Source organism: Micropterus salmoides, unplaced genomic scaffold (genome assembly GCF_014851395.1).
Source record: "Micropterus salmoides isolate LMB-PRFRI ecotype aquatic unplaced genomic scaffold, ASM1485139v1 Ms_hic_scaffold_8, whole genome shotgun sequence".
Classification (NCBI taxonomy): Eukaryota; Metazoa; Chordata; class Actinopteri; order Centrarchiformes; family Centrarchidae; genus Micropterus; species Micropterus salmoides.
The window spans coordinates 11,051,016-11,123,104 of record NW_024044570.1 but is presented as its reverse complement, the minus strand read 5'-3'; the positions used below and the strand labels follow the sequence as shown (position 1 = coordinate 11,123,104).

General features: G+C 39.4%; 2 protein-coding genes and 1 long non-coding RNA gene across 4 annotated transcripts; 1 reads left to right on the top strand and 2 right to left on the bottom strand.

Annotated features, from left to right (window-relative positions):
* Positions 1–28,407: 28,407 nt before the first annotated feature.
* On the bottom strand, positions 28,408–38,229 carry LOC119893153 (uncharacterized oxidoreductase YjmC-like). 2 transcript variants are annotated; one of them, XM_038705115.1, is made up of 12 exons: positions 38,076–38,213; positions 34,613–34,695; positions 33,929–34,077; positions 33,415–33,603; positions 32,584–32,645; positions 32,361–32,414; positions 32,164–32,262; positions 31,625–31,760; positions 31,019–31,137; positions 30,165–30,260; positions 29,894–30,004; positions 28,408–29,094 (listed from the first exon to the last, which is right to left on the bottom strand). In XM_038705115.1, the coding sequence occupies exons 3-12, from the start codon at positions 34,029–34,031 to the stop codon at positions 29,029–29,031; spliced, it is 1,035 nt and encodes a 344-aa protein (XP_038561043.1). In that variant the 5' UTR covers positions 34,032–34,077; positions 34,613–34,695; positions 38,076–38,213; the 3' UTR covers positions 28,408–29,028. The 2 variants fall into 2 exon arrangements, with proteins under 2 accessions (XP_038561043.1, XP_038561042.1); XM_038705114.1 differs by lacking the exon at positions 34,613–34,695 and having other exon boundaries at positions 38,076–38,229.
* On the top strand, positions 38,110–44,837 carry LOC119893155. Its single transcript, XR_005442769.1, has 2 exons — positions 38,110–38,239; positions 44,563–44,837. It is a non-coding gene; the product is annotated as an uncharacterized LOC119893155 (long non-coding RNA).
* On the bottom strand, positions 43,213–46,418 carry LOC119893154 (interferon-induced transmembrane protein 5-like). The gene is made up of 2 exons (XM_038705116.1): positions 46,142–46,418; positions 43,213–44,777 (listed from the first exon to the last, which is right to left on the bottom strand). Exons 1-2 carry the CDS (start codon positions 46,346–46,348, stop codon positions 44,556–44,558), a joined length of 429 nt encoding a protein of 142 aa, XP_038561044.1. The 5' UTR covers positions 46,349–46,418; the 3' UTR covers positions 43,213–44,555.
* Positions 46,419–72,089: the final 25,671 nt, after the last annotated feature.

The window sequence follows — 72,089 nt, the reverse complement described above, 5'->3', positions numbered from 1 at the left end:
TGAAATTGGTCTAAAATTATGTGGGAGGGAGGGATCTAAACCAGGTTTCTTTAAAAGTGGGTTCACGCAAGCCGTTTTAAAATAATCAGGGACACAACCAGTAGATAGGGAGCTGTTAAAAACAGAGATGAAATGGGGCCCAACAGAATCCATTACTTTCAGTAAAAACTTTGTAGGTATTACATCAAGTGGGCTGGAGGACACTCTCATTTGTGATACCGTTTTTAAAAGCTCAGACAAATCGATGGGATAAAACTGGTTAAAACTCTCTTTTTGCTGGTGAGGGACCTCTGAGTAAGAGGCCGCGGGGGTAATAGAGTCTCTGATTGACACCACCTTATTGGTAAAATAAGATAAAAACAATTCACAGTCATCATTACTTCCAGCTGAGGCACAAGGAGGGGTTGGGTTTACCAGCTGATCCACAGTCTTAAACAGAAACCTGGGATTGTGTTTATGTGTAATGAGTTCAGAAAAATAGTGTGTTCTCGCATCCTTAACCATGTTATTGTATTTAATTAATAAATCCTTCAGACTGAGGTAATGGACTTGGAGACTGGATTTTTTCCATCTGCGCTCTGCTTTCCTGCGTTATTGTCTTACTTGAAAGTGATCTCACATTGAAGAGAGCCATTTTAAATGAGTTTGTTCTAGGTGCTGGAGTTGGTGCAGTTGTCCTAATCCTTAAGAGATACTAATATTTCTGTGTGGGATGTGCACATTTCGGTTTACTGGTCTATGCGTGATGATGACAGGAATAGAAGTCTTTGGAACAGCGCTGGGAGCATACAGTTTTACATGCCAGCAGGTGGAGACAGTTGTTTGTGGCAGTGAGGAAGAGATGTGTTCAGTGACCGGTGGTGTGTCCAGGTGTGCTGCATGAATGATTAGTCATTCACGTAAATCATGTGTGGACCGCACCACATGCTGTATGTGAGAAGCCAACATTTCTGAGCCCCGTTTGTTTGGGTGAAGTCCGTCTGTCTTAAAAAGAGATGTCATCAAATAATTATGCAATGATTGATTATGCAACTTGTCATCTCCTGGGCTAAATGTTCATTTTAACAACATGAAAAAAAAACAAGGCAACTGTCCTTTTTACCCAATGCGTACAGAGAAGGCCTTCTTTCCTGATTTCTCCTCCATAATCTCACCTTCTCTTGCCACGTTCCTGTTTGCACTCTCCAAGTCTCAACTTTTAAGTTTCTGTTTTCAGCGGGATCATACTGATCACACAAACTATGATTCCCACCACAGTCAAATAAGCTGCTTCAAGAGCTAACTTGTTTTAATTTATTAACAATTTGTACCAAAATATAACTTTTTTTTAAGAGGGGCATGTGAGTTCAAAGGTGTTGCTTTTCCGCTGTTAGAAGACACTGTTCACCACAGTTTATAGTAAACATTTTTGTTTTGCAACTTTCACTTGTTTGAAATTTCTTAAGAACATAAAAAACATACATTTCTTAAGCGTTCTCTGAGCAAAGGACCTTGGCAAACTGCTCATCTTTATTGCCTAGCTTCACTACCACACACACACACACCCACACACACACACACTAGAAGCTCTGTTTCTGGCCAGAGTCACGAGGAGCTCTCAGTGGCTTCTCCTGGCCTCTTGAGTCAACAGGGGCAGAGGAGTCAAAGGTCAAAACTGATTTGAATTCCAAGGAGAAAGAGTAAGGGGGTGGGGATGAAGAGGTATATGAGGAGGACTGCAAAACACCGATGGGGGTGGGTGTGGAGGAGGAACAAACAGCAGGGGAGACTTTGGCGGGAAAACTGAGACAGATCTGGAAAGTCAGCTCTTGCAGACAGACGGTGAGTCAGAGTCTGCTTCCGCCGACCGACCTGCAGCCTCTGAATCACATGCTCATACACAAGCGCAGAGCTCAGATATAAAGGCGTGCACTCACACACATACGCACACACACATTCTCAGATACAGAAACCCCCCACACCTTAGCAGCCTACACACTCACACCCAACAATAGCTGCAGCCCTGCCCCCCTCCTGCGCACACACTTCGAGATGATGTCATCTTTCTTTGCCTCTGTGGCATGACTCAACATTTTGTGTGTGTGTGAGTCTGACTTATGCTACCTTCGGGGACTCATATTAGACTAAAGACCAGTTGATTGGGGATGGCTTGTCCAATTGGGGTCAAAAGTTGTGTTCCCAATTGGGAAAAGGCTGTAAACATTTGTGTGTGTGTGTGTGTGTGTGTGTGTGTGTGTGTGTGTGTGTGTGTAATGTTGACTCATGGGGTCAAGGTCCACATTTTCAGCCTGATGTCATTTATCAGTGAGTAATCCTCTCTCAACCATTTGAACAAAATAGCACAGAGGGCGGGACGGAGGGGGAAATTGGAGGGACATTTTAAGTGTCATTGTGTTTGTGTGTGTGTGTGTGTTTGCATGACACAAAACACATACTACACATGCACATTACATCAGTCTTTAAGTCTTTAATTGGTCACACACCCAGTACTTAGCGTGTTAACTTAAAGAAACACGAGCACCTCACCTCTCTGTCTCTTTCACACAAAAACACACAACTAACTTTCACTACATGTATTTAAAAGCGTGCAAACTCCTGTAATCGCATGCATATTAGCTCCCTCTGCAAATTCGTCCACAAATTTCCTCTAAATGAGCAGTGTATAAACACATTGCCATCACCTCTACTTCAGTGAAATGATCAGAGTGCCGGTGCCAAATTAAACATCCCCTTGATCCCGGCCTGGGAAATGAACTCATAGCTAAACCCATGACATGGCCCACTAGACATGAAAGCCCTCATAGAGCGTGTCATTCAGCAAAAGGGGGCAATGGCAAAGTGGCATTGAGCCTGCACGGATGTGGCAGGAGGGCATGATGTCAGCGCGGTCTCTGCATGCCCCGCCAGGCAGTGTGGCGACCATGGAGCTCGATGCCAACGCAGGTGCACTGAGGACACACACACACAGATACTCACTAACAGCTAAAAGTGACATATTGGCAGCAGTCCCTTGGGATGTGGAAAGACATGTGTGCATCTGTGTGCACGTGTGCATCTGTGGGTAAAACGGTCTGAATTTAAGTATAACTGTGTGTTTGCCAGTGTGTGTGTGTTTTTGTACCATTCTTGAGTGGTGGGGGAAAGTAAGTGGGAGGACGTCTGAACCACCTTGCTTAGTCTGCTGCCACTACAACCCAGATCTGGGTAAGTAGGTGAAAATGAAGGGATAGATGGTTAACTGTCTTTGTTGCACTAAGGATATATCGCTGAGAATCACCCAGCATACTGGACAAGAAAACCATCGTACATTCTCTCAGCTCAACAGCCAATTACCTCAAAGCAATACAATGGGGCTTCTAATTTGCTGATTGTAATCACAAAGTGGCTCTGTTTCTCAGCTGCTTGGGTGAGTTACTAGCTGATGATTAGTAGTAACGTAATGTTATCCCCATGAAGCAGCATGATTAATATGAGGCTACTGAACAGAAAAAGTAGTGAACCAAAAAAATGCATTGTGAGTGAGGAACGGGTCAGACTATATAAACAAAGTACTGAATGGTGAAAGTTGACATTTATAGGATACATATTGCATTATATTAACATTATTATCAACACAAGCAACCAAATTCAAGTTCACTCAAAAATTTACTCAAGTGGGCAGTGACAAGAAGCAGCAATAATTCACTGTAACACTGCTGAATGTAGTAAATGTGGGTTTTCTACAATAGTTTAACTGTAATTAGAGCTCAATTATAGATATATGACATACCATGTAGAAAACAACCAATCACTGTACCATTGTAAAGATGTCAGGATCCCACTGTTGCCCAGATGTGCTGTGGTTGAAACATGATGGTTTGTAAATACCACACTGACACTACATCATGTTAACGAGAGGGAGGGAGCTTTTTTTAAACTGTAACTGTGATTGTCAAGGCTGAAGGGAAACTGTCCTCAACAGAGGAAATGCCTCTTCGCTTCATTCTTGTTACATTCTTTGCCACCACCTCATCTGCTATTTTTGTCAAGACAACGGGACACAATGTGATATCAAAGGGAAACTTCACCAATTTTACACATATAAAGGTCAGTCAATTTATTCTGTGGCTCTGAGGAGCTCTGTCAAGTCAGAGAAAGTAACAAATTAAAGGACTGTGTTGAAGTAAAAACTTGGGCAGTGATGTTTGAAAGACATGGGCATTTACCAGGGCAACAAGCCCTCCAAATTAAAATGATTGATTGATGATTCAAAGAAAATAAATTGTTGGTCCATGCCCTCTGGAACAAAATACTGAAACGTTTGATCTATCACTACGCAGTACGACGTCATTTGACACTAGCCTATGGTTAAGGTTTGGTTAGGTTTAGGCACATCTTGGTTGGGATTTAAGTGGCTACTTGGCAAGGGGAGGTTCACCATCATGGTCACAATAATACATAACACCAACACATGGTCATGCTTAAAAAACAACAACATTGACTGTCCTGGCAACCAATAGGAGTCAGAAGTCTAATGTTTTGTTTACACATCCATCCATCCTGACCTGGCCTTATGCAGATTATATCAATGTCACCTGACTACCTCTAGAGGTACCTCTAGACCACTAGAGGGCTTTGACACTCACAAGTAAACACATGTTGTTTTGCATTTGCTAAAGATGACTGATGCAGTCCTGCTTTTTAGGAGGACAGTCTCTGCAGGGATGGTGGTCTAATTGCTTGCACAAAATGTACGATCCAGCATTGCTGGAGCTTGGCCCATACTAAGTCAGGCTATCTCTCAGTCTCTACTGCTTCAGTTTAGATTTGATGAAGTCATTAGACCACAGTTGCGACTTTGAAATAGATACATTTACCATATTCAATTGTTTGATATATTTGTATTTAACCTTTATTTAACCAGGTACCTCCCATTTAGACTGGAAGCTGCTTTTGCAAGGGAGACATGGCCTAGATAAAAAAGTTGCAGACAGAAAAATCCAAAACAAATAGTAAGAGTACCAAGAAGGCAAAAATAAGATAAGACAAGAGACCAATTAAGGATTAATTTACAATAACCTTTCCCATATTTGTCCACACATTACTGGAGACTGTCCTTCCAAGAAAAATACAGCATCAGTCAGAAAGGTGTTTTCTGACCCCTTATATTCTAATGAAAGTCAATATTTATTTTTAAACAACGACCACAATTGTTTCATAACCTTTTCTAAGTTGTTTTTGTTCGACCACAGAGGTGTCCGATCAGAAAATATATATATATTTTAAAACATGTTATAATTTAATATGAGGACTTTTTGCTAGGGATCTGAGATAATGAATGCAAAATCTTTGCAGATATATAATGGAAGCTGGCCCCAAATGGCTTTATAATATTAAACGTTATGATGTGAGGTTTGACACCAACCATAGGTCTTGGACCTAAGGTCATGTATTATTATAAGTAACCAGGGACTACTTTTACATTTTCCAAAGGAAGTGAAAGTAGTGGGCAGTGGGGAGAATGAGTATATCTAAAAATCCTTGCTCTGCACGTAGTATGTTGTTAGACACATGCACACCTCTTCTCTTCAGTAGAAACAATTCAGTCTAACAAATGTCAAATGTCAAGTCAGAAAACCATTTGTGTTCAGATCCTGTGTGTGTGTGTGTGTGTGTGTGGGGGGGGGGGGGTTACTAACTTTTTCAGTCTCTGTTTTTCTAGTAAAGTCACATGTTTTAAATGCTTCTTCACGGGGAAAATATCCTTCCAGTCTTATCTCCATTGCTTATCATTATGGGCCTCAGGTTGAATCAGTCACCACCTGGACAAGCACCCTGCCATTTTGAAACATATTTATCATTCTCTTAAGTAATTGCTGCCTCTGGGCTATTTTCACTCTCAGTTTTTATTCACTCTTAATCTTTGCCACTTTCAGCTTTTGATCTTGTCTTCCAAACTCACCCATTCTTCGTTTCCTCACTCTCTTCCTTTAACACACACACAAAGAACACATTGCAGTTCTGGTTTATGTGTGAGGGTGCCATTAACGCAGCTGTGACACAATATGAGGAAGCATTTGACCTTCCGCGCAATTACTGGAAAGTGCACAAATCTTGACAAGGCAGCCACTCCAGGAATCTTCATCTGGTGAACACACACACACACACACACACACTTCAGCTGTATCATTCGTTTTGACCATATCCTTGGCAACAGTCCACATTTTTTTGTTTCGTTTGTTTGACCTCAGTTAAGAACAATAGGTGGAAGGGTACAGAAATGAATGACCCATGCCACCCCGATCTCAAGTGTACCCCACACACATTCGGGAATATACAAAATGTATTAAAAGAGCGGTGATATGATTTCAGCGATTTCTTTCACGAAGGAGTATCCCTCCTTCTGTCTGTATCGCTCTCTCCCTCATGTAGTAGATAAACTAGTGGATAGTCAGTACGCCCTCAGTGTGTGTGTGTGTGTGTGTGTGTGTGTGTGTGTGTGTGTGTGTGTGTGTGTGTGTGTGAGTGAGTAAGCCAGAGTTTCTCTTCAAGTTCTTCTCACATAAACATGGAGGTAATGGACCTCTACTGCCCCCTTCTGGTTTACCAGATAAGGAAATAGAATTCTCTTTTTTTTAAACAAGTCCTTGGCCCAGGATGAGAAACCACAATCAGTATTGGTTAAAGTTTTATTTGAGGAAAAATGGAGATACTGCTTCTTTTGGACAAATTAATTAATTTCAATTAACTGCTAGTGTAACCCGAGAGGTATTCCCTATATGAATAATGCATTTTCCAATGATGAATGAACAATGAATGATTATTCACTTGAGTTTATACGGAGCATTTTTTTCAAGAAAAATCCTTTTTATCCTATCATTAGTATTCTTTCAATGAAACCTATGAATTTATTGTAAGGTTGATAGGAAATTACAGACCTGTAAAAAGGATTTGTTACTGTGATCGTTGGTTTGATCTCATGATTTCTGCAGTTGTTTAGTGAAGGAGCCATTCACGATTATCTCCAGCTGGAATTATCCAAAGACATTCCTTGAAGCAACAATCGAAATCACAACCATCACATCATCAACTAACCTTCATCCTAAACCTAACTTTAACCCAAACCCCATGCTAACTTTAATGCTAAAATAAAGTCCAAGACCTCAAACATCCGTTTGAAGAGATGGGCCAATAGTGTCCTCTCTCTCTAGGTTAAAACTCATATTGGTCTTTTCAAAAATAGAAATATATAAGCATACACACACACACACACACACACACACACAGGCCGACCTTTAGCAACCCACCTAGGTGGACCAGAGCTCTGGTCAGCCACACCCTTGTTGGAGAGAACTGCCTCTTTGTTTGAGTGTATGTGTGTCTGTCTGTGTATGTGTGTGTTATGTACATGCATGGACTGTGTGTGGAGGGTATCAGTGAAAGACCACTCTGTGTAAAAAGGTGACCATGCTGTTTTGGTAGTACTTCTTATACTAGATGTGAAGGTAATGGGGTTCATTTCCTGAAACGTGTGCGTGTGTGTGTGTGCGTGTGTGCGTGCCTGCGTGTGTGTGTGTGCGTGTGTGTGTGTGTGTGTGCGTGTGTGCGTGCCTGCCTGCGTGTGTGTGTGTGTGTGTGTGTGTAATCACTTCACCTTCAAGACTTGAAGGTGAAGTGATTACAATGAGCACCAAGCACTCTTGTACAGTCAGAAGCGAGCAGACAGTGTTACTGTAATGAGCCAAATTTCTGACTGGTGCTTAGCCACTTAAAGAAACCAGACTCAATGTGTGTGTGTAATAATAATAATAACACATTTTATTTGTGAAGCACTTTAAATTTAAACAAATCCCAAAGTGCTACATGATAAAAACAGGTAAGTGCAAAAAATATGCTTCCACACAGCAATAACTCTTCTACCTTTGTGAGGAAATATTTTGTGTTTCAAAACAGACAAACATACGGTAAAGGAGTTAACATGGACACATCTTTATGTTTCTGCTGTTAGTGTGCTAAACAAGTATAAAATGACACCCTGACCTTTTGAGTGGCAAATGTTAAGTGGCATTTGGATGAATTCTCCAAAACTTTCGCTAAAGGAAACATTTTGAAAAGAGAGCATGTTGTGCTGGAGGGAGAAACGCTGCAGCAGGCTAACATTGCCTCCTGCTGGTGAGAGTGGTTAATACATTGTGCAACTGAATTTACAATGTTTTGAGATTTTTTTCAGCGAGTAACTACCAAGATGACTAAATAACCCACACCTTAACTGTGTCTTATCACAGTTGAATTGAGAAAATAGAGTATCTCTTGCATTACAGAGACATAAATACGTAATTTTGTGAGCCTTATTAATTCCAAAGAGGCTGAGATTCGAGGACTAAGGGAGATTAAAATAAATAATGTGAAATCATCTTTTGTTTAAAAAAGGAAGAGCATGTTTATGATACTAACAAAATGTAAACATATTTCTAACATATTTCTATAGCTAAAATTACTTAAACATTTTATGCCTCAAGATTTATAAATTTATCTTTCTACATTGTTTGTGTGGTAGTAGAACAGTAGAACAAAAAAATATATGTTACACAACATAATTACGTATATGCTAATTATAATTACAACCTGTTGTCAGTAGACTATTTAATTTTTTCTCAGTTATCAACAATACAGGCAATTGAAATCAACAAGATTTAGGGTGGCAAAGCTTGCTGGTATCAGAGCACTTTTGTTTGTTTATATACCCACACAATCATATTCATGAAACTTTAGGTCTGCTCAACATCCTCAAACCACCTGAAGTGGCTCAATAGCGCCCCCGGGGGGGTTGGAGAACCACTGATGTAATGCATTATTTTAATGATACTTTATCTGTGATCAGTCACAGGTTACAGTTAGAGTTAAAATGTTTTAGTCCTTCTTCATGTGGTGAAGAAAGTCTTCAGTTACCAAATCAAACAAAGCACTGAAAGCCAACTCCGAGGCATTATTTCTGCTTATCAAAACAAACAAAAAATACATCCACAAAAATCATTGTTAAAATTAGAAAGGAAATTACCCTAATGGAATATAAAAGTTATATGTTTTCATTGGAGTGTAATGAGGCATAATTAAATGTTTCCAAAATAGATACAGACTACTGTTTGTGGTTTTTAGACATAAAACAATGTGGCCAGAATCTGTCTTTAATCACACTGAGGAAACACTGATAAGCCATTAGCTGTGCTTCAAAATAGAAAGTGATTAAATTCACCACTCACAGCATAGCTAATTTTATCTTGGCATGGCCAAACAGAAAACGCACAAACTCATGTAATCTCGTGCACACTCAGGCAGACTGTGGGACTTTCTCGCAGGCCGGGAGGGCTGATAGCAGAGGCCCGTATTTGATAGCAAACACAAAGTGTCACTGACGTCACCAAACACTGAGATTAAGCAGCGGTCGACAGGAAAGAACCGACACCTGTCACAGAGAGGTGAGACAGGGGAAAGACATTGTGGAGGTGGGAATGAGGATGAACCTCTGTGTGTCTGTGTGTGTGTTTGTGTGCATTTAACAATGAACCTCATCTCACTGCTGTAAGGCCTCATCAGGGAAAAACTGTAGATAGAACAGATGCAAGAATGAATTCAATATCCCCTTAACAGACAATTTAATATTTTTACATTGACTGTACTTGTATAGCGCCTTTTTAGTATTCCAAACTCTCAAAGCGCTTAACATTACAAGTCAACATTCACTCATTCATATACTGATGGCAGTGGCTAACATGCAAGATGCCTACTGCTCATCAGAAACAGAAACTAATACACTCACACACACTGGCACAGCCATCGGGAGCCATCTGTGATTCTTGCCCAAGGACACAACATTCAGACTGAAGGAGCCGGGTAACTGCCAAACTTCTGATAAGAGGACAACCTGCTCCATCCACACTACTGCGTTTTCATTTTAAAACGGAGACCTTTTTCTATGTTTGCACCTCCCGTCCAGACTAAAACGGCGAAAATGAAGACCTAAAACGGAGATGTTTTGAAACCCCGGAGAGCGTTTCAGTGAAGATGGGCAAAAACAGAGGACTTGAGAAACTATGACGCAGACGCTCACGTTTGGCTCTCTGATTGGGTCTTATAAGTCATTCAAAGCAGAAAAACAATGCTTCTCACATTGGTTTTGATTTGGTATTTTTATTAAAATATTTTGTATGATGCAAATAACACTTGTATGTTATCGCTGTGTATGTCGACGTTTTCCACCCTCACAGCCACTTTTAACTCCTGTGTTACATTCAGAAACAGTCCCAGCTCGTTATTGGTCCATGCAAAAAAATATCTGATGCAGTTCTTCGTCGCCAAATCTTCTATAACTACGGAAGAGTGATACCCTCTGCTCCATGTTTACACCAGCACGCGCATGCCCAGTCATTTTAATGTAGACGGAGATCAACTCTAAAACACAGCTACAACACTGGTGAGGACGGAGATTGTATTCGTTTCAAAACTCCGTTTTTAAACAAAAACGGAATAGTGAGGATAGGGCTTAAGCCACAGTCCCAGAAAGGAGTCCCCTCCACTCAACAGTGCGTAGCATGTTTCAGCTCAGTGTTTAGTGCAGTAGCCTACATCTTTAACTTTATAAGGTCATATACCAGTGTTAAGTTCACAGGTTGTTCTGCAACCCTATGTGGTGAGAATCTAATAATATTGCTTTAAGAAAAGACAGTGTGCAGCACGGTGGTGCAGTGGGTAGCACTGTCACCTAACAGCAAGAATGTCGGGGGTTTTGAACCTTGGTCTTCCCGGGCCTTTCTGTACGGAGCAGGTATGTTCTTCCCGTGTCTGTGTGGTTTCTCTCCTGATGCTCCAGCTTCCTCCCACCGTCCAAAGACATGCAAGTTGGTTAGTTAGGCCTGAATGTGAGTGGTTGTTCATTTCTATGTGCCCTGTGATGGACTAGCGACCTGTCTAGGGTGTGCCAATGTCAGCTGGGATTGGCTCCAGCCCCCCCCCCCCCCCCCCACCCGAATCTGCACAGATAAGCAGGTATAGATAATGGATGGATGGATGGATGGATGGATGGAGAAAAGAAAGTTCTGGTTTATTACAACTTGGTTCCTATTATCATAGTTTTTGCGTTCATTCCTGCTGATAACAAGGTTAAATGCTGAGATCTGGGGACATGGTGACATTGCTAAAAAAAAGTCAGAAGGTGCAAGAAACACAGGCCAATAGACAATCTGACAGTTTTAAACAAACTCCCAAGATAAACCCCAGGTTAGCCAAGCTTATTTTGAAAGAGAAAAGAAAGGTTTCAATGATTACTCCATTGTAAACATCCATCACATAGTTTACATAGTAGTAGTTTACATACATAATTGCCACACAGTTCTCCTGCACAATTAGGTCTTACCTCCAAAAAAGTGGTGTAAATAATCTGGTTAACGTTCACAATTTAACATTAGCAAGGTGTGAAAAAAATACCTAATCCTACCTACTCAAATGTATTGATCTATAACTTAAACCAGCGTTCCTGGATTGTATTTCATCGTACCTGAAACAGCAAGCCCCCATCAACGCTACCCGTTGTTGTTTTAACACGAGGCTGTTTTGGACCTGAATGTTGTCTTAACACTCTATAACATCATGTGCAGAAAAACTAATGTTGTTAAATCTTAAATAACTTTAATAAAGTTCACAGGGTGATAAAACGTGAAGTGATGCAGGACCCTATTCGCTAACCGTTTGGGCTATCCACGCATGAGTTTGGTGAGTACAATGTGATCATATTTGATATTAAAATGAGACCCACCTTGAAATAAAATATATTTTCTCATTGACACACTCAAACCTTTGGATGTCCTGATTAAATAGTTTTAGTCTCACATCTCTGTGATATGAACGTTAAACCTTAGTCTTTGTTCTTTGAGAAGGTTGACCTCACAGAAATAACAATAAATTGTTCAATATGTTCCAGTGGAATAAATTATGGCAAAATGGTCAGCTCATTGAGTCCACTGACACAATACGCTCATTAAAATTATAATAACACAAACATCAGCACAGCTTTCCAAAGCCACTCAGTCATCTGTCATCCATTGTTGCGCTCTTAATCCCACCATTGACAGTGAGGTCCATTTCCACCGTCAGGGACCCCGAATTAATCAGCAGGCTTAAATTAGCCCAGGGCAATTAAAACACCCAGCAAATGGTTAATTAATTGACCTTGGTGGTAATTAAACAATTCATGGAATCAATAAGAGATCAATAGTCACCAGTGACCTTTCATGCTTGGAGCAGATGGGCTGTGGTCACTTAGATGAAATTGTAGCTGGATAACAGTGGCGATGAACTGATCATCCTTTATTTACCAGACAGATGGATATGTATAGCCCTCATCCACCTCCTCCCCTCTCATCCTAAACTCTCCCCCCAAAGCAGGTTTTATTTTTTAACCCTAAGGATACAGTGAATGTAGGTGCCTAAGCTGAAGGTTTTCTCCTAATTAATAGCAAGCAAAAACTTAAACATGTCTTGTTACAGAAAAAATTTAAATAGCACTCATGAAGGACATTGGTTGTTTATTCATTAGTGCATGAACTCAACATTGATTAGTCTGTAGATTATTTGTTTCTTGTTTATTCTTTTTTTGTCCAACCAACAGTACAAATTTATATGTATATTCAGTTTACAATGAAGAAAATACGTTTTAAAAGTTGTTTCTACACACAGTACAGAGTTTTGGCATTTTTACCTGAAACGTAACTCAAACAATTATTTATAAAATACCTCTATTGAGGGACTAATCAATTAATCAACTTGTTATTTCAGCTCCAATTTAATAAACAAAATATTTGTTTTGTTATCAATACATCATCTATTGGCTTTAATCTGTACAGGATTTGAAATGTGTACAAAACTCACGAGGTGACCAAAGTCCCTGATCCCTAAAACATAAAAATACTGTTTATGTCTGATTACAAAAGGCAAACAATTTCCCGGCACCTGACTGTCATTCATAAATGTATTCATGTAATCCAACACTCGTCAGTATCCCTGTAATTTCCAAAGAAATTTTTGTTTATTATTTGCAGAGTATGAATAAAAATTAAATTTATTTAATGTAATTCAGTGAATATTTTAAAGCTCTAAAAGTTGTTTGTTTTTTTACTAATGGGGATTTTTACAATAATCACAAGGCAACTGCACTGAGTGTGACATCAGCCTCTCGCCCTTTCTTTGCCTCTCTCTTGAACTGAGATCCGCTCCTGACCCCTGTATGGCCAGACTTTGTATGGACAAAGGAACTCTGCTTTCTCATCCACCTCCCTCCTCCCTCCTCCACTTCGACTTTGGCTCATTTAAACTCCCCAGATTTCCCCATCCCCCAAACACACACAACAACGCAACCTCCACCCCACCCCCACACCCTGCCTATCCTCCATGTCAGCTGGTTATAGTCAGCTAGTGACGATTCGTGTCCTGGACAGACATGTGACTAAATAGACATGGATGCCAAAACTTATTTTGAACTTTGCTCCATACACTGTGCAGAATATGCATTGCAGTTTTTACTTGGTACAAGATCATTGGCTACAAATTTTATTTAATTATTGCACATTTCAGATTACACATGGGACATAGATGTAATCTGTAATTTTGTACATCTAAAATGAAGCTGGGGACATATTTTATTTTTGTATACTTGAAACTCTAACGCTCTTAAATCTTATAATTGTAGAGAAGATAAATGTGAAGACATGGCGACAGAATTTTGATGTTAAAATGCCTTTAAAAATAAGGCTGGTATTATTTTATGTTTTTCTTATTGTTACAAATCCTACGAAAAAGGCCAACAATGTGTGAGTCTCTCAATACCTTCCAACTTCCCTAGTCTATCTGTGGCACTTCCAAGCTCACTGGTTCTTCCTGAAGACGGAAATCTTTGAGAACAGGTCTTACTTTTATAGTTGGGTGTTTTTTTAAAGGTAAACTAATTTCTTAAAACAGCTTGGCGCGGCTAATTTGAGGAAACATTACCCAAACAGGAGTAATTACTATTAGTATATAGTTGGGGAATATTTTTATCTGTGGATTAACACACATGTTAATGGTAATGAAGGAACATGTCAGCCAATGCAACAGTGTGGCACAGAGGAATGACATATATCAGTCTTTGTTTATACACAGACGAAGAGAGACACAGTGCGCTATTCATACTACAATCAGGGGTTCGCATACACCTCCCGCACATGTGCACAAAATGGCAACCTCACAACAGTAAGGGGAGCTTGTTGTATGGTATATAGAGTTTGTTGTATTTGGCTGAACAATAACAAAGTCTCTAGATCTAGAAAACAGTTAAGTATGCAGCGTCCATGCGGTCATAAATTTTGGGCATTCTTGGCTAGATGACGAAATTTACATCACAGTCACGTGGATGCAGCAACCATGAATTGGCCTTTAGTAGGATCAAATTATTGTAAGTATTTTTATTTTTTTAATGTATTTTATATACAATATCCCAAGCCTTATCCTGTAAGCCAAAATGAAGGTGTTTGATGCAATAGTTTTGTCAGACACCACAGCGCTGCAGCCAATGAACAGGATCAAAACAGTGTATGCGTTGTATATGTGTGCATGTGTTTAAAGACATCACTTTGAAAGTGATGTCATCGCTGGTTGGTCTACCCCCCACCCAACTCAATACGCACACATAAACACACCCTCACCCACCTCTCTCCTTGGCAGCACCAGCCAGCTGTCTCTCCTGCTGGTCTCAGCTGACGGAGTACTGGGGAACTGGGGGGATACGAAGGAAGAGCGGTGGGGGTGGGTGGGTGGACAGCTGAGGAGATGCAAAAGCCCCTCCTGGGTTTGCTGGCGATGGGCTCTTTCCCAGCCACCCCGCAGCCGTGCAGCTGCTCAGGCACCAGCTGTCCTGATGATCGCACCAAACAGACCAGGGACTTCCTCACTGTGGTGGTTGGCTGAGGAAGGAGTGGAGGTGGTATAGTGCATTCGCACTGTATGGACCAGCTGACATTCTCTGAACACCCCCAACCCCCAGTCACCACTACTCCAGAACTATCCCAGACAAAACATGCCTGGAAATGCACAGTCTCCTCTTTGACCTCTGACTGCTGGTTCGCACAGAACGATTCACACAAGGGTTAAACTTATATGTCGCTAGTAGATCAGATTATGTGGAAACAAATGACTATAAACATATCATTCAAAGGCCTCAGTACACCTCAAACTAACAAGATTTCTCAACATCTTAAGTGTTTATACCTGTTCTGAAAGGGCACAATCAAAAGCTGTCTCTCTTCTAGAATTCTGTGTCTTTTGCATTTCTATGTAGTCTAAGCATAAAGAATCATACACATAGGCATTCAGTGCACACTTTTGCAGATTCTCCCTAAGCCATTTATGGTGTTCTAATCGGCTGTACACATGAAAAGTGACAGAAGAAGCAGTTGTGTGAGAATGAAAAAGGAGATTGAGAGAGCTACTTCCAGACCTGCACACACCTGTTTATTCACTGTGTAAAATGTGTGTGCTTGTTGGATTGTCAGTTAGACTGTGTCTTTGCAGCACACTGTGGAGTGATGGTCATTTTGAGTTGGCCTCTTTTCCATTAGCTTTGGTAAGACAGTGTACATGAAGGGCTTTCTTATATCGCTCCTTGTAACAAGTTGAAATATGAAACAGAGGTTTTCTGCCCACACTTTAATTAAAATCAGTATCTAATATCTATTTGAAAGCAAACTAAAAGCCTTGTGTGTTTTATTTCTGCTTTCTGTCTCTCCCTCTCCCCTGTGTTTTCTCTTGTGTATCTCAAGGTGCTAATAGAATGATTGGCTTCCACATGCGCAGTTTGGTCTTGTTGCTCATTGGATGAACAAGTCTGAAGCGTGCCCATCATCATGCCAAGCCCTCAGTAAAACAGCTTTCTGATTTTGATGTTGCATTCTGTGTAAGCACACTTGTTTGAATGTTTAGAGAAAGGTGTGTGGTGGGAGGTTTAGGATGTTTTGAGCTACTCTTAATTTTTTCTTTACTCATGTAGTTTACATTGTCTAGAAACACTTGGTTTATTGTTAGCTGCCACTTTTGTATGTTTTGGGTAAGTTTTTTTGTAGATAAGAAATGTTGAGCCTTTTGTTTGTATTTTCAGTTAGACCTAGTTGTGTCATACTCCTTTTATCTCTTATCCAATCCTCCTTCAAATTTTGAGAACCTTGTTTCAAGGTCAGAATTAACTTGTAAATAAATCACCTTAATTGTCACTGCCACTTTGACTCGATTTCTTTTGTTGTTGTGTTATCCTACTAAAGGATGTAATAAGCACCATGTGATTTATCTGAGATATTTTGTCATCATTGAACATGAGGGTTTGAAAGCAAACCTATGAAGGAGACTAGTTGGAGTTGGAGTTGTTTAATGCCAACTTGGTTACAGAGATGATCTCAAATGTCACTGACAAAATGAATAGTTACCTATTCTGTTTATTGTGAGGTCAGAAAACCCCAGTATCATGTTTTATAGCTTCTCTCAAAGACAAATGAGAAACACTTTGACAGACTTGACATATCAATATAACATTTGGTGATTTAAACCTTGTGCATAAGAACAATATAACCATGCTTGAGGACGTGGATTACTGGCTCTACAAACCTAAAATATCAGCATGCTACATTGCCTGTTGCTGTGGAAACACAGGATTATTTCCAATAGTGACAAATCTTTTAGACTTGAAATGAGGTATGAAATTACTTTCTATTTACTGTATAGTCCGCTATATTTCCCTTCTGCCGATATGAGTGTACACATTTGCAGTGTAAATTTAGGAACTATAGTGTCCTCTGAAATTCCCACAATGGAAACTAAAGCAGTGACCACGGCATGTCAACAACATCACATCAGTGATGGTGCACAATAACAATAATAAGTGTTTCACTCTAGAGAGAACTGTTGATCTAGTCGAGACTGACGACTGATAAATCCCTCTGTGTTGACAAAGACAGGAAGTGTACCATTCACAATGCCTTTCTAAGATGTAGTTAACATTTTGAACTTTGAATTTTTTTATGCAAGATCTTTTTTGACGTTTAGAAGTGTAGATTATCATAACCCCCCATACCATTTTCACCTACATCTAATCTCTTGAAAAATACTGTCTTTTGCCCTCCCTTAACCCAAAACTTGCATCACTGAGTTGTCAGTGTTGTCAGTTATCAGTTAGGGGTGAGATTAGTGTTAAGCAGATAGTAGCTCCATATTCTGTTTATGTGCTGAAGCGCCTCTCCCTCCTCTCAAACTATATTTAGGCCAGAAAACTCACATCTGTTTACATAACTAAGGCACGGCCCACATTGCAAGATTGTTTCTGAAACAAATGAGCGTGTAAACACCATTATGATCTTAAAGTATGCATTCTACCTCACTTTGCTATGTTGGGTTTGCTTTTTAGGAAATGTGGGGGGAAAAATCAACAGTGGATAAAGAAAGTAGATTATGACTGTAAAAGGAGTTACACGTTCCCTAGCCTGACCGTGGACATGGTCACATCAACTTCAGTTACACTTAATGAGTCCATTAGCACAGCTGGATAAACAGACCTGGAGCCTCAAGACAGATATATCAGTGTGCAGAGACGTGATGCCTGTCAGACTGTCTGATTTATTTTAACATTTATTCACCCCAGATAGGTTTTCACATTTATGTTTTTCAGACATTTCTTTTTCTGGCAGCTTTTTGGGTGATCAGCGAAAATACATTTGATTCTTATGATTCAATTTATTCTTAACATTATTTGAATAGGGTGATGTTGATAACTTATGTCTAATCATATGGTCACACTGCCCAACAGATACAGGTTCTGAAGTACAAAATTACACTGATATTTGGAAGAAACCAGGATCTGCTGATACACAGTGGTAGGGCACAAAACCACAATGTAATGTAATCTAGCAAAGTAGTCGTGCAATAAATACTGCCTTTGTGACATTTAGATTTTGTTGAGTGTTGGAACAGTATTGATTTAACTTTACAGTACTTTTTAGGCTTAATTTGTGCCATTTTATTAGATCAAAAGATATTGTAAGGTGTCACTGATATTCACAAGTATTGGAAAGACAGTACATCATACAGGATGTTGTTATTATGACCACTGTCTACACATGGACATAATATAGTTTTTTTGTAGTGTTTATTATGCTTTTATCCTTATTAGGGATTTAAAAATGATATAAAAGGAAATGAGAAAAAATACTAATTTCGACAGATTTATAATACATGTATATAAAAAACATATACTGCACTGGTCGTTTATGCTAAGAAAAGATTTCAGAATGTGTCAGAATTAGAATTGATATCTTAGGATAACTGGATGAAAGGATAACTGGATGATTCTGTATATGTCTCCTATGTGCGTGTTTATGTGTGTGGGGGAGGGGTGGAGGGACTGATCGGATGACTAAGCAGAGAGTAATGTATGTGTGTGAAAGAGAGAGAACGAGAGAAAGAGAGAGATGGAGGGATGCGGGGGCCCCAGATGGGTAATGGATGGGAAGTCATGCCACTGGTGGGAGACTGAGGGTCAGAGCTGTTGACACGACCGTCCATCCAGCTGACACTAAATGAAATTTTCTTGTAATTTTATATAATGAAACTATAAATTAGATTACAGTCTAATTTAATGTAATGAAATTGTACATCACAATTATACTGTAATTTCATTTTCTCTCCAACATCATTGCCTGTAAGTCCATTTGGTGACTGGAAATGGAAAGTTATCCATTGTGAAATGAAACAACAACAACAAAAAAGTACCAAAATGTGAATACTAGTGCTTAAAAAATGGTTGCAGTTGCAGTTTCTGGGTACATGTATAAAATAACTCCATCTCTGCTCTTCAGTCTCTAATTCTAATTTAATTCATCATATAATTTAATCCAGTAATTGAGCAGGACAGATGGTCCTTTTTTCAAAAGGTTATTCTCTTTGCAGGTTATTCCCCCCATTTTCCGGCCATTTTTAGCTCATAATGGGATAGAAAAAAAACTTCCATTGAAACCAACCAAGACTAGTTAAACTCTTTCAGGTGTGTTAGGGCATTGACCAAATTTACAGAGCAACTCTGATCAGACTTTTTCTGGTTTCCATTACTTTTTCACTTCATTATTTATTTATTGTTTATTATTTATTGAAACCCCTGAAAGGCAAATCCAGACTCGAAAAACATGAAAACTGAATTAGACAATTATACACAACTAAAATATTCAGATCCGACTGTTTATGTCTCTGAGATCAGTGTCTCTGTCACATCAGTGGTAGTAAACACTGACCCACTGGTACACTAGAGAATTCAAAGAAAGCTGTCAAGGGTTGGTGTGTCCTCGGGGTCAGACTGTGCCCCCAATCGGCCCTCATTAGATCAGCTTCCCCCAGACCAAGATCATCTCAGCTGTCACCCATCCATCACAGAGGCCTCGGGCTCTGGCCTGGGAGACCCTAACTAACACTCGGTGACTGACCATAGAGAAGGGTAAGCTTCTGTTCCCATCCGTCCCTCCATCACCTGTCACCTGTTGTGGTCACACATCAGCAGCCCTCTGACTCCTGGCTACAAATGAGACTACAAACAGTAACCTGGGCGGCAGCTGGCCTTGTGGAGCAGAGCATACATTGTGTGTGTTGGGGGTTTGGTTATTTGCCTGGATCTGGACACTAATCTTCTCTAGTGTAGATGTAGCCTTCTTTTGCCCAGAGGGGAGAAATAAACCAAATCACAATGGCACAAGCCATTCTTTAGTCTAAGGGGAGAAGAGGTTTGCAGACCTCCAAGAAAAAAGGAAAATAGCAGGAAATAGTCATTTAGCAGGAAGGGGCGGAAATATGACTATTTGTTTGTTCCAGTGTCAATGATCAAACACTTTTAATGCTTTGAAGTTGTTCCACTGACCCACTTCCATATTAGAGCATCATAACTGAGTCAAATTTCCTTTTTGTTTCTTGTCCTGAAATAGATTATATATATATATTATATATATATTATAAAGAGAGTATTCTTCTGTAAACTTCACAATAAAAGCCTTGCTAATAATGACAACAATTGTAGACTGTATGATCTAAAAGGACATTTTATTTGTGTAGCACTTTTAAAAACAAGTTACAAAGTACTTTACAAGAGTAAGAAAAGAGAAAAGGGGGAACAGAAGAAGAACAAATGAGACAATCTATAAACAAGAATACAGTGTCTAAACCATAAGATATAAAGTTATTAAACTGAGAAGATGACAAAGAAAAGATGTGGGTTTTAAAGGAGTAGGGGTAAACCGTGGCGAGAGTAGCAGGTCGAAAGTAACAAGGAGATTTTCTCAGAGCATGGACTGCATTTGCAGGCCAAGCTGTGACAGCACCTTCAGCATGCAACCCTTGATGGAGCTGCCAAATATCACATGATTTTGTCATCATTTCCTGCAGCCGTCTTCGGAAAACTGCAAGTAAATTTCTGAAGAGGGACTGTTTTTTAAATTACAAGTTGTGTCTCTCATTTCATGTGTCACAGTAAAGATTAGTCTACACGTTATTTAGTGGTTTAACGCACCCTGAAGTTTGCCCTGTCAGAGTTTTTCAGTATAAAAATAAATCGTGTTTATATGTAAGGAGTTCCTGTCGGGACGAAAGTAACACTTGTTACTTTTGTCCCGCTACACTTGACCACAAGTGTTTCTTTTGTCCCGCTGCTAATGTGGTGACTGTGTGTGTTGCAGCATTTATTAAAACATGTTTATGTTATATTATACCAACAGAATATGCCAATAGTGTGGGTCAGAAAGACAGAGGTCTGATTCAGCCAGATGTTTATGAAAAGGCGTTTCTGGACATCTCTATTAGAAACATTAGTCTCAGGTCAGCTGATAAAGTCACATGGCATATGCCATGCACTTTGTTCAGATAATGCAATAATGCAGGAGGAGGGCAGAGATAATTGGGGAGAAGACTAGACCACAGGTACAGATCACATTATTAAGTCTTCTCCTTGGACTAGGAAAGGAAGCTGCATGCTTACATTAAGAGAGCGGCTTATATCTATTTTGGCCTGTCTTCTAAGGAGGTCAGTGTAGTAGGTGTCAGTAAAAAGCACTCAAAATGCAAATCACTCATACTGTTCTTACTAAAACAATTTTAAATTCATTTCAAAATGTGAAATTTGTATAGGCCTTCTGTAAATAGCTTTTTAAGTTCTGTCTTAATTTTATTGTTTACCTTCATTTTTGTCCTATCTTTCTAAATTATGTTTTATTTTTTCACTGTTTCTGAAACTGCTGCAACATGCAAATATTCCCAGTGCAGGTTCAGTAAAGTCTTATATTATTTTAATCATGTCAGGTTAAACAATAAACAATATACAATGTTCATCTTACCATTTCCCCCCTGTTTTGGGTGCACACATTTGGATATTTATAATATATCCTTAATATAATATGAAATATTCTAAACAATTCAAGTTAGGGCTATCAGGTTACTTTTGAAACTGAATATTTAAAATAAAAATGTAATTAAATTTTTTTTTTAAGATAAAGGACAAAAGATGCTTGCAGTTACACATGGACAGGTCGCCAGTCAATCGCAGTCTGAAACATTATCTTTTATTAAAATCAGGTTTTTCTGAAAAATGGTACTTTTGCCCCTGCTGTCCCCTACCTGCGATTCAGTATTGCTCTTCCAGAACGGCAGAGGAATCATAAGACACAGCTTAAAATAAGATAAAACTGAAGCAGCAGGGGCAAAGATAGCCTACATTTTGTCCCTAGAATGGGTCACGCTCCAAACACACTGGATCCTTCATTTCCCATAATGTAACTTCACAGTGTCTTTCATTAGATCCTCCCGTCCTCCTAAAAGTCTTAACCCAAGTTCAAGATAACCCAGACAACATTAGTGTAGTGTCCCTTTAAGATACATAATGTTGATGAGCATGGCCCTGCGATGGATTGGCGACCTGTCCAGGGTGGGTCAGCTGGGATTGGCTCCAGCCCCCCTATGACGGAAAAGTAAGACTTTTTTCTCTTGCTTTCACCCCATTTGGTGTTCTGGATTCTGACACTCGGGGGAGATTAATTAAGATTAATTATTGTGAATTCTGTGCTTCTCAAAGCAAAAACAGAATTCTTTAGAAGCCCCTAACATGTAATCCTCCGCTCTTGTCTCTGAGAGATGAATTGAGATCGGCATCTCAGTCAATAATCAGTTCTTTTTTTTAGTCTTTGTTGATTTCATCTCAAGACAAAGTATTGATGCAATTGATCTTATAAAGTGCCCAAACCAAAAACAATTTATCAGCAGCTGTTTAGCAAAAGATATTTCTCCTCTCCTCTTTTCTTCTCTTCTCCCCTCTCCTCTTTTATTCCTCTCCTCTCCTGCTGACTCACCATCAGCACAATCAGAGAAATTTGTTTAGATACCTTTTATTCTCTTCTCTCCAATTTTCTCCTCTCCTCTTCTGTCCTCTCTTTTCTTCTCTTTTCTTTTCCCTCCCCTCCTCTCCTCTGCTGTCCTGCTGACCCATCATCATCAGCGTAATCAGAGCAATTTGTTAGATACCTACAGTCAGTTGAAGTCAGATTATGACTCTTTGTTGACTTGTGTTATACCTGTCACCTCATAACAGGACACGGTAGGATCCTGTCGACTGCCCTCAGCCAGCTCAGGGTGTGTAGCACGAAGTCATGCTGCTCTGTGACGCTTCTGTTTCAGGACTTAAATGTTACTTCCCATGGCTGTGGGATGGGGTTGTAGTTGGCTTTTAGCGCCGGCAAGTGACAAAATCCTCACAACTCACAGGAGCTGACTGTTCACAGGAAGTGTCAGATGAGCCATGAGAAGGATGGACCTCTGTCTCTGTATTACAGTAGCTTGTAAGGATTATCACTGAGAGAGACGTGAGAGAATTTACACAAAAAACTGAGCAAGTGCTGGTACACCAAGCAAAGCAGGCCACCTTTTTTTTTACCACAGCAGCAAGTGACAGTGTCATGCATTAGTGGTCATTCACTAATAGATGCAGTGCTTGTCCATTTGCATGCTTGCCTGACATTCTGTTTGTCCAATGCTGGGTTTGCATGCACAGAACATTTTTATGCACGTGAGACTTTTCAAACTTTCATGGAAACTTCTTCTTGGTGAAGAATGTGTTATTGTAGCTTAAGCGTTCATCTTGATAGTATCCACTTAAATGGCTGATGTGACATGTGTACATGAACTACAGTGTAGATGAGCTGTGTGACTGAAATATGTCAAGCTTGTTTGGCTTTCATAGTTAATCTAGAAAATAGTTGACTTAAAAGGTGTGATTTGGTTTCATGATTCATGTATCTGGTCTTGATGAACACCCATGTTTTTGAAGTAAATATAAGTGTGAGCACTTGTCAAACTGAAAAATCGTGCTTGAGTTCAAAGACTGAGAGTTGATGTGATGAGATGTGAGCACACATAAGATCTTATTGTCAAAGTCGGAAGAAACTGTCACCAAACAAACCAAACAGCAAAAAAAAAGTATGAATTGTATAAATTCCTCTATAAAGACTTCAAAAAATGAATTTGAAGAAAAGTTTCAATCAAAATATGTTTCAAAACTGCCATATACAGTAGCAGTTTAAGACTGTGGAATTTAAGACGTGCTTCCTGTTACAAAACGGATGTTGCTTAAAGACTGTTGCCTTCTTCTAGTGTTGTCTAAGTCCTTGTAAACACACTCCAATGTACTATTGTGGATGTAGCTTCAAGTAAGTATGTTATAACATCTGCACTATTATACCATGATTTTTAAATATGTTTTTAAGAAATTGAACCTTGATTTTGTTCTTTTTATCTTGTAAATAGTCTTTGAGTACACTAAAGGTGCTATATAAAACTGATTTATTATTATTATTGTTATTATGAAAAAAAGGTTTTACACTGCAGTCTGGGACTAAAGACCAAAAGCAATTATATTGGTGATAGTCTTGTTTATTTGGTGAGATTAAGCTAATGTCTTTAAACTAATGTGCTAATGATGTTTTAATGTTAGATGCTACATGCACACAACAAAAGACCAGATACAACTACAATGAGTTGTTTTTTTATTCAGTTAAAGAATAGAAAATGAATGATTCCTGCTTCAAAGTTAAAATCCAAGTGCTGTGAATGAAGTAGGCGAATAAATGAAGGTGGTGCCAGGAAATAAAGAGAAAGTGAAAGAATTAAATGGACCAGGATTACCGTAAATGGAAAACACATGGAGACAGCTGTTAAAGTGTCATTAGGACCTCACACACAGACAAAGGCCGTCCAGCACCTTAGCTGTCTGTTGACATGTGGGTGTCAGAGCCAGAAGCTGGTGATCAAGATATCCAGAGGTGTGCAAACCACACAGAGGGAATAAATCCACTAATCACCACAAAGTGAAAATAAGGGAGGAAAAGAAGTATTGGATGCCATCCTGTGTCAGATTTTTATGATATTTTACCCTTACTTCAGTTTGACCAAAAAAAATAGCAACAAATGACCGCTTGGTTTATTTAGGAAAAAAAGCCTGTTTCACACATGGGGCCCAGACAGGCTTTTTTTCCAGGAGTGCAAGTAGTTTCCCGTCTTCACACAATTAGCTGTATGACAGTTTCACATAGGTGAGAAGAAGCCCACAAGCCAGCTGCTGCAGTCATGGTCAACAGAAGATGTCCCTTTTTGTTGTTTTGGGAACATGGAAAATACTCTGAACAAAGTTTTCTTCTTGTATAATGCAGTCATCCATCCAAAGTGGCCAAGGTTAGAGTTAAGTCCTCACTCATTTAGTCTGCTCTTTGTCTCAAAGTCTTATTGTAGTACCACAACAGAACCTCCTGTGACTGGTTTATTAGGTGCATGTAATAATCTTGTACATGCTGGCACGTTTTTCCCCCCTCATGGTCTTCAGCTAACATGGCATTCAGTAAATGATTAATCGTGGGTGACAGCATCCAAGCACACTTGTACAAGGCCTATTCTTTTCCAGAATAAATACATACTTGAACAGGAATGAGTTTTTCAAATTCTGTGGCTTATTAAAGTAGATTTTAAGGGATGTTTTTGTACATTTGAACTCTATACACAACAACTTTAGTTGCTTTTAGATATGTAGAATGTATACAATATAAGAATTTCTGAAGTTCATTGTGTATTTCTACTTGTGCATGGGTTGTTATGGGTTTAAAAGTGAGGATGTAGAGATAGAGTGTGTAGATATTTGATGTTGGTTTTATCTTTTTCTATTGACAATATGATTGAAAGGTTCAATTTAAAATAAGAAATATGTATATATTAAAAAAAAAACTGACATATGGATTAATAACAGTAAGTGATAAGGAATGATATATGTTGTTTTTGCAGGCATTTATTGAATATTATTTTTCTGGGTTCAGTCCCCAAAAAATCTCAAAGGCATTTTGATTTTGGGCCAGCATAATCGACACCAATCCCAAACCCTAGTAAGGGAGACAACAGACGGAGAGACGTTTGCATTCCCGAGCAGTTGGAGAGAACAGGCCACCAGATGCTTTGCTTTTATTTGTATGTGTTTGCTCGTCATTTGGAGGTATGGTAGCCTGAGCAGGACAAAGAGCCAAGGCCAAATATCTTGGCTTTGTAGTGACAACAGCTGGGAGGAACAAACCAGGAAGTCGCTCCACTTCATTAAAGACCCAGCAGGAGAGCAGCAGAGCTTTTCTAGTTTTCCTCCCACTCTCTCCATCGCTGCAATCCTCCCTTCTGTCTGTCATTACATGCATAATTCACACTTTCATTCACCAGTGTTGGTCAGTAGTAACTAAAAACTAATAGTCCATACCCACTGCAATTACAACCATAAACATTACATTATTGAAGTTTGTTATTATTATTATTCTTATTATTATTAGCATTGATACTGCCTTTGTGTAAAACCACCCTTGCCATGCCCAATATTATTATTGTTATTACAAAAATATATTTTCTATATTAGTGGTACAACACTGTGTGATCTTAAAACATTTAAAATACCAATCCTGTAAAAGTATTATTTCATCAACCGTGGTGTTGAGTTGGATTCTGTATCAGAATGTCACCTTGTGTTTGTCTGTACAAGTAATCTCACAGGTCAGTTAATTTTTTTCTTCTCCTCCTCTGCTCATCTGACAAATTTCCTGCAGATATGACCCTGCTTCATGGAAAAATACACTACCAGACACTCACCACTAAATAGCTATTAATGTCCACAAGTCAAAAAACAAACACTGACCTACACGCACACATCATGCCCTTTTGGGATCACTCGCCCCATCAGTCATTTGCTCGTTCAGTGAGTGATAGACAGATCCCCCCTTTGAACCATAAAAGAAAACACCTGTTAGAGTCTGCCTAATCCTGGCCAGCAGCCCTGCTCTTGAGAACTCCATCTAATGAGCACAAGGGCACCAGGCCAAGGCCAAGACAGATTAGATCCCCAAAATCCATCTATCCATCCATGCACACACACCTCTGAGTCCGCCCCCCATAACGAGTGTTTGAATCGGCCCCTTAATCCTTGGAGTTGGTGGAGCCCTCCGCCAAGCACACAATCTCCTTCCCCCTAAACCTAAACCCAATCTCCATGCATCCCCTTCACACCCACTTGCAGACCTGGCTTGCCCAACCCAGTACTCACTTGCTCCCAGCACCTTCTTTCCCCTCCCCCGGTGGGTCTGAAAGCCCATTGATTTGTTGATTTCTCTTCTTTTGTCTGCGGCCGGCCGAGTGTTAACGGGACATCCAGGATCTGGGGCCCAGTGCCAGGACTTTTGGCATGGGAGATTAAAGTCCTGATCTGGGCATCTGTCACTGCCCAGTCCCCCTTCTCCCTTGCGCTCCGGGAGAGGCCTTTCCTGCAGTCATTTTCAGTAAAAATGTGCAGCTTTAACTGAGATAACTTATAAAAACATAATTTTGAAAATAGTTTGAGATAATTAAAAAGTAAAAAATTTGCACTTGACTGGCTTTGGGCATAAGAATATACCAAAGACACACACACAGATAAATACACATTAAACATGGGGACATAAACAGGAATTGATCCATGCAATATATTCATGTTCGCACAGCTGTTTATTTCATACACACACATAAACACTCAAACAGATATTTTAAAACTACAAAGGAAATTACAATCACAGTGCACAGAACATGTCTATCTAAATTTAGGAGCAGTTGGGAAAACATGCACTTTTCAAAGAAGAGATATTTGCATAATTTTGGTCTCATCTAGTGTATAACTAGGGTCTCCAGACCACGTAGGTTATGAATGGGACAGGAGATCAAGGTGATGAGTGTCAGTTTTTCTTAGCTTGGATAATGACAGTAACATTAATACTATAGAAACTAAATAATACTAAAACTAAGACCATCCCATTGATCTGAGCACTGCTAAATCTGACAAATTATTCAACCAAGGAAATCACAAATTCAAACCAATCTTGCTAAGTCTGTTGAAATAATGACTATGACCATTGAAAAGTTATCAGTGTGTGCTTGTTTGCTCATTTATATATATTCTTTTTTCTACTGTACTGTATTTTACTCACTTATTTCATTGTGAAATAAAAAAAATCAAATCTTGTATCAGTTTTACATTCAATATTTTCCATTTACATGGCAACTGTAACACTTTGTGTGTTTTTTATAAAATAATAAGGAAAACATTAAAATATTATGAAAACTGCCTAGATGAAGCTACCTAACAAAAAATACGAACATTCACATAAAAATTCATGCATGCGTCCTCGAGTAGACAAAAGCAATGCTCCAGACTTTAATCAGACTATGCCTCCATCTAGTGGTGAATAATCTCACCTGCTAACTGTAACATATGGATTTTCCCTCAGTTCAGGGAGGTTAAATCTAATATGAAATGCATACGTTAGTTTAATACAAAAAAGAAGTGAAAACAGAAACAAAGAAGGTTGTGACATACAATTATTAGTAGGCTAATGTTTGGTAATCATGGAATTAAATATAAGTTAACCTGTCTGTTTAAAGTACAAAGTGAGGCTATTGATATAGATACCTATGGGGTTAAATGTTTCACTACTTAATTTTTACTATGCGTATTTATATATCTCTGCTCGTGTTTTATTGTCTTTGTTTTCCACTTGTAAACTATTTTGAGGAAGTGTTTCTTGAACTGCATATTTTACCATAACTGAAAAAAAAAAAGAGTAAAGCCACATTAAAAATGTTGCTCACAGTGCCATCTGGTGGTAAAAATATGTAGATACAGATGAACCATGAAAAAAACTTCAGCAAAACATTAATGACTAATAAAATATTGATCTAATTTTGACCACATGAGGAATTTGAGTTAAAAAATTTTTTTTTAAAAATCACCAAAAAAAAGTGTTTTACATGGCTTTTATTAAGAATTATAATAGGCTTATAAGAACTGGGTTTTAATGAAGAGAGTAAAAAGTTAAAATATTGTTTGTGCGTCATCCAGCTGTACAAATACAAAATTGTACTGCATTATAATTAGAGCAAAGCGGCTCACTGACACAGTGAACTAACTGTTAATCACAACAAATCACAGTGACTTTCTTATCTTTCAACAGGACCAACTAAAACATTGTTAACTCAGTCACATCCGACAATCAGCCATAATGCTACAACTTACAACAGCTTTAGACAAAGAATGTGCGTATTTCACTGTCATAGATAAAGCAACTTAAATATACAGAATCTCAAGACACTACATATGTATATAAATATATATATATTGTACTTGTAAGATTAAAAACATGTTTCAAGGAATCCCCTTTTCCATGTGACCCGTTTATTACAAGAAGATTTATTTAAACTTTTATTAAGTTTTTAGAAATGTGTGAATGAATAAAATATGATTGTCAACATGTAAAATGTGCGTAAACACAGTTGCATTTCCAAGTTGCATAATGTGAACTTGATGGGCTCGACTTGAAGTCACACTCTTCCAGAGCTCTTCCAGTATATCGAATGGACCAACTAATTGGAGATTATCTTGTCACATGGCAGCAGCAGGCTGACACCAATTTTCTTAGCACATTCGTTCTGCAGAAATAAAATGCAAAATTGCAAGAATCACGTTAGCTTAATCTCAAAGGCTTTTTACTTGACATTTTGAGAAATATGCGTATCCGCTTTCTTGCTGAGAGTTAGACGAGAAGAAGCACTCAGAATCAAAACTGAAAATTAATTAGAACTTAAAAAGTCATATCTTGTTTGTTTAATTTGTTAAAAGACAAATGTAAAAATGTCAAGTTGTGGTTTTATAGAGGGTTATGTATGTGATAATTTCTTGGAAAGATGTAGTCACTCACAATTCAACCCCCATCCCATATTTGCTTTTTTACAGATAGTATTCAACAAACAAGATGCATCTAAGTTAGTGAGCTTTAGAGGTGCTAGTAGCCAGATTTTGGTAACTTTGGACAGAGCCAGTCTAACGGTTTACACCTCCTTCCAGTCTTTGTGCTAAGTTTAGCTAACTAAGTTGTAGCTTCATCTTTAGGATAATCATCTAACTCTGCAATAAAGTGAATAAATGTATTACCCAAATTGTCAAAATATTGCTTTAAAGTCACAGTTTATCCACAAATATATATGTACTGTATGTACATGTGTAATTTATGTTCCTGCATTTTCTAAATAATGACTGCTATGACTTAGGAGAGTGTAAAAGAGAACACCAGTTATATTGATACAACCTTCATTTGGACTATAGAGTGAGAGAAGCATCACTTTTCAGTCAAAATACAATTCACATGTTCACAGAGCTAGAATGAATGCATTTTTCTAACTGTTTCAGGCCCCGAGCACGTAATTTATTTAAATTTTTTGCAGCTTTTACCATGTAGTTGACAACATTCAAGTGGTAGGGTATCCCACCCATCTCCTCGCAATTCTTCATATTCATCCTCTCTGGATCTCCAGCAGCCAAAACAGGAGTGTTGGGATCAGCCTGCAAAACACAGCAGCAGTCACCAAATGAAACACACAGCAATTAACTTGCTTTTCTTCTAAAATTACAAGACTGAGCTGTTGCAATCAGTGGACATCATCTACATATCTGTTCCCTAATTAGTCTTTATATAATCATTGCAGCAGTAGAATATACTCACAGGTTCCATCCCTCTCTGGATGGACAGCAGGTCTGACATCCTGTCAGTGAACCCGGGAGCAAAGTTCTCTGGGTTGATTGCCACAAAACACTGACCCTGAAAACACAAAAGAGGTGATAAACACTGTGAACTGACCTAATACAAACAGCCGTGATATGATGTAATATGGCATTCGTCTGACCCAATACAAACAGTAAGCTGAGCCATGACGTGACGTAACATGGCCTACGTCTGACTCATTGATTGTATTTATCTTTTAGATAGCAGTGACTGTTTCAACATTTGTTACTGTATTGTAAAGCAATCTCTCTTGTGAAATAACCAGTGTATCTAGTCATGAGTTGTATTTGATCATAATCACTATGGGGACTTAAATTATCCTGCTGCTTAGTTATCTTGGTAATGATTCCCAGTGTAAGTAAGTTTGTTCAGGGTAACTGCTCAGTCAAAAGCTCCAATTCATAGTGGTTGAGACACTTTGTCTAGGGAAACATAACATATCTACATTATCAAACTGGTAGCAGCCAATTGATGTTTCCAGAAGAACTGCAAAGCAGCAGAAGTTCTGTTCACATAAAAATTAATACATGTAGCAAATAAGTTTAAGACTTAAATACATTTCTTAGATTTATTATAACATTTATTAAAAGTAGGGTTTAGTGCCAAATTACAGGTAATTTTTCAGCCTAGTCTGACAGACAATAAGACAAGAGGGTTTAGCACGTCATATCAACAGCTATAGCTAATATGAAAACAAGCTACCTCAGGGGCACATCTTTTTTTAATGGGGTTAGTATGTCCTCTTTAAAACACAAAACGAAGCCAAAGAAAAAAAACAAAAAACAAATATGTACCAGGTTGGCAACACGGTCTGTTACTTTCCACGTGCGGATGTGTTTGCTATACTGGGCACCAGCCAAGATACCACAGAACACTTCCACCAACATTCCCAGACCATAGCCTTTGTACCCTCCTGAGGGAAACAACACAAACATTACAAGACACACAAACGTCAGTTGTTTCATGTCGAGAGAGCATGAATGCAATAGATTACTTTACTTTAGAATACTGGATATATTAAACAAAAAAATCAGACAACAACTCAGTGAGTAGCGGCAAAGCCCTTGGATTTTTAGTTTGTAGTTGTTTTTTGAGTAAAAGAAACCATTAAATGACTGGACATAATTCAAATTTCTGTTAGAGAAATAGTTAGTGCCCTTTTTTAAACTGGACACTTGGTGTAGATGCTGCACTTAACAGCCATTAGAAAATGTACAATTCCTCCTTCATTGTTCGCACATTATATGTGAGGATAGAGAAGAACAGGAGGGTTATTTCAACATGATAACTGAATGTGAATGTGCAAAATACCTCAAATGTAACCTCAGACACAACAGTGGACTTCAATATTATATTTCAATGACAAATGAAAATGAAAAAATGTTTCAGCTGTTTCTGACCTGTGGCTTCACTGCCACCAATGGGCACCAGTCCTCCTCCATTCAGAACCTTCTTAGGGTCGGGGGTCAGCTTGCCCTGGGCATCACAGCCCCAGCTCTCAGGGATGGGGTCTCCACGCCGCTCATGGAGCTCCACCTGTACACATAAAACAGTGAGGCATTGAGTAAGAGACTAAATAGACTTTATGTATATAGTTCTTCAAAACCACAGTTGACAGTTCACATCATACTATAAAATATAAAAATGGAATGCAAACTAAAATAATTGCAACTCCAAGTGTCCTATACACACTTTATTCATTCTGTGGTCACGAGGATTGTGCTTCTGCCACTGAAACTAGTTACAGAAAAACTGGTGATGCCTTAAAATCAGAAATCTCTTATGCAGCTGCAATTGCAGACTTTGTGAAAATCAATTTCATTTTAGATATTTGGCTATTGGACTAACAAACAAGCGGGACTAAAATAAACCGCCCATTGGTGCAGGCTATGTCTCTTGGCTTTGAGGAAGTTATGTTATAGTGTAAACCTGATCTTACCTTTCCAAGTGCTGCTGCTGATGTGGCCATGTCCAGAACAAAGCTGTCTCCATCTTTAGAAGGAGCTGCCATACTGATGGGGTTGGTGCCCAAAGTGCACTACAAACAGCAGGATCACAGTATTAGAATTGGACAGAGACATTGTTGCTGTTGTTTACATGAAATTGTTTATTTTGTTAAATAAATAATACAATTACCTCTTTACCACGTGTGGGAACCACCAGGGGGGACGTGTTGGTAAATGACATGCCCTGTGGTGGTCAGATTATTATTACACACAGAATTACACCATTTAGGAAAACAGGACATTCACCTTCTTAAATTTATGAAGTTGTGCTGAAAATGAAAACAGCTCTTTCTATTAGTGCTAGTGTGAAAGTATTTTAAATTACTTCACAGGCAGATTAACCTTTTACTCACAATCATGTTTTCCTTCAGAGCTTGCATTGCGTAGTATCCGGCAATACCGTAATGGTTGGAACCTAAGAGACAAATACAGCCATACAGTAAACCTGCAGTAAACCATTTTCATTGTTTTTTTGTCGAGATTCTTTGACCACTTTAGTGAAGTAATATTCCTCTTCAATAAACTGAAAATCTCTTTAGTCAGTGTTATTTCCTCTCAAGTAGCCTGCATTGTATTAATTCAAACCCAGTGCTCTGGGGTGTTTTTGCAGCCATCAGACACTACAGTGGTTTTGGTTTCTCTTCTCCCAGATTTAATTGCCTGTTATAGGAACCAAACATTCTATTAATCTTTTAACAGTGAAGATAATCCCTTTATGAATGCTTAACTTCAGTACAGAACTGCATCTGCAACCTGAGCATGTTAGTGTGAAATATCATTTCGCAAGAAACAAGTTAACATGTTCATCCCACAGATGAACCTTGGTTTAATAAAAAAATCCATAATAGTAAGTAAGTTTCTTTAGATATTGTCTAGTGCAGCAGTTGTGGCCTTTCACATTTTTAAATCATTCACCTAAAATACAGTAACTGGATCAGTTAAAAGTTAATAAAATATATAAAATAAGTAGGTTAGGTTGAAGCCATTGTTGGACTTTTAACTCTGGCATATGATTTTTTTCAAGACTGCAGCAAAGTATGAATATGCAGATATGAAGGCCAACTGTGTCTGACATGCTGACTGACAGGAAAATAGATGCGTACATTTGTGTTGACAGATGTCCTGAAGGCCTGTATAGCTGCATTCCAACCATTCCTTTGGGGTTTTAAAAATATTGGACTCACCGTGTGCTACCACCCAGCCAATGCCAGCTTCTTTGGCCTTCTTAATGGCCAGATTCATGCAGAAGTTTCCCACCACAGGACCCAGGAGGTTCTTCCCATCCACCAGTGCTGTGGCTGCACTCTCCTTCTCCACCACCGGCTCACCGTCTTTGGCACAGATTCCTGTCTGGATGTCCTTTACATACATGTCTATTGAAAAGTATGGAGACAGTGAGCACAAACAACAACCTTATTTAAAGACAGACACAAAACAAAATCAAGGAGTTATATGCTAGCTGATGAAAATATGTGAATTAGTAGAAAGTGGAGATACCCCTGTATATACCCCTGACTGACAAATCTTTTTCAGATACATTCCTGGAATACATAATAGTGAACAACATTTAACTGATGAAAAAATTTTAAAAGGACAACATACACAAATAATTGAATTTCTTCTTTACCAACACAATTGTTCCACCGCCTTTAAATCAAACATGCAGATAAACTGAAAAACCTCCAGTGGCCCACTGACCCATCCTGTTGAGTCCATGGCTGTAGTGGCCCCTGTGGTCCCCCTCTACCAGCACCTCAGCCAGGCTGTGGGCATGATGTGGCTTGGTGCCCACTGCTGTCATGCACCTCTCGATGAAGCCTTGCACCTCCGCCTTGCTTATCAGACATCTGCAAAGAGTAAAGGTTTAAAATGTGATGATTATATCCTCAAATATGCATTTGTTTTTCCAGCAGTATAAGGTGGTGTCACTGTACGTTTTAAAATACCAAAGATTCTTATTAATGTGTGATTTTGTATACTGAAGTTTAGGAATATCAAAACAATATGATAATGCTCATTTTAAATAATATGACTTGGAAACAAATAATTACCCTGAGGTTTGAGATGTCTGTGTTTTGTAAATAAATTTTATTTGGATTCACTTTATGACCACAGTGCAGTAACATATTAAAATAGTGAAGAAAATGTATGTTTTAGCTTGTTACTGAGTGTGACAAAATGCAGTCACCTTCCATGGCTAAGGTCTGTTTTGCTGTTTGTTAAATTCTTATGTCCTAATAGAGTTGCAAAGTAGGTTTGACGTTGACAACTCAGAGCCAGAAAAAAAAATCTATTAAATCAACACAATAGTTTTTTGGCTGATGCTCTGTTTCTTATACAAATGTTGATTACAATAACAGAACAGACAGTTTGACGTTTTACCTAAAAAGCAAAGGTCATCCAAACCTATTGCACTGCTGCCCAATAATGTCCTCCACCAAAGTTCAGGAGGAACCCAGTTTTCCCTGTATTTTAGAGGATTTGACAGAATGCATCATGTTACTTCAAAGGCTGAAGTCCATCTTTGCAACAGTGATTGCACAACCTGTGACCACATAGGTGATGTAGGTCACAACAATAAAGCTCCGGCGTATTAACTTTTAAATTGTTACTGCAAATGAGTTTAGCCGAACTAATCCGATGGTAGAACCACTGAGAACAAAAGTGCAACATTTCTGGTCTAGAAAAGCAATGCTGAGCTGTGTGAATACAAGAACTGGCAAGACGTCACGTACCAAATGGCAAAATTGTTTTTCTTTCTCCACAGTGTGTCACGCTATAAACAGTGGCATCACTGTCTCAGTTTCCTTCACAGTTATGAAAACTGCAATAATTACACAGTATTTTGCAGATACCTAAACAAAAAACGTCCCTTAATCTGCAAAAGATTCAAAATCACCACTGTGGCAGAGTAAAGCTTGTTGTTGCATGCATTGTTATATGGAAGAAAACCTGCTGATATTAAAGGTGTTTAAGGATTTGATAGTTAGATAGACAGATAGTTACTCCACCAAACAACAACTTTTGAGCACAGATTTCGATGACAAAATACAGTTTCAGATGTTCATCTAAAAAGTATAACAAGGTAAGACTAATAATAAAGAACAGTGTTTAGATGTTATTTTCTGTGAGGGGTTTAGGATTATGGCATGTGAAAACCAACAACAGTTTAACAGTTGGCTTTTTACTTGTACTTACTTACTTGTTTCACTGTAAATTCAATTTCACTTATGAGACAAGTTAAAAAGTTTAATTCATGATTAAGTTATACATCTTTCAGCTCCTCCAAAAATAGTTAACTATAAAATGTTTAAAAATTCAGAAGTTGATAATTAAATGTTATGACTCTCTGTGAAAAAACATACCTTGACAACAAAAAGAACCACATTAATCATCAAATAGTTTTATTAACAGTGACTGAACAGGACACACCTATCATGATCAGGTGTCTGGGTGTTTTCTAGTTTGCAATGCTAAACGCATTATTATCTCTTGTTTTCTTCTTTGTATTTTGAGGTATTTAGTGGTTCGAGAAGGTACAGTAAATGTCAAAGTAACCATGGTTGTGTCCAGATGTAGGCTGTTGGCTGCCTTTCCCTGGTGACTGGATCATTCCAAGTTCCTCTGTAAAATAACACTGTGTTCTGTACAAACAGCTTTGCTCAAAAACAAACAACTGATGCAAGTCTTTGAATCTTCTGCATCCCAGAGAGTCATGTCTGGGTGTTTATTAAATGATTAATCCCATTTCCATTGCTTAACTAAAACTAAAGCAATTTCTCAAACTAAAGGATCTACTATCCAACTTGCTGTTACAGTATCTGGTTATAGTTTCTCGCAAGTGCATCTGACTGTGAGACAAGTGACTCATACATTCTGACCAAAATCTGTAAGATCTTGACTATGATCTATGTGCAACCCTCCAAGTCAATGTCTTTGATCAGGGGTCTAAGTCAAGTTTTTTTTTTTTTTGGAATAACAAGTGTTACATCCGCTGTGCATCAGGTTAGAAATAGACACTGTGTAACATGGTTATTTTTTAGGTAATACACTTTGCTTTGCATGTTATCTCTAATTTCTTTTTGATACAATAATAAGTAAAATAATTGTTTTTATCTACATGAAGGTATGATAAGATCATCCTGGCTACCCAGCCTGCTACTGTTCTCTGTAGGCTATCTGTTGTTATCTTGATATGGACATGCAGCAAACCAAACCACTTGCTTTGGTCTTTTCAACTTAAGGACAGTTGTGGCAATAACATGGGAGCAGTCTATTGTTGAATGAAGTAGAGTAAGGCTATATATATAGAGGGAGACCTGTGCATTATGTTTAAAGCCCAACAGGACTTTTTTATCCACCAATATGTACTCTGGTCCTTCTCAAAAATTATTGTTTCCTGAATAAATAACAACTGGTGGTCTACTCTTTACTTGACAATCTGCCTTCAACCTCGCTACATTTGCCACTCATACCTAGTCTGTTATGCATTTTGCTACATTAACAGAAATTAGCTGCCATCCAAGCTTGCGCGTGTGTCTGAAACTTTTTTATATGTCTATGATTTTGAGCTTGAAAACGGCTCTTCAGGAACCAACGAGTGACGTCACGGTCACTACGTCCATTTTTATGTCTATGGTCCGAGATTAATGAGCCGGGCAGAAGCAAAAACGTTTAAAATTTAAAGTTTGGTACTTCTAACACAAATACAACAACTGCACCGCATCCCACTGATGGCCGTGTTGGAAAGCAGTCTGCATCACCCTTTACAAGCCGGCAGCATTACTTTCACTTTTCATAAGCTAATTTGTTACATAGCGATTACTGACGGTGAATTCATTAAACAGAATGTCGCCGGTGAAACGAATCTTTTCTTTCACTAAGTAGGCTACCGGTTGTTATTTAACACTTGAACTCTTGAAGGGAGAGTGAGTAAATGTGGACGGATAAAAAAAAAAGTCGTTGGGCTTTACGCGTAACGGACAGCTCTCCCTCATGACTATTGCCACAACTATTATGTATGTTCGTAGATGTGTTAGGTATAATCATAGTGTATTGAGTGCATGTGCTATTGGTGAAGGCAATTCGTAAGCAACGCCCTTTAAATCAAAGCAAATGGTTTGGCTGGCTTCATGTTCATCTCAAGATAACAACAGATGCAGGCAACAACAGTAATCTAGGCAGCAAGCAAGTATGATATTTTAAAGTGATCTTATTGCTACCTTTATATAGCCTAGATAAAATAATAAGTAAAATAACTGTGTTAAACATAAATAGCTAAATTTGAGATAATCAACTTGCAAAAGCAAAGTACATTTCCTAGAAATGACCATGCTGCACAGTGGCTATTTCTAACCAGATGCCAAACGGATTAAACACTTATTATTGCAAAAACTGACTTTGTTACTTGACTTAACCAAATACTAGGGAATTGGCTTGGATTTTCATAAAATAACTTGCTCTGGTCAGTACACACTAAGCAATATTAAAACAGTAAGTAACTTGATCTTAAAGGAGTTCATTGACCAAGTACTTTTACACTTTTACTTGAGTAGGTTTGTCAAATGGTAATTTTTTTTTTACTTGAATAATAACTGTGTGGGAGTATAATTGTAGGGTGTGTTTACATGAGTAAAGATTTGGAGTTCTCTTTTCACCACTGAGTAAAGCGCAGATGTACTTATTAATTATTAAGTAGGCTACTGATAGGCTACTTGTTTTACTTAGTTACAGCATTCATATCAACAAGAAACGTTTTTTGTTTCAGTATAGCCTGTCATACCAGGTAGCTCGTTCACACGCTTATTGACTCGATTGTCCTTTATCCCCTTTAAGTGGTACTTACCTGCTCATGTTGACTGTCCTGTTTGTTGCTCCTTCAGGCTGATGGTTTGTCGCTCTCGGCTCTTGGTGCTGATGTTCTGCCGGTATGATCTACAGAGACTATACCAGCTTGCTCTTCAAGTCCAGCAGTGTTTGGAAACTCCCCGGTGTTGACAAATACATCAGGTATCCTTGGTGTCTGTACCTCTGTGGGCGTGTTGGAGGAGAGGCTTGTTCTGGCTCTGCAAGTTCATAGGGCAATATGTAAATGTAGCCTTTTGTTGCTTCACTGTTTGACATGATAACCTATAACACATGTTCTACTGTAATGCCCCCTTAAAAAAATATAATTCTGCTGTAGATCATTCATGATACTCAGTTTATTTTATAATATTTGTATAATATTCCTGTAAAAGGAATGCTCCACTTTTTTCCCTCATCTTTGGGATGTTGTGCAACTGCATAAATTAGACATTTCTAAATAATGTAAGGCTATAATTTATATAAAACATTAAAATAATGAGTTAACAGACTAACTGAAAAATATTTCTTTGTAATGTGACACAGCCTGCTTCCTCTCAAACATTAGTCTAAAAAAAGTCATCCAGGGAGCTTCCTTGATGCTCCTAAGTATTTTGCAGAATAACTGCATCATACACAGGACCCCTTTACAAGTGAATCAAGTGTAAACAGATATATAGGCTACATACCCTTAAGAAGAGATGCTGGCTGCAGAACATGAGAAAAATCATTCCTGAAAACTGATTAAATGTTCTGTAGCTATACTTTATGTAAAGCAAAATAGGTTTGAACCAAGCTTGACTTTGAGGCTGATGTTAAATCCTATTAGGCTACTTAAGATAATTTAGTCTTAGATCGTAAATATTTCATTCATGCTTCACAAATAACCTCTCAGATGCTGAATGGTTCATTAAGGTGATTTCATTGGGCACTTATTTGATTTCTTCATAATTTATGACTTGTGGCTTAAAATGAATTTCTTTCTCATGAAAAATTATGTAACCTTACAAGTAACTACTACATGTTGTCATGGTGGGTTTGCAGGGGACAATTGACCCAAGGGCAGATGAAAGACGCAGCTGTATCTCAGGGGAGCTGGCCAGCAAAGTCAGGTCAAATCCAAGTAACTGCAGGGCTGATGAGGGAAGTGGCAACACCTGTGTAGTTGGATGTGGCAGTCAGTTGATAGAAAGAAGGGTCCAAGGGTTTTAGGCGGAGAGCTTGAAGAAGTCAAGTCGGCAAGTCTGAGGAGCCAAAGACAGGGACAGAGAGCAATGCAAACAGCCGGTCAGTCAGGACAACTTTCATCAAAGACTGATATTGCGGCATGTAGTTATATTTGGTGGTATGGCTCTCTTCTGGGATCTCCCTGCCCATACACATGCCTACGTGGAAAGCCATGACCAGTTCCAAGTTGCATCTCTCCAGCTGCATAAGTTGGGCCACTTGATTTATCTTGTGGCCTTTGTCTTGAAAATGCCGCAGGATTAGACATGTACTAATTTCACAGTAAGCTGTGTGGTTAGCCCCTTAAATATTTACATTTATTGTTTGTTTATGTATGTGTTGTATGTATGTATAATTGTTCTTAAGGGCCTCTCAGACAGACCGCGATGACGGTCTAGCTAGCTAACTATGTTATGGTTAAGGTGATGTGACTTTAAATTATTGCAAATAAATGACACATGGCAACCAGTTCAGGCCAGCTATTAGCCCCTGAACCAATCATATAATAACAAGAGCAGTGGGGATGCTTTCCCAGAGCCTTCCCCAGCTCAGGGAAATATTGGGCAGCAGAGGAACGAATGGAACCTCTCCCCAGAGGAACTGGACTGCATGTCCCAGTGATCCACGTAAGGGTGATGCATAGACTGTATATAAAAAGGGGTGATGCCATCGATGCCGCTGGAGTGATGTCACCAATCGGCATCGCTGGCCTGCGCCGTGAGATGGAAAAACAAAACAGCCAGCTGTGCCAGGAAAATTTAACTTTGGGCGAGTGCCGAACAGGACTCCAAGGCTGCAGAGTTCATGTCGGTTGCTTATGAGCTTTTTGCATAGGAAGCAGCGAGGGTAGGCAGGTAGGCTATGGCAGCTTAAATGGGTGCCTTGTATGGAATTTGCCAATGAATTAGAGGGATCAGCTGATGTACTGCTGAAGATGGCTGCTATCAGCTGATACGCTGGATTGAGCTGAGCTTGACTTCGTTGCCTGCCTGAACTAATGCTATGCTTTGGTGGTTGAATAGAGGGACTGAGAACATGAGCTACACATTGTGTACAAAGTCAAATTTTTAGCCTGTAATTTGTAGTGATTTTTTTCATTGGATTACATAATACCCATTTAGCATGTTGTGGTTGTTTTCAAGTCAAAGTCTAAGACAAGTCCTTTAGATCAGTGCTGGTGCCTTTTTCTGAAGTCCAGCAGGCCACAAGGGGTCAGGCACTCACTGGACTTGGAAGTGTGGCAATTCAACTGAATAAGAGGTGAGTGGTTTTCTATAGGGACATTCTGTTCACGTGGTAGGAACACAATAGTACAATCATAATAAATCTCAGATTTTGGTAGTCTTGGGTGAGCTCACATTTCGCACAAAAGTGCCACTGTCTTCGTACTCAATTTCATAGGTGTCATTTACACTGGCGATGCTGGGGATATATGCCCACCACATTTTGAAATGGCTGATTTTGACCCCATCACTTTTTGAAAGCATTTGTTAAAAATCTGAAAAATAGCTTGCACCGATAAATGTTAACTAACAAATGAAAAGGCTTTGAGAAAAGTTTATTTGCACAATAAGAAAAAATGCTATGCAATTTAAGAAACAAATGTGCATTGTCCAAAAAAGTAACTTAAGCTAAAAAAAACATCACACACTTGTATCATCCCGCCCCTAATGTGAGGCTTTATGTCCCCACCACTTTTCAACACAAAGTGACGCCCTTGCTCATCTTATATATGTTTGTCCTCCTGCATTTTATCTGAAAGAAAGTAGATAATGAGTTACTTAAGACACCTTGAAATCCCTTTTCTCTGCAGTTTACAAAATACTTTAACTGGTTATGGAACAGTTTGTACATTAAGCTCTAAAAAAGATGCGATGCGAAGTGTTTTTGTAATAGAGTGTTAAGATGTTTTTGATAATGTCTTAACTTAGACTTAAACCTGCAGTGCAGAACTTTTGTCTCCCCCTTTTGACATTGAGAGTATTTATACAAATCTGTCTACATAAGGTTAGTAGTAAAGTTTAGGCTCTGCCATGCTGAGTTTGTGCTGTCACTACAATTGCTCCGCCTTCAGCTTTGGCAAAGCAACCATTACTGTCTGGCATAAAACACATCACTACATTTGTGTCAGTGTGGGAACATCACCACAGACACCAGATTTAAAAACTCTGGTATACTGGGAATAAAGAGAGATTTGCCTGGCGGTGATATTCTTAATCAGCATTGTGTGAACTCATTGGGCAAGGGATTTAATGTGGCTTCAATGAAGTTCATTTATATTTGAAAGTCCCACACCCTAATTTAGTTCATGTATTCCCTTTTCATAAGGCACTATAAATATAATATTATATATAATTTATGTAATGATACAAAACATTTTCAACCTTCTCAGTAATGATTTGAAAATCATATTTAATGCCTAATTACAAATGCTATACCAACAATATGGATGCTTGTAGAGTTGTCCTCCTGGATGTTTTTATTGAGGAAATAATTAGTCCCCAAGAGCCATCATGGTGCCTGTGGCTGCTATTCCCTAAAGAGCTATCGTGGGACTAGTTTAGCCATGACAATGCAGCTTGAAGGTCATACTTACCAGTTCCTAGAGGTTTTGTCACACCTACTGTTTTTAGGTAAAGTCATTGATAATTTTCAATCAGGATTTTGGCCCAATCATAGCAATTCTACAATTCTATTACATAGATCAGAAAATTGCGTGGTGCTCTCTGGGACTGTCCTTAAGTGGTTCAAGTCATATCTTCATGACAGAAAGTATTTTGTTTCTTTTGGAAACTGTGTGTCTGAGCAGATGACCTGTGGGGTTTTACATTCATTTACATTTATGCTCAAATCCCTGAAACATATGAATGATTACACATCAATATACATATGCATTTTGCATTGTGCTTGGCTTGAGTTTGACCAAAAGTGAACTAACTGCCTAATCACTTTGATTTCATGATTAAGTTTAGGTAAGGGTAAAAGTTAAGTGTGACTGTTATGGTTAAGGTTTGACTGTAAGAAGCACTTGTTGAACCTGACTCACACAATAGAACAAGAGTATGTGTCCTTTCTTCCTCCTGCTACCCCAGGCCTCAGCTGTAGTGAAACAGCTCCCAAAAAGTTAGCGCCCCCTCCCTCTGCAGTGCCGGATCCTAGCCTGTAATTCTCCACGGCTCAGACATCTGTAAGCATTTCTCCCTCACCACAGGAGGAAAATAGAAAGTTGGAAGCTAGAAGCTGTGATTTGGGTGTGCATAAATAAAGTTGCAAGCAAAGGAGAGGCTGCTAATATGATGGGAGTCCAGAGGGTGGGAGGTCGGGAGGAGCAGGACACCCAAGTCATCAAAGACGAGGGGTGAGGAGCAGGCGGACTAATGGAGCCTCTGTGGGTTTTCTGTAGGACATTCAGATTTAGTCCCTGAATTGCTCAAGGGCATCACAGTGGGTGTATTCCAGATACCATGTACATGTATAACTTTGATTCATCTCTGATCTCTCTCTCACATCGTCCCTGATTTGCATCTTTACCCAACACATGCATTTATCACTGCATACTGTATAACAAGAAACTAATGACTAAATTTTGGGAGGAACATTTTTGGAGCTCTGTTTCAAACCCGCATTTATCATTTAATGTTGTTTCTGTATCTACTTGTTCATCTAATAAAACATAAGCAATTCTTTTCAGTGTAGCATTACATCAAATGAAAAACTTCTTGTCTGGTTCATTATTTTATGCAATATCTGGTCTATCATCTATGATGTTGATCGTAAAAGTAGGATTAAGCGGTGTTGCAAATGCTTAGCAGAACAGGTTAAAATATCCATTCATTGCCTCAGCTGTTTCCTGGGTTACTAAACAGCCACCAATGGGCTAATAAAAAAAGGCAAGTCTTTCCCAAAACATCCATCATTTAATCTGTAATACCTCTTCAGACTGAAAGCAGATTGCATGGTAATAAGCCCTCTCGTTTCGCAACAAGTCTCCACATTGCTGCTGACTCCTCTGTAGTGGTCTGCCTGGACGGCACATTTTTACAGTTTCCTAAAACGGGATGTTCTGTATATAGATGGTACAGCAGCAGGCTCACAGCTGGGATGAAAACAACCATGCCTTGCCTGTTCCCTCGGACACGACCCACAATCAAACCTATGGAGCCCTAAATTATCACAGTAAAACTGGGTGTAGGTGCTGCAGAAGAACCTCAAGAGCCATTTGAACGAACATCTCTTCACCTCTGTGTTCATTAGCTAAGGGGGGATCTGAAAAAGACCTGCAAATTGTTAGTAGATTTTTGATAAAGCAAGTAAAAGCATTATAATCAGAAAATGAAGGCTGGTTTGTTTTTCAATACAATACTGAGTTAACAATATCTGGTAAATTTTATTAATCTTACTCAATCACAAGAGGTCAGCAATAAGATGATGTAACACTAAAATACTTAACACAGCAATATGCTAATAAAAAACATGAATAATCACCAAAAATGTATGTATGCTGTAACAGATAAACTGCTGAAAGAAGAAAAATGTGACTATCAATGGGAGTGAATGTTGATTGTCCTTTGTCAAGTGGCTTCTCATCATTGTGACAATTAGACTTTGGCTCCGCAGTCCTCTGTTCTCTCTGCTCTTTCTCCTCTTTCTACCCTGCCTAGAGATATTTCCACCTGTCATCAACACATAAATACAATAAATAACAATATAATTGACCCAGAGTAGCTGCTTGCTCAATCTCTCAGCCTGGATTCAGTCCTTCTTAACTCTGTTTGTTCCCCTCTTTTTCCATTTAAGGCTGTTCAGTCTTTGATCAGCTTCACATCTCTACTGACTGTCTGGGAGACTGGCAGGTGTAAGCTGAGGTCCCTCTAATACTGGCATTATAATTAGGGATGCACCAATACTTTCTATACAATTTTTTAAAAACTAAACTTTCATCATTAGTTTGACATTGCTGGTCCAAAAGTATTATGTTTTATATGTAACTATCAGATACTGGTTGGGTGTCACATTTTAGTGTTTTATTGGTCGAAAATCTGATATCAGCATTAGTAATGATGCATCCCAACAAGGATATTCTTGTAATAGACAAACCATGGCTTACTTTTCTTTCTCACCAATTTGGATCATTTAAGTGCTGAGCAGATTTTAGCAAGTCCACCTTTATTGCTTGGGTTAGACTAGCTAAAATTCTTAGTTGACTTTGAGACTAACTGTTTTTTTTTTTTTATTTCTCTCCCTTCGACTCAATCTACCAGCTAAACAGTTTCACGAAGTTTTGGAAACCGTCCTCTCCAAAGAAGTCAAAGGAGCCCTGGGATGTGCCAAGGTGGATGAGCAGGAGGACGAGCAGGACGACGGCCAGAAGTGGAATCAGTAGGTTCCAGCCAGCTGCCAGGATGTTGTACCACTTGGCCTTGTCTGAACACTCCTGGGCCAGCTGCAGGTTGCCCTGAGTCTTCTGGTCCCTTGCCTACACAGTTGCATAAACAAACACTCACGTTATTGCATGAAATTACAGAAATGAAGAATCACTATGTTTCATAATGGCTTCAAGACAGTTAAATGCATAAAAGCTTTGTCTCTACTGCATGACCCAGCTAAATATTTCTAAAGACAATTATTGCACGTAAAGAATACAAATGCTTAGTGTCTACACCCATGCATACTGTAAATAGTGAGAGGAGGAAGACAAACAAAGGCAGATTATAATGTGTTGCTGTTTACAACTAGTTCATCACGGCTTGTCCCATAATTCCCAGTTTTTCCACACAGCGCAGATTCAAGGCTGTGTAAGGGCTGAGTGATATGAAATCCTTGAGCTGCTTCTAAGTGAATCCGTTTATTTGGAAAGGGCCAAGTTGAGTCCTGCCCTAGCACTCTCTAATTTCCCATGAGTACTTGCCCATTAGGAAGATGCCAATTACGCCATTTTTAACTCCCCAGACAAGCAGCCAGTCACTGTCTTTAATTTGAGCGCTGAGCCAATACTCTGTGATTCAGAGCTGCACCCTATGCAGACAGATGAAAGATAAAAAAAAAAAAAGACTTAAATAAAGGGTGTGTTTGCTTTGAGTTTTACAGAAACGTTTTTATTCAGGTAGTCACACAGTTTGTCCTATCCAGCTTTACACATGGCATTTTCATGGACAGTTGAGTTTTCTTTTAGTGAGAAAAGCTTTTGTTTTGGTTTATGTCCCTGTTTCTCCTCAGCCCCATTCCTGTGGTATAGGGCACTCCAACTTTCTACTGTGTGTGCCATCTGAACAGTGATACAAATAGGTCTCTATAATATTTGAAATATATTTCTTTTTTCCATTTAACAACAAATATTTTCCTACCAGAGAGTTTACATGGGGAACATATTTACCCTTGTTTTCAGGGCATCACTCTACCTATTGCACAAGTCTGGCAATCCAGCCATGCCATATTTTCCTTACTTTGAGAAGTAATGGCTTGGCCTTGTTCCTTTAGAAATGACATTGTAGTGCTGGCATTCCTTTGGGCTTCATTTCCCAGTGTGGCATTTGCCACAACATTACCCATTGTTTTAAAGCTTTCCGTAGCAGCCCAGCCCACCTTATGTGTTATTTCTGCCAAACTTGCTCTACAGAATGCTTCATTATTATCATTTTAGATATTTGTAGCAGGTCTGATGTTATAATGCATATTGTTAACTAATTTGATTTTTTCCCCTCTTGCTTGGACATCTCCTAAACTTAAAACACTTCAGCCTCATCCTAACTTCTCACTTTTGACTCCTCAGTAAAATTCTTAGATGTTCATGAAAAGGCCCAAACCGACCAAAATTTTTTTAAAAAGAGCACAAGATCTCACCTTGATGGAGTAGATGAGAGCCATGAAGCCCAGGCAGCAGAAGTTAACGTACAAGGTGTTGCACAATGACCAGACTAGATAGTCCCGGGGAGGATTCTTGCCAGCATTGCCCATGTTCACGACGGTGGATCCAGCCGGCTTACGGGCAGACTTACAGTTGGTGAGTGGGGTGCAGTCTGAGGGGAAGTTGTATGAATGGTTATCCATGGTTAGCGATTAGACAGGAGATCCCTGGCTGTGGGTGAATAGGTGGCTTTAGGAACTAGCAAGCCTTCCAGATGTCTGTGCACAGTTCCTCTTAGGAAAGTAGTGCCCCCCCGCCCATGTGAGAGGCTTATAAAGGCCCACGAAGAGGGAGGTGACAGGGATAGGATGCATGGGCAGGGTCCTTTTAATATACAGCAGGTCTGTCATTATGTGGTCAGGCCTGAGAGAGACTGAAATAGAGATACAGAGAGGCAGAAAGCTGTATGAGAGAGAAGACAGAGACTATAAATAATAGATGCATGAGAGCAGTGCAAAGTCTCTTCCACCACAGTACGCATCACCTCAGCTGTCTTAGAGGTCCTAGTGGTGTGGGTCAGGTGGTAGAGTTGGGTGGTGGTAGCAGAGGACAGTAGAGACAGGGTCATGCTGTTCAAAAGCCTTGAAGGTGTTGAGGCGGAGTTCAGTTCAGTTCGGAGTCTGCCAGAGGCCTTGAGGGACAAGTCTGTGATGTGTGTATGACAATCTATTTAGGTTTCCTCCAGCCTTAACATGGTTTTTATTTAAGCTAAAATCGCAAAGATTAGGCTAGTTGATCAAGACACGAAAGTGAATTCCCAGCTTTTGTTAATTTATTGTTTCAGTTGCCAAAACCAAGCCAAAGAATCTCTGGATCCTGCTACTCAAATTTGATAATTTGCTGCCTGTCATTGTTATATATGATAGTAAACAGAATATCTTTGTGTTTTAGACTGCAAAACAAGCAAGGCCTCCTATTGAGCTCTGGGAATTGACAATGCTAGTCTTCTTTCTGACATTTCATAGACAAAATGCACAACTAATCAATGAATGAATGAATAAAAAGAAATATGATGATGAAAATCATTTATTTGTGGCAGCCCTAGTTTAGGCACCAGGCAGCATCTCTGGAAGAAAATGAATATGTTGACTGCTATAACAAATAACTGAGAGGGCTGAGTGTAAGACAACAGGATTAATGTTATTGTCTTTTTAGCAGGATTGGCTCAGTATTATATTTGTAAGAACAATAATTTCACTCAGTTACTTACATTGGACTTTCCTAAAACATCCAGTCTACTGTTGGTTTGGGGATGTTTTGATTTGATATCCAGAGGGCATAATGAGATGCATCATTTCATGGCAGAAAACAAAAGACATAAAACATTTAAAGACATAATGGAAGAGTAATGGAATAATTATCTAAAGTTTAGAATTAGCGTAGTTGTTGGAGAGATTCAAATGTTGAAATGTGGAACGACACTGCCCTCTGCTGGCCTCTTGTAGAAGTATAAAAATATGCCTTACAGTGCCGTCGGCATCCAAAGTTATCTTAATCGCCGATTTCTATTCTCATTATCAGCAAATCTGTGATGATGCAGACACTAACAGCTACAGATAATACAAACAAATAATGGTAAATAAAAAAATAGAACCAGCAAAGTGCTGCAGCTTCGAGTGTTAAGTGATTTCAAACTTAAAAATGTAGGGTGGAGTCAGCTAAAATGGGCCACCTTTTGTTACATGACTTTATATGACCATCAAATAAGGTATGCCCGAGATCTAATGATATTTTTATAATCTGGCATATGAAAAAGCATAATTGTATTGGAATTATGAGAGTTAAAGTCTCAGCAGGTTCCCTCTTGACCTATTTTTACAATGTCCAGTTGAAATGGGCCAGCTGTTCAGGTTAAATGTAAAGAGAGAATAATAGTATAATAATAATAAATCATTTAAATTTTAGCAGTGAACTGACACTACTGTCTTTGGAGTGCCACAGTGACACCTTAAATACATGTCATTAATAGGCTACAAAATTGAAAAATATTTAATCGAAAACCAACTGATCATGTTTGTGTGCTTTAGTATCTTTATTGGGTGTTTAAAGTCATTTGAAAAGGTTTTTTAGGTTTTGCACGGATGTATATATAAACCTATGAACCTATTATGCACCCTCAATTTATGTTAACTTCCGTGTATGTAGCCAAACAGTCTGTAGACGTTTTCCCATTTAGCTGGAAAAAACTAAGCTTAGCAGAGGATGGTTTCGATCCATCGACCTCTGGGTTATGGGCCCAGCACGCTTCCGCTGCGCCACTCTGCTGCTGGACACGACCCTCTTACAGAGGACTATAAAAACGTTATTTAAAGTGAAATTGTATATGCTATGATTTAGTACACAGATAGAGGCTTAGCTACATTAAAAAGAAAGCAACAAGTAATGTTTTACACTATTTTAACGGGAGGCAGTGGCTAACAGATGGGTTTTGCAGGTCGGCGGTTCGATCCCCGGCTTGCCCCAAACCGCATGTCTTTAGCCTACTTCATCAAACTGCATCCAGAAGACGTTAAAACTTGCTTAAAAAGCAACTAAATCAATAACACTCTGAAAAAAAACAGTTATTTTCCTGAAACTGCTTAAGATTACCCGTGAGCCTCTGTTGAAAATTGCACATGCGCAGTACCGATCGGGCAGGATGCACGGCTGATCGCGAATCGAAGGCTCTTGCTATGACTTTCTCACGTTGCTCCACGCTGCATTAACAATACCTGTTTTATTCAGTTACGCGTGTGCAGTAGTATGACGCCATTCCATCAGGCAATCACAACGCTTTTGAAAAACAGGCAGAGCTTCACCTGCTTCCGTCAGTCTCCCCAGTGTGGCTGAATCACCAGTTGTAAAATGACAAACAAAGAAATTGTCTCTGTTCCCCATGCTTTATCATATTGGAACTGAATTGACATTTACTGGAAAATAAGTTTGGATGATTCCCCACAAATACCTGATTGCAAACAAGGTGAAGGAAGTAGCCTGTCATTTACAATGATACACAGATAGTGTAATCATTACATGGTTAAATTAAAAAGAGACATCAATAAACTGTTCTTTCTGTGAAGACTATCCAGAAAACAACATTAGGTATTTTCCTTCAAAATAAAATAAATGAACGAATAAAATGAGACTATATCACTGCTGTATGCTTTATTGTGTCATGTTTTCAAAACACTGCTTTTAAAAAGTTCCTACACCATAGTCATGTATAGTAATCAAAATTATGTTATAAAGGAATATATATATATATATATATATATATAAATAAAACTTTGCATAACAGTAAGCCTTACATGGCAGTGTTTTCCCCTAGGATGGAGTTGTAGCAGCGGAGTTTAAGTGAACAATTTTTTGTGCGCTCTCTAAGCGTGCCCTGTTTCATATCTTGATATAAAACACCAACACATCATGTATCACACATTGCAAACAAATTTGGTTGTTGGTGGGGGTTATTCCTACCCCAAGAAAACGTGTTTCCAATAAAACGGGGGAGGGTGTTAGCGGGGTATATTTCTCTTTCTAGTAGGTTCATTTTTATTTCAGCATTTTAATTCTACTTCCTTCTCCACCTTATTTTAGTGTTTACCTACTACTTGAATCTGCTCAATTTCCAATCAGTTCTCTTTTCCCCACACACACACCTCTACACTTTGCTGCAAACACACCAGCTTGCCTTTCCCCTTTCTATTTCTCTCTGACATAGAACTCGTCTTTTGGATTTTCCACCAGTGACTTCGTTTTCATCGGCAAGTGCTCCGCCTGTGGAGGGGGCTTGTTAACGACAAAGCCTATCGAAACCAACATGATGCCGAATCACATTTCCACTGGTATGTTCACTGTTCATAAAATAAAATATTCATTGTGGCAGCGTCTTGTCTTAATATCTTAATATACCTGGGCAGCCAGCCCAAGTAAAGTCTATCTGGGAAACACTGTTAAAGTTAGGGAAAGCTGTAGGCCTGTGTTTTGTAAATATTACACCATAAACCCATTTTATTGTCTTCCAACTACTTGCGTCAAGAAGCTATTATAGCTCAGTCATGATCTGCAAGTTAGGCTAGTTTAATTAGCCCAAGATGTATAATAACCCAGCAGCGGCGCATATGGGAAACACTGCATGGGATACCAGAATTTTCTATATCTGACAAATGATGTAAGCATTCAGGAAGCGTTAACGTGTCACTCCCCAGATGCCGTTTTCTGACAACACGGTGCAGCCTGTATCCGGGATGGATTTGTCTGGCTGCCCTTCTCTCTATTTGGTAAAGGTCAGAGGTCGGTTTTTCCATATCAGCCTCAAAATTCCCCTCTGCTTTTTTGTTGCTGACGTTGATCCAGGCCGTTTTGTAAACGTCCCCAAAGAACTGAGTCAGCACTCTGTTCTCCTCCTCGTTCTGGGGCAAAGCAAGCTCTAAGCCTCGTTGGGAGCAGAAATCGATGGCCGTGGAGAAAGAGTCTTGTAGGACACAAAGTATTTCTGACCAACTCTCCGGACAAAGTCATAGGTTATAGCTGAAAGGAGAGGACAGTATACAGAAAATCAGAAATAAATGAGGAAGTGAAACCATTTGTTTTTACTAGAGGTGCACCGATTGCATTTTTCCTGGCCAATAACGATTACTAATTTTTTGATGTTGGCCAATTCCAATTTTCTTTTTTTCTAAGATCTGTAATTGACAGCATACGCATAACTTGTCTTTAATGGAAAAAGCACCAGCATAACCAGCTATTCAATTGTATGTTCATAATATAACACTGACTATTAAATTAATTTCATTCAGTTAATTTCATTCAGTTAATTTCATTCAGTTAATTCATTCATTCAGTCATTATCAAACCTCTTGGTGCATAATGTTTAGCAATCTGTTTGTTCATTTGCGGGACTGTGCGCATCAGAGGGCACAATATAATGTTTAAATAGGATACATACCCAGCTCAATTTTTGGAATACTCTCCATTAAGGCTTTGAGATCCATGCTGAAGGATTCTGGATTAAGCAGATGACATTCAGTTACCAAACTGGCAACAAGTTGGAGCTAACATTTGTGTGTATACCTGCATTCAGATGAAAGGTTCATATTCCCTTTTCAGCTTCAGCTCTTTTTAATGTCCTTGTTTGTTTTACAGTAAATGATTTTAAGTGTCACAGTATTACATCAGACAAAGGCAAGAGTATACCAGATAGAGCTGACGACGACAGTATGTCTCCATGTTTGTTTATGTGTGAAGTCACGTTTAATGTCTTTATAGTCTTTATAGTCAGAATACTTTGAGTGCTACTATCCGGCTGTACAACATACACCAGGCTATGCACTTCTCCTTTTTATAATCCATCGAAAATGTGCAGTTCCATCACACAGCACAATGACGCAGATGTCGCAAGTTTTGAGGGAGCATGCAATTGGCATGCTGACTGCAGGAATGTCCACCAGAGCTGTTGCACGTAAATTGAATGTTCATTTCTCTACCATAACCGGCCTCACAACTGCAGACCACGTGTAACCACACCCGCCCAGGACCTCCACATCTTCACCTCCAAGACTGTCTGAAACCAGCCATCCGGGCAGCTGCTGCAACCATCAGTTTGCATAACCAAAGAACTTCTGCACAAACTGTCAGGGAAGCTCATCCGCATCTTGTCGTCCTCATCGGGGTCTCGACCTGACTGCAACTTTTCACAGCCACTGAATAGGAGAGGACCACCATTCCACATACCATAATCAACAACCTGATCAACTCTATGCAAAGGAGATGTGTTGCACTGCATGAGGCAAATGGTGGTCTCACCAGAAACTGACCGGTTTCCGGACCCCCCCCACAGTTATTTTCTGCTGCCTGCCAACCAATAAGCAAGTGATACACTGTTACTTTGAGTTTGTGTAGAAAATAACACAGGAGTGCACTCTGGTGGATAAACTATGCAACACCTATTACATGATTGACAGATCTCTTTCTCAGTTTCTTTTGTTATTGTAATTAATCGGCTGTTATAAACGTAGAAACCTGTTCTATTTGCAAGTGGTTCTTAATATCAGCACACCCTTAAATCGTTTGGGCTCTAATACCATGTCAGAGATGGCCTCAATTACACAATGTATGTAGCCTGTTCAACCTGCTGCCTTCTTGGAAGAGATACAAGCGTTTCTGCTGCCACACCACCAGACTGCAGAGCAGCTTTTTCCCCCCAAGTTATCAGACTTTTAAACTCCAATTCATCCACAGCTCGGTCCACTCAATATACTAATGATGAACAGTGTGTGTGTGTGTGTATATGTATACATATAACCTGGTCCACATATTCCACATTTGCCAGGTGCTCCAGGTGCTCCTACAAATCCTACTGGACCATGGTCTCCTGTAGAGCAAGAAAAAAAGCTATATATTAGGGTTGAGTGAGTACTCAGTTGAAACAAGTATGTGGTACGGATGATGTACTTTTTACAAGTATGAATATCATCTGAGTAAATATGTGTAAAAAATATCTGTTTTCTAATAAACTATAAGAATTGGAACCTTTTAAAAAAAAATCCTCTTGTAATCATAAACAATGCTCTGAAGCATAACTAGCCCCACCCATTACGAGTACACAGAAAGATCATAATATAACAAAATGTGGAAAAAGTGAAGCGCTGTGACTACTTTCCGGATGCATTGTATGTACCCTGCTGCCTTCTGGGAAGAGATATAGACGTTTCTGCTGCCACACCACCAGACTGCAGAGCAGCTTTTCCCCCAAGCTAACAGGCTTAAATTCTAATTCATCCTCAGCACTGATTGATTGATTATAATTTTTTTTTATTTCTGTTTACCATTTTTATCATTGATTCTGTATTAATGTGTGGTGTTTTTCAACGTGTAATGTTTTTAAGAGTAGCTAACACTGAGAGCTTCACTTTGCAAGCTGTTAGCAAGTCAGACGGAAAAACCAAAGCTAAAAGTTAATGTACCCTGCATTCGCTATAAGGCAATTTTCTTTGATCGAGTTTCTCTCAGCACTCTTTCAATCCAAAATACAACCAGACTTCAGAGCGGCTGAAAAATCTCTGAACACCCAAACAAACCCACATTGCATTGCTAACTTTAGTTTATGCTGGACAGTATTTACCATCAGTTTTTCAGATCGAGGTAATCACACACGTTACTCATGTTATTTAAAATGTGTATCGTAATAATAACCATCTGGAATTTTATCATGGTTTATCATTAAACCGGTAACCATTTCATCCTTAATTTATTTAGTAAGTTTTTCTAGTTCTTCAGTGACAACTTTAGAACACAATTAAAAGGGTAGAAGAGAGGGGGGAAATGGTAGGGGTATCAGCCTCAATATCCAACAAAAATAATACAATTGGAGCACAATAGATGTAACAGCAGAGATTAAGAGTTCTCCTGTGCAGAACATCAGTAACAGAGGGACCAAAATACACTATATGGACAAAAGTATTGGGACGTACCTGCACATTACACCTACAGGAGCTTTTATGTTATAATATGGAGTTGGTTCCCCTTTGCAGCTATAACAGCTTCCACTCTTCTGGGAGGGCTTTTTTAGGATTTTGGAGAGTCTGTGTGAATTTTTCATTCATTCATCCAGAAGAGCATTTGTGAGGTCACTAATGTTGGATGAGAGGGCCTAGCTTGCAATTTCCCATTCTAGCTCATCAAGGTGTTCGAAAGGGTTGAGGTCAGGGCTCTGTTTGGGCCAGTCAAGTCACTGAACTCATCCAACCATACTTTTAAGGCCTTTGCTTGCCTGGAACGGCAATGGGACTTCCCCAAACTGTTCCCACAAAGTTAGAAGTGTAGAATTCTCCAAAATGTCTTAGCAAGCTTAGCAACAGGTAATAAACATTTCCCTTCAGTGGGGCTTTACACCACTCCATCGGACGCTTAGCATTATGCTTGGTGATGTAAAGTAGGGCTGCATGATTAATCTAATCGCAACTGCAGTCACGATGTCAAGCTGTGTAATTACATACCCGCAAAAAAGGTGTCCTGTGAGTGTGACACTAGACTCTGTGTGCACTGCAGTCTGCTCATCTACGCCCAGACCAGGCTCTACAATGTGACCATTTCACCTGCACGTCTCTAAAAATAGATACTTGCAAACCAGAAATATTATTCACAAGCACAGTAAAGACTACAACCTACCATAATCTCAGTCCCTTCCCCAAACCCACACAGTGCAGCTAATCGTTCAAAACACAGTTGACTGGCCACAGGGAGCACCGGTCGCTCTGTGGCCGCTTGAGCAGGTTGTTATACAAAAACAGCGACCTAGATGTGAGACAGAAGAAAATAGGGAGAAGAGAAGAAGGAAGGTTTGGGTTTGGATAGCTGGCTATTTAGCTAGAGTTGAGAAATACACATTTCAAAATTTCAATATTTTGTGCATTTTCCTTGATAATCAAGCAAGTACAATTTCTTACCATTTTATAGCAATCACAGTATTGTCCACAATAATTGCAATATGACACAACCAAATCGTGCAGTCCTAATGTAAGGCTTTCATGCAGCTGCTTGGTCGTGGTAACCCATTCCACAAAGCTTCCGCCGAACAGTTTGCTGATGTAAATGCCAGAGGCGGTTTGGAAGTCTGCAGTTATTTAGTCAGGTGAGCGTTGGCGACTTTTACACACTATGCACCTCAGCTCTCGGTGACCGCTCTATGTAACTTTAGATGGTCTGCCACTGCGTGGCTGAGTTGCTGTGGTTCCTAAATGCTTTACTTTGCAATAATACCTCTTTCACTTGATTATGGAGTATCTAGGAGGGAAGAGTTTCACGAACTGACTTGTTGCAGGGGTGGAATCCTTTTACAGTACCATGCTCAAATTTAGAGACAAATTCTGTTGCAAATTTTCATAAAGGCAGTCTGCATGGCTAGGTGCTTGATTTTATACACCTGAGGCAATGGGACTGAATGGAACATCTGAATTCAATGATTAAGAGGGGTGTCTCAATATTTTTGTCCATATATAATGAAAAACTGCTGCAATGACTTTGACCTGTAGTAAATTGTGAAATTAAACTGGATAAAAGAGTTCTGGAGATGTATTGGATTGTTTTAGTGTTTCATGGTTGGTTAACATATATTGTCTTTAGTCCTTTCACTAATTGTTTAATAATTTTTTATTGAATATGGAATGCCTATGTACTAAGTTAAGACTATGATTTTAAGGTGGTCCAGCTGACACAGACAGCGAAGTGAAATGGTTGTGTAAGGAAAGTGGGGAGTTTCGAGGCACATTGCAGGTTTTATGGCACCATAATAAATCCATCTACCTGTCCAACTAGAAGGTGCCAAAATTCAAACAATGATTGCTGGTGTCTGGTCAAAAAATTTTATACTTGGGGAGCAAAACTGTGTTGTTATCAACACCCACTTTTTACCCAGATGGCCCAGGTTGACCAAGTAGCCCAGGTGTCCCAGGAAACCCAGGTTGCCCAGATGGCAGTAGTCCATGGATCATGCCTAATATTCTTTCAGTCAGAGGAAACAATCACTAATAGTTCACAGCGCGCCAGTCGTACTAGAGGCACAACCACAACCCTTCCCGGAGAGGGAGTGGGGCTGACTACGGACAGGAGATCGCGGAGCGACAGGTGTTGTGCGGAATTCTGCCTGCCTGCCGAGAATTGCATGCACCTCGCTGGTGCTAACGGTCATTTATGCTGAGAAAAGAGGTGGATGCAAAATCGGCAGGTAGTCGACAAAATTTGATCTGCCGGATTATTGCTGTGCTCAGTGATCAAACAGTTATCACAACATATATTAACTGAATGTCAAGGAATGGTAGGCTAACGTTACTTCTACTAAGTGTAATAAATTATTAAAGACTCTAAACGTTCATAAAATAAACACTTCGAATCATTTATCACCATTGATAAAGCCCACAAAGAATATTATAGCGTTTAAAAGCATTATTTGGAGGTGTATGCAGTTCTCGGCGGGCAGGTAAAACTCGACATAACGCAGTAGTTCGCACCGTGAGCGTCGTAACGTTAGTCAAAAAACGAGAGAGGTCAAGTATGGGAGAACTCAATTAGGCCTAAAATAATGGACGTCCCGTCTAATACGGGACAGTTGGCAACCCTAATACACAGTACTTTTGTCCAACTCTATCGATATTCCAGCCCATCATATCAACACAAAAAATTGGGCTTTAACGGGTAGCTCAATGCTAACATTATAGGAATCGCCATTAACATGCTAACGGACATTAGCATGCATCGCGATTATATAATCTTAACATTAACTACTTTGCTTTAAATGCTTAACATCCTGAACGACATAGTATGCAATACTTACAGGCTTATGTTTCCTGTGATCTGTGTGAAATGGAAAAGAGCTTAAGCTTCAGCAGTCCACACTGACACAGCAACCCCTGAAAGCTCAAACTTCAAGTTCCAAGTAACCTAAAAATGCATCTATCTACCACTAGGTGGAGAAAAGGCAGTACGCTGTGTCACTGAACAGTTATCAATAAAATGTGATTTACCTATGAGACGTAGGTAGTACCAGGGCCGTTAAATAAGAGAGTTACGACACTCTTTGATCTCGCCGCTACGCGGTCACGTGGTTCATGTCGCTCTCCGTAGTTCCAAACGACTCAGCGCTGTCAACCAGTTTGAATGGGTTTAGGTGGGACGGACACCAGCAGCAGCTATATTTACTGCAATTATCGGTAAATATTAACAAAATATGACACTGATTACTGAGCTGACACTTACATTACAGACATAAACATAGATTTAATCAGTTTTTGTGTTTAACTTTGGTAGGAAAAGGGGCAGTTCCCATAACGTAATGGTACACATTTACAGCAGCGACTTAATTTGCAGCAATTTTCTGTAAATATTAATGCATAATGTGCATTGATTACGATGTTGACTACACTTATAGTTAGTGTATTCTATCCTGGGAGTGATGGACAGACTGCATTCACAGTGTAATCTGTTGAAATGTAACTAATGTTAGAGAGATGGTTACTGAATGAACACTCACTACACTACACTCATAAATATGATCCATAACATTACTGTTAACTGGGGATTCATTTCAGTATGGCTAATGTACCCTTTCTCCCTTCCCCAAACAGAGGCTAAACTATTAACCAGGACACAGACACATTCTGAATGATCAGTCCAAACCACCTGCTGCCTGAGAGAGACTGCTGATGCAGTAGCTCTACCTTGTGTCTGGTTGCTGTGCTTTCTCTTGCCAGTAAACTGTCTTCTCTTACCTTGTAAACTGAGTTAGGCTGTTTCACTCAATCATCCTGTTTCCACCTAAGAGTCCCACCAAACTTTAATTTTCTTCTGTCCATTCAGTTTGTATTTGTTTTTATAACTAATAACATGCCCATTTTTAACTTACTGTATACTGTGTGTATTGACAAATTTTATTTTGATGCTTTGGAAACACTGTTCTTGAAACCTTCATGCCAATAAAGCCCTTTAAATTTAATTATATTATTTTGTTTAATATTGGAGGGAAGGGGGGCTGCTCCCATAAGGTATAATACATTACAGTATGGTTATGTTAAGACACATACACATGCACAACAAGTAAATATCAATGAATGCCAGAAGCTGTTTAGTTTAAGTCAAGAAAGAAGTTTTGGTAAACAATGCAAAATATACAAGGCAAAATATACAAGGCAACCAACCCTTGAATGTGATGTCTTCAAAGAAACTTTTTTAATTCTCACATCCTGCAAGACCAGACAGGAGGCTATATTTCATGCCGGATGTCCCACATCTGGTTCAGAACTTGAAGAGTGCCCTGGTTGGTGGACAGACATTTCTGCAAGCTCCAGCAGCCTGGTCATCGCTCCACTCTCCGCTCAAAATCAGTCCTGCTGAAAACAAACAAAACAACAACACACACATATAGTAATTTTGGACGGCCTTGCAAATTAAATTTCAGCTGTTTGACAGCTGGAATTAGAGACTTACTTTATCTAGGTATAGATATATCAGATGAACACCTGAAACAAATGCCTATTCATGCATTCCTTTACACACAAGAGACTGTTAGTTTAAAGTTCAATGTGTCACCAGCAGTGTACATGTGCTACTTTCATCATAATTCTGAATCACTACAGTATCACGTTTTTACCTTTATTGGTCACAGGGAGCCATTAACATGAGGACTTGTGTGCAAAATAATTCATTGTATTCTATCTAACAGATATCCAAAATATGACCTCGGTCATCATATGCTACTGATCTTATCCCCCGTCACTGATCCACTGTCTATCAAACATTGTGTGTAATGACTGAATTAACCAAGGAACAACCTCGCTAGATACAAGCTAGCCATGTTATCTAGTGCTCTATTTTAAAAATGTCAGTAAATTGGTCATTAGAGCCACCTGAAGCCAAGACTGAACGTCCATCCTTGGCAACTTCACCTGAATGTTTGTTTAGTTTCATGGGAAGTGATGAAAGGACAGCATTGTAAGTGGGGGTCAAGTGTTATCACAGATTTCCTCCAGGGCTTCTCAACCCTGGTGTAAATGGCTTCTTTGACACCTCTTTCAAACCATCCATCCTTTCTGTCTAAAATGTGCACCTTGTGGTCCTCAGAAGAGTGTCCTTCATCCTTCAGTAAACTGCTGAGTCTTGACCTGAGGTCTGTGTTGAGCAATGTGTTTGTGTAGTGGTTGTTTAGTTTACCCAATATAGGTCTGCACATTCCTCACTGCATTGTACAGCATACACTAGATTTCTTTTCTTGTGTTTGGGCGTGTGGTCTTTAGGATGGACCAGTATCTGTCTTATTTAGCGGCAAAAGCATCCAGTGTATGCGTTGATGGACGACACGAAACAAGGTAACGTTAATGTTAGGGTAAGGCAGCTGCCTGTGTAAGCCCCCAGGTGTGAATGTTGCACTGTCTATTTTGCAAAAAAAACAGCAGTTCGTGAAGTTTGTACCTTGCAGGACACCGTTGTTTTAAATTACATTCTGTCAGGTCGCCATGTTTCTTTAAGTTTACTTTCCATGCCCTGTTAATACTAGGGCTGGCCGAATGTCATTTTTTGAGCTTCGAAGTTTCGACAGTAATATTTAAAACTTCGACGATGCCGCGGGAGGTCTGTTAGTGGTGGAGATACCAATTGCGTTATGCCGGCTGTAAGCAGGCTGTAATTTCACAATATACAGCTATGTATTTCATAGATTAAAGCACAACAACAGAAGGATGAATGCCCAAAAAGTTATGGCAATGACATAAGTGAGGGAGAAACCTGATGGGGAGAGATAATGAACAGTGGTCACTGACTGTGTGTGCGTGTGTGTGTGAGAGAGAGAGCTTTGTTTCTTTATTTACATGTAGGCTATAATATACATATTATCCATCGTCAACCACTTATCTTGTGTACAGGGTCGTGGGGGGCTGGAGCCTATTCCAGCTGACATTGGGCGAAAGGCAGGGTACACCCTGGACAGGTTGCCAGTCCATCGCAGGGCCACACATAGACAAACAACCACTCACATTCACACCTAAGGGCAATTTAGAGATACCAATTAACCTACTCTGCATGTCTTTGGGTGGTGGGAGGAAGCCGGAGCACCTGGAGAGAACCTGCAAACTCCACACCAGGGCAGGGCAAGGGCAACCGGGGTTTCAACCCACGACCTTCTTGCTGTGAGGTGACTAATGCTAACCACTGCACCACCGCACCGCCCTGTATAACAATATAATATAATATAGTTTAACAGCACATTATTATTACCAAAAGATTGAGTTTAACTTTTCTCGCGGCTAGTCTTGTAGTCCTAAGAGAGGGAGGAGACTGGAGTTAGATAAAAGAGGAATATTTATTGCAGGGTTGAAGATCGGAAATTGAGCTGGGGAAGAACGAGGCAGACTGGAAGACAAGATGCTGCAGAACCAAGTTGGTGGCTGCAGTGCAGAACAGGAAGGAACCGTAGCCGGGAGTCCAGAGGGTTAGAGGCTGAGTTGAGCTCAAGTTAAAGTTCTGAAAGTGGCACAACTTAAAGGTGTGTAATACTTAGGATCTATTCACAGAAATGCAATGTAATATATATAACCTTGTTTTCAGTGGTGTATAAAGACCTTACATATGATCCCACACGTGGTGTCAGAATAATCATCAAGTTTTTTCAACTTTATTGCTAAAAGAGGGATAAAGGGTACATGGGACATAAAGAAGTATACAAGACAGTATACAAATATATAAGAAGACACAAATAATAAAAACTTTGCCAGGGGTAGTTTATATTATATAAAGATATTAAAAGAGGACCATATGTTTAAAGTTTTCACAGCCTATTTGTAGTTGGATTTACAAATTAAATTAGTATAAGATATCATAGATGTCTGCACGTTGTTTAAACGCTCTGATAATGCTAATCCAACACATCTTTGTAGTAGCGTCCATGTTGATTCTACATTCCGACTTAAGAGCACATCAACACACCAATGTCAGTAGAACGACTTCACAACTCCGGAAATGGGACCATCCAAGGAGCATGTGTATGCACTGGGAGCCAGTGGTTGCAATTCCTAACCCTCACCACTAGATCCCACTAAAACGTACACAGTGAACCTTTAACATGTTTACGTTTTTATTACCGGTTGTGTAAGTTTTATGTATTTTTATTACGTATACTGTGCTTTTAGCTTACCTCCTCTTCACGAAGGTGGTTGGTTAGACATTTTATCTTCTGTTTTTTTTTCTTGTATGTTAATGTTTTTCCACTGCTGTTAAACGTGGTATACAAATAAAGTTTACTTACTTAAATGTTGGTTTTGATATTCAGAGGGCACAATGGGATGGCTTTCACAGCCACCATCCGATAGTAAAATGCACTGTAAGGGAAATACAGGTAAATGACAAAACTCATGTTAGGTGTAAAATGAGCATTTGAAGTAGTTAAAGGTGTAAGACAATCAAGGTGTCTTCATGGTACACAATATTTTCTAGCAAGCGTTGCACTTAGTGGATTGTAACTGCAATTGTGTCATAACACTGATGGTGGTGCCACTGTATCGTTTAATGGAATGTGAAGTGAATGTGAAGAATAGCTCTGACATTATGTCAAAGAAGTCCATGTAGGGATATTGTGTTGCAGAGATATCTACTGAAGATAAACATGCTAATCAGTTAACCCCAGCCTGTCCTTTGTTGTAATAACACTCCAGTCTGCCATCAGACCAACATGAGAGGACGACAAAGTGGAGCTGCCCGAGGGCAATGCTGCTGCTCTCCTTCTCTCTCTCACTCCTTGACCCTTTGTTCCTCCACTACCTCAGCTTTTTTTTGTCTTGTGCCACCACTTGATTTTTCCTGTCGATGAATGGGCAGACTGGGTGTAAAATTGTCATTGTTTGGGGACACAAAGCAGGCAGAAGCGCCCGAAGCACTGCCCGCTTCCTTTTGGCTCTCATGTTAATCAATTGCACGGCAGTGTAGGAAATATCAGTTCTCCCAAAGTTGTCCCCCCACATAATGAAAAGCTATGTCAAAAATCTGCCCATCCACTATAATTTTAAAAAATAGTCTCACTACTGTTGGTTATTGTTGTTTTAAAAATGATTTACTCATTCCATATAGTAATAGGCTGTATAAAGATAAGTTACATGTGATTAGAAAAGCACAGAGGAGAAGAATTGCCCTAGAGAGAGCAGGCTTGCAGAAGGAGAGGAGGAAGTGAAACGTTGCATACAGAATACAGAATTACACATTGTGCCTTTTTTACCTGGCACCACACTGCACCCTGTTGGTGGTTTGATATTATGGCTGAATGGTCCTCATCTGTGGTAGAACATCTAATATTATGAAAGAAACACTGTGTGTTAACAGAATGTTTTTCTGTTTGCATCATTAAAACAAAGACATAGGAGGCTTTTATGTAGGTGGGTTTGAATTGAGTTGTTTTAAAGGAAAAGTTCAACATTTTTGGAAGTAAACTTATTTGTTTTCTTCTTGATGGTGAGAAGATGCCTTTATATGGACATATACCAAAGCACTGCGAGTACACAGTCTACGTACAAGTGCTGCATGCACACGGATCGTGTTTCATGAAGTTGTTTGCTTTGTCTTGCAAATATTGTAATTAAGTATTTTGGGAAAACGTACGCTGTCAGCTGCAGACTAATGTTAGTGAAGTGCCATTGAACTCCAGTGCAAGTAAACAAGGCAGCCAACCAATTTACACTCCATCCCTTAAAAAATGTAAAACTTAATTGCTTTAACAAATTATCGCAGTTAGAATTTTTTTTTCTTCAAATAAAATAATGCTGCAAACTTGCACACACTTTTCTCTGACTTATTTGTTTAGTCAGAAAATTACCTTCTGTTCAAAATGCTCCATGTACAAGTTAGTTACAGTTGGGAATATAGATGACATGGTTTGGCATAGACTGCATTAGAGGAAGTGTCTTGATTTTGAATCACATTATGAGATTTCTTGGCAGCCAAATGAACAAAGTCACTTCATCTTCACACTAAATCAAATGGATGAATGCTGCTGTAATTTGGATTACAGCCAGAAGTAACAAATATATGTATCAAACAACAACAAATAAACACAACCACAGTTCAACATAATTTAAATTTACAGGGTACAATGGGGATAACAGCCAGGATGAATGACATTTTTAATCAAAAGTCAGACAGTATCCTGGATGGATTTGTCTGGCTGCCTTCTCCCCACTTGATCACAGATCTGTCTCAAAATTCCCTTCTGCTTTTTTATTGTTGACATTGATCCAGGCCGTTATGTCAACATCCCCAAACACTTGAGTCAGTACTCTGTTCTCCTCCTCGTTCTGGGGCAAAGCCAGCTCCAAGCCTCGTTGGGAGCAGAACTCGGTGGCCGTGAAGAAAGAATCTCTCCTTGTTGGACACAAAGTATTTCTGACCAACCCTCCGGACAAAGTCATAGTTTATAGCTGGAAAAAAAAGAACATGCAACAAATCAGGAATAAACAAAAAAATTTAAACGATTCATTCTACACCCTCAACCTCATCTTGACCCTCTGGCTCTCAAACTCAGACTTTATTTTAGCTCCATACATTGCCCCTTCCAAATATAATAAAGCAGTATGTATAAACATTAAGAATAATGATGCCAATAATTGGCGCTGTCTTGTCCTCTTTATTTCCTTGCAGTTCTCATGCATTAGGTTTGTGTGGTTGACACTTGGTGCTGTGGCTGCTCTGACATACGGTATGTAAGTGTTCTAGTTTGCTGTCTGTTGGAATGTAAATGTATACTCAAACCGTTGTAAATTGTTGTTAATAACTATTTAGATAACTTATTCTGTCTATTCAAATGAATTAAAACATAACATGAAAAACTGACTTGCCCCAGTTTGTAATGCTTGAATACTTACCCAGCTCTAACTTAGCAAAGTTGTTCTTAAAGGTTTCAAGGTCCTGGATAATGGAGCCAAAGACATCTGGATCAAACAGATTAAGTTTAGTAACCCAATTGGCAGTAAGCTGGATCTACCATTGGACTTCTTGCTTAAGTTCTCTCTTATTCTTTTTTCCTTCTCTGAACACAATGATTGATCATTTTGCACACTTCAGACATTTATTATTTATTTTTACCTAGACAGAAGTGTCTCAAACTGAATGCAGATTGTTTAATTAATTGATCATTCAAACAAAAAACAACAATGACAGATTATTCAAGGATAAAAAGTAACCATTGGTTAAACCCTGAGTGTTGTTGTTTTGAAGGGGTACTTGAGGGATTTAACACTGCACAAATTAAAAAAAAAAAAAAAAAGGGTCACATGAAATGCAGCAGAGGCTATCTACCGTGTTGTGTGCTGTGTTGTACTTCTCTTGATGAGTAAACTGTATGTTAAATTTACAAACTATGGGATCAAAGTTTATTAAAATTGTTGAAATAATAGCTGCTGCATCCCTTATTTTAGTAAATGACGAACAGCAGTTATCTAGCTGCTGAAAGTAATTCTTTGGAGGAAAAACTAGGACAGCACTCCTATGACACTGTTGCCCCATACACACTGAGGAAGAAAGTCTGGCCCAAAACGTCCGCGTGGCATATTAAACAGTGTCATGGGAGTGCTGTCCTAGTTTTTCCTCTACCTTTATACATTTAGAATTTAGCACCGCATCCTCATAATCTCATGTTGTTAGGAGTGGGTGTGTTATAGTCTAGTTTCATATGAAGTAATTCTATAAAATATATATGCTCTTGAGTGTTACATAAAAGTGTTACATAAAAAGTTTGAATTTTTTGTGAGGCTCAAATACAACTGAATTCAATGTAGAATACTACATTCAGTTTCAAGTTGATCGGAATTCAGTTTCAAACTAATAAATTCCATTTCAAATTATGCTTTTCAGATTCAGTTTTTCAATACAATTATTCAAGTTGAGTAATTCAAATTCTACCGACACATATATCAGCCCATAAAAATAGCAGAATAGCATCATCATGGATACCTGTAAGCTATATAGTAGCCTATACTAATTTTAAAAAAAGCTCAAGCTACAGATGCTTCTGTATTGATATATCAGCAGGGGCGTAGGAGCGACTTTGAACCTGGTGGGGACGCTGAAATGCTAGGAGGGTTCGGGAGCATGACCCCCCGATTTTTATTTTAAATAAAGCACTTAAATGCTCATTTCTTATGATTTTTGAAAACAGAATGTACTTATTAGTGTGGCTGAAAGAGAAGAACAGACTGGAGAGGGGAGATTATGAAAACTCGAAGAGGGAGAGGGTCAGAGAGTGGGAGTACAATATAACTAGAACAAAACTGACTACATACCATAAAAACCATGGAACAGCTGCTAATGTCAGTTAATGTAGCTACCCAAAGTACAAATATATTTAGTTATCCTAATGTTACACTTGATGTAAGCTGTCTATGATATTTCCTGTGTCTCACTTGGCCCTGACTCTCCCTGCAACAAATGTTTGTGAACACAGAACTGTCTCTGACGAAAGTTTTGAGTTTGCTTTCACAAAGTCTTTTTACTACATGAGTTTTAGAATTTACTACATCTAGTAGCTATCCATACAACTTACAAGCTCGTCCTCCTCAGTTATTTCTGCTCCTGCTCCTGTGACCTCTGACCTCTTCCTCTTAAAATACCGCAGAATGCTCGTCTCTGTGTGAACATTTTGACTACTTTTCGATTGTTTATGGACACGTAGCTGAGACACATACACATCTCAATAGCACTAGTTTTTAAGGTCAAGGATGGTCACAGACAGAGGCAAAAAAGTGGCCCAGGAGTTTGTTCCTGTTCAGTCCACTCTCCAGACAAAGCATTTGTCGGGCCCTCTGGGTCTTAAGAAACCTTTATTCCTGCATTCTTGAAAATTTTATGCAAGTAGAGTACATAACTAAATGAGCCTTTAAAATACATTTTCAAAACTAGAAACATCCTAAAGTAAGGTAATCACTTCAGCTGAGCCCTTGAGCAGATAACTAAATAAGCCATATCATAATCATTATTACCATAAACTGCTGCTTTGGCCTGTGCTAGCTTTGACTCTGTTCTGCTATTGACCTCATCTCTGCTGTCTGTCTCATGTTCACCATGTCAGCGCTAGCAGTGGTGCCGCTGCCCAGTGGCAGGTAGAGTACTCAAAATCTTTACTCAAGAAAAACTACAATTACTCCCATAAAAAGAGACAAAAATCACAAACCTACTCAAGTAAAAGTATAATCATATATTTCATCTGCTGTTCATCAGGTTAGAAACAGCTGTTGTGCAACAGGTTATTTCTAGGTAATGCAATTTGCTTTGCTGGTTGATTATTTTTAGTTATTTCTGTTTAATAATTATTTTCCTTTTTAAATCTCCATTAAGGTGTTGATAAAATCACTTTAGATTAGCTGGCTTGCACAGCACAAAATAAACGTAATATTGAGGTACTTAGTTGCACCTGCCTCGAGCGAACTCTTTTTTTCTCTCTCTTTTCAGCACCACATATGCGTTGTGTCAAATGTTTTCTATAGGCCTACATGATTTTGTCCGCGTTTCAACCATTTAATCATGTCTGATACGTAGTGTGTGATTGATTTTAATCAAGTCACTCCAACCGCCTGGCTATGAGACAACTCCAAAATCGCCGGAAAAAGTGAGGGGGACTAAACATAGATTTTGAGATTTGGGGGGGACATGTCCCCCTCATGTATAATGGCTCCTACACGTATGCACCAGCAAATGCTGTGACGCAAAAAGAAACCAGCTCTAGCTTTAAAAGACTGTGGGATGTGAAATGTCCTTTAGTGAGTCTTCTGAAATAAAGAGTCCAATCCAGACGTCTTTTAAGGGTTTTATTCTTTGTAAAGGGTCAGACAGACAGAGGGCAAATAGTCTGCAGTGTGTAAGACAAAAAGCCAGTGAAGAAACAGGTGACTTTATACTGTAAGGGTATTACGCAGCTATCCAAGGGAGGAAGGGAGTAGGGATCAGCTGTCCTGAGATTCAATTCAATTTTATTTATATAGCACCAAATCACAACGAGTTATCTCACAGCGCTTTTCATAAAAGAGCAGGCCTTGACCATACTCTATGATGTTATTTACAGAAACCTAACAATTCCCACCAAGAGCAAGCACTAGGACGACAGAGGCAAGGAAAAACTTCCTTTTAAGAGGCAGAAACCTCAAGCAGAACCATGGCTCAGGGTGGGCGGCCATCTGCCTCGACTGGTTGGGGGTGAAGGAGAGAGAGAGAGAGAGAGAGAGGGCAAGAGAGGAACAGAGAGAAAAAGAGAGGGATGGAAGGACCGAGAGGGGAGGGAGTCAGCCTACACAATATACACCCAGAGGTACAGACAGTAAAGGTGATGTTGCTATAGACTAAATGACTAAATGAAAAATGGTATAGATATGTATAGTAGTGTTAATGATAATAATCGTAATGTTAATGATTATAATAACAATAATAACAACAGGACTAGCAACAATAGTTGTAGCAGAGAGTGTCGAGCAGGAACACGGGGGCAGCAGGTGACCTGCAGCCACAGATCCAGACTCCACAGCTCCAGAGCCAGAAACACCTGCAGGAAGTGATAGGAGGAGAGAGGAGAGGGACGAGAAAGCACAAGACTACTGGAAAGGGGAGAAGTTGTGTTAGTAACATGCAATAATGGACTTGAATGTCCTGATCAAAGATAACTCCAAGATTCCTCACGGTGGTGCTGGAGGCCAGGGCGATGCCATCAAGGGAAACTATATCTTTAGATAAGGCGTCACGGAGGTGCTTAGGCCCCAGAACAATAACTTCAGTTTTATCTGAGTTTAACATTAGAAAATTACAGGTCATCCAGGTTTTAATATCCTGAAGGCACATTTGAAGTTTAGCTAACTGATGAGTTTCATCTGGTTTGATCGATAGATATAACTGAGGATCATCTGCATAACAATGAAAGTTTATGGAATATTTCCTGATAATATTGCCTAAGGGAAGCATATATAAAGTGAAGAGGATTGGTCCGAGGACAGATCCTTGAGGAACTCCATGACTAACTTTGACGTGCATGGAGGACTCATCGTTAACATGTACAAACTGAAATTGATCTGATAAATAGGACTTAAACCAGCTTAGAGCGGTTCCTTTAATGCCAATGAAATGTTCCAGTCTCTGCAATAGGATCTGATGGTCAATGCAGCACTAACATCTAATAAAACCAGTACAGAGACAAGTCCTTTGTCTGATGCAATAAGGAGATCTTTAGTAATTTTCACCAGTGCTGTCTCTGTGCTATGATGAACTCTAAATCCTGACTGAACATCCTCAAATAAACTATTGCTCTGTAGAAAGTCACACAGCTGTTTGGCAACTGCTTTCTCCAGGATCTTAGAGAGAAATGGAAGGTTAGATATAGGTCTATAGTTGGCTAAAACATCCGGATAAAGTTTGGGCTTTTTCAGAAGAGGTTTAATTACAGCTACTTTAAAGTACTGTGGTACATAGCCTGTTTACAGAGATAGATTGATCATATCTAGTATAGAAGTGCTGACAAAGGGTAAAACTTCTTTAAGCAACCTAGTCGGGATGGGGTCTAAGAGGCAGATTGATGCATTAGATGAAGAAATTATTGAAGTTAGTTGGTAAAAGGTTGAGAGAAGCAAAACAGTCTAAACATATATCTGGTTCTACAGCTGTTTCTAAGGTTCCTGAGTTTAGAGATAAGTCGGTGCCAGTTGAGGGCAGGTGAATGTTGTTTCTAATAGTTCGAATTTTATCATTAAAGAAGCTCATGAAGTCGTAACTACTGAGAGCTATGGGAATACTTGGGAGCTGTGACTCTCTGTCAGCCTGGCTACAGTGCTGAAAAGAAACCTGGGGTTGTTCCTATTTTCCTCTATTAATGACGAGTAGTATGCTGCTCTGGCATTACGGAGGACCTTCCTATAAGGCGGGACCTGCCTCCCAGGTGGTGGGCGGTCTGTGGCAGGCTCACATGCCTCACCACATAAATGTGTTCAAAGTTCTCACAGTGTGGAAAGTGGTCCAACAGTTGCCCCTCTGCTGCGGAACCAGCACGTGCTGGTCCACACCAACAACAAGGCAGCAGCAGCCTATATAAACCGCCAGGGTGGGGTGCGCTTAGTGCAGCTGCTGAGCCTGGCCAGGCGGCTGCTGTTGTGGATGTACACTCACGGCGACCCCCTGCTGGGAGTGGACGTCTTCGTGCCCTGGTGGTGTGCACAATCAAGGGGTCAAGAGCCGCTTCTACTCAGTTCTCTTACTCCTCTAAATGGTCGGCGTTCCAACGCTGGTGTTTGGACCAGCAGTTGGACCCCACAGCTTTACTACTTTCGTCCCTCCAGCTGCTCACGGACAGAGGCCTGGCATTCAGTACGGTTAAAAACTTCTCTAGTTTTATGTGCCCTGACTCAAGCCCCTTTCCAGCCCTTGGAGACGGCGGAACTGCGGTTCCTTTTGGCCAAGGTTGCTCTCCTTGTGGCTCTGACGTCGGCCAAGAGGGTCAGTGGTCTGGCTGCCCTCCCTGTGGCTCCGTCGTGTCTCCGGATGCAGGGTGATGGCAGCTCTGCTGGCCAGCTCCTTCCGATCACAGGTGATTACTCTCGGGCTTCTTTCCTTGCCCCCATGGGTCTGAGGATGATAAGGTTAATTGAATACATTTTGGCTTCTCTCCTTTTGATGACTTGTCTTTGACTCCTTAAAAGCAGCGGTTAGAACAGACTAATTCCCGTTAACTTAGCATCGTTAGCAGCTTGGGGCTGCTCATATCTGGCCAATTAGCGTAACGAACTACGCTAACAAGGTCTATAAGATGGGTTTCTTGTATACAAACACTACTGGATGCGCACGTAGCCAGGGGGAAAAAGCGTTTCGGTAGCCAGTCAGAAGACTGTCAACCACCGTAATCAACGCAGATTACGCATTGTTTGTAAATTCTTGTTGACTTAATAATAAACTGTCATTTCAGAGTTGGATCTGTTTGTTTGTGTTTCATTTCGCATATTAATAGAACATGCACGACCGCACTGCAGGTCAGCGAAACCGGACGTAATGTTGCTTAAGTCAGCTGCTAGCCTAAAAGCTAAAGGAAGAACGAGGGAGAGAGGTGTTCTTTCCACAGCTGTAAGTACTTCCATTTGTCCTAACTTAGCTATGTCACACTCAGAGATAAAAAGGACATGGTCTTCCGTAAACGTTGTGAGACCAGCCAAAAGCTTTCAATCGCAAACAATTTTGTATTGAAGCATCTGCTAAGAAACATGAAAGTTAGCCTGTAGAAAGAAACTCCGGCAGCTACTGCCAGTGAGCCACTCGGCAGGACAGAGTGGCATCAATCAACATTGTATGTTTTGTGAAAGCACTGAATACTTCTATTATAAATACATGTGCAAACACTAACTTTAGTTAAAAAGCCGAGGCGCTTGCTTGATTTTTTTTTATCTCAGACAGTGGCGTTAAAAAACGTTATATGCTTCATAAAAATCATACTCATTGCTGCTGTTATGAATACACAATCAGTTAAAGTTTCAGGAGGGACCTACTTTGTTTTTTATTATATTTAAATAGCCTATGTCCATAGTCTATATGCCTATATGATACAGCATCCTCTGGTCTGAGAGGCTGCAGTATTTTCATTTCGGCTGGTTGTTGACTGCTCTGGTTAATTATTTTTCCAGGAAAGTGGATTAATTTCTAAAATGCGCTGCTGAACAGGTTTCCCGTCACTTAAGGATGGGGCGTGGTGATTGAAAGTTATTGTAACGGAACGAGTAACTATTTACTTTTAATACCCAGTAATAAATAATAAGTAAGGTAATGTTATTACTTTTTAAATGAGTAATGAGTAATAAGTAAAAAGTACGTCATTACAGTTTCTTAGTAATTTCCCCAACACTGCTGCTAGATATGCCGTATAAACTGATTTGCCGCAAAGGCAGAGTGCTGCTTTCTGCAACCTAGTTGCACTCGCATCTCAGTGATGACGTTGCACAGAAACACTTCTATATGTCGACAGCATAAATAATATTAACACACATAAATAAAATACAAGAATTTCACTCACCAACTGGAGCACGGACTTCCTGGAGGTTCTCTCTCCAATAAACCAAACAACCTGCCATTGTCCATCCAGTATCTGCATGTAGAAATGTCCAGACGGCTCCAACAGGCCTCAGAGCTCCGTGTATTAGCCGAGTGAGGCTAACAGACGGCGGTCACTTGGCTAGGAGTGACAGCGGCCAGAGCCAGCTGTCAATCAAAGCAACCATGCCCCTAATAATGCAGAACTTAAAGGCTTAATATAATTTAACACTAAAAACATTTTTTGAATCAGGCTGTAAATATGTTTTATTCTGCTGTAAAGTTGGGCATTTTAAAATGGGGTTCTGCAGCCACACTCAAGTGGCCACCCGATTAATTGCAGGTTTTTGGTCTTCCATACTGGCGTCGGCCCGGAGACCGGAAGTTTGCGTATGCCGTCTGTGGGTGCTTGTCAAGTCTCTTATTTGTCGTTTCCTCGCTCCTCGCTCCTTGCTTGAACCGGAAGTTGTCTCGCTCCGCCATCTTGCAGGCTGTTCCAAAGCTCTTATTTGCGCTCCGAGGAGCGAGGATACACCAGTGCATCCTTCATGGAAGTCTTTTACTGACCGACATGCCCCTTACTGGGTAGACATTATGTTGATTAGACGCGGCAGCTTATCAGACTGATCTGGTGCATCATGACAGATAACATTAAACTCAAGTGCATCACTGCAAAGAGTTAGGCTATATTTGATTGGTTTTATGATTCACTGTCTAGTTAAAACCTGAGTTCATTGTAGGTCTTAACAACAAAAGCCCCATGCAACTTTCTTCATTTAGCCTATTAGAAAGATTTTCATTTTCAAGATTTCATTTGTTCTGTCAACTTTTATTATGGAGAAAATTAAAGTCAGAGAGAGTCTGTCAGCAAGAAACATGTTTTACATAATTTTATGGTCATGTCTATTCAGTCACCTGTGAGGCTTGTCATTTAGTCCAAATAGACGACTATAAAACATAGTAAACAAGTTAGGTGTCGGACAAGTCACTAAACTGCACTTAAGACTCTAATGAAGCAAGCAAAGGAAAACTAGGACTGCAAGCATTTGTAAGCCTCCCGGCGCCTGGGGAGAATAAATGACTTATATGAGTTATAAATGAAAGGGGCTTTCGGTAACGGAGATCTGAAATTAATGTATGTGTATGGGAGTGATATTTGATTTCCAATTAATAGCGCCACCTAGAGGCGAGAATTATTTGCCAGATAAGGTCCCTGAGTTGGGTGTAGATTGTCCATTGAAAAAGGTAAAATTTGACATGACATTCTGTTTTTTGGCAGATCAAAATTCTACAAACTTTCTTCGGCTCGGTCCAGAAATGGTCCGTGCCAAGTTTCGTGCC

Bases quoted from the DNA above. Each gene is read 5' to 3' on its own strand.
- LOC119893154 (XM_038705116.1), bottom strand. From the start codon at position 46,348: ATGGATAACCATTCATACAACTTCCCCTCAGACTGCACCCCACTCACC. The intron at 44,778-46,141 runs GTGAGATCTTGT...GCAACTGTGTAG, and splicing joins CTCTCATCTACTCCATCAAG to GCAAGGGACCAGAAGACTCA.
- LOC119893153 (XM_038705114.1), bottom strand. The intron at 32,415-32,583 runs GTGAGTAAAAGG...TGACCACCACAG, and splicing joins CTCTGAAGGAAAACATGATT to GGCATGTCATTTACCAACAC. The intron at 30,005-30,164 runs GTGAGTATATTC...TGTGTTTTGCAG, and splicing joins TCCAGAGAGGGATGGAACCT to GCTGATCCCAACACTCCTGT.